The 72,089-nt window shown below is 46.2% G+C and overlaps 2 protein-coding genes across 2 annotated transcripts; one reads left to right on the forward strand and one right to left on the reverse strand.

The window, feature by feature from the left end:
• The first annotated feature begins 32,097 nt into the window (after nt 1–32,097).
• On the forward strand, nt 32,098–39,799 carry LOC119311590 (ribosome biogenesis protein BOP1 homolog). The gene is made up of 17 exons (XM_037587243.1): nt 32,098–32,339; nt 32,431–32,538; nt 32,627–32,781; nt 33,185–33,302; nt 33,800–33,901; nt 34,648–34,807; nt 34,984–35,092; nt 35,200–35,302; nt 35,498–35,648; nt 36,037–36,169; nt 36,246–36,349; nt 36,424–36,494; nt 36,577–36,637; nt 36,967–37,194; nt 37,375–37,459; nt 38,143–38,321; nt 39,387–39,799. The coding sequence occupies exons 1-17, from the start codon at nt 32,214–32,216 to the stop codon at nt 39,470–39,472; spliced, it is 2,079 nt and encodes a 692-aa protein (XP_037443140.1). The 5' UTR covers nt 32,098–32,213; the 3' UTR covers nt 39,473–39,799.
• A 5,869-nt stretch (nt 39,800–45,668) lies between these two features.
• Nucleotides 45,669–46,153, reverse strand: LOC119306916 (zinc finger protein 2-like). The gene has a single exon (XM_037583005.1). It carries the CDS (start codon nt 46,116–46,118, stop codon nt 45,669–45,671), a length of 450 nt encoding a protein of 149 aa, XP_037438902.1. The 5' UTR covers nt 46,119–46,153.
• Nucleotides 46,154–72,089: the final 25,936 nt, after the last annotated feature.

Below are 72,089 nucleotides of genomic sequence, written 5' to 3' on the forward strand. Positions count from 1 at the left end.
AGCGGAAGAAGCCATTCAAAAGTAACAATTAGGGACCATCCAGTCTAGACCGTATACTCGAGCGCTCGTGCCAAATTCATGGCACCCTGGACAAGCCAGCCAACCACACCAATAGAGACTGTTGGGTATTTAAACAGGCCGGCAAAATAAACACTGAAAACAAGGACAAGGGGCTGCACAACGACGATGACGAGGAGCCCCGGCGTCCGAACATGGGGGGACAGAAGAAATTTCCCCCATAGGTGAAAACGGTCAACATGATCTACGCCACCCACATCCCCAAGCGGGAACGGAAGCGAGCACTACGGGACGTGTACGCGATGGAGCCAGTCGTCCCCAAATTTAACCCATGGTCAGCTTGCCCGATCACCTTCGATCATAGGGATCATCCTACTAGCATCCGTCACGGCGGCTCAGTCGCATTGGTTCTAGACCCAATTAATGACGGATTTCACCTCACAAGAGTCCTTATGGACGGAGGCAGCAGCCTGAACGTGCTTCATCAGGACACAGTGCGCAAAATGGGCATCGATCCTTCAAGGATTAAGCCCACCAAAACCACCTTTAAAGGTGTCATTCCTGGAGTAGAGGCCCGCTGTACAGGCTCTATAACATTGGAAGTGGTCTTCGGATCTCCGGATAACTTGTGAAGCGAAGAGCTAATCTTCGATATCGTCCCTTTCCGCAGTGGTTACCACGCACTGCTCTGACGAACCGCATTTGCTAGATTCAATGCGGTACCACACTATGCATACCTCAAGCTCAAGATGCCAGGCCCGCGTGGGGTCATAACAGTCAATGGAAATATGGATCGCTCTCTCCGTACAGAAGAGCACACTGCAGCCCTTGCGGCTGAAGTACAATGCGGCCTCCTCCGGCAAACCACCAATCCAGCGACGACAACCTCAAGCTCCGCCAAGCGAGGGCGGAACACCCCTCAACAGGATCAGCAGGCACGCCAAGAGCATGACTAGCAGTCCGGCCTTCGCTCAAATCCCATCAAAGAAGCATTTGTGCCACGCGTACACAATTACGCACTCAAAATACCATGGGCACAAGCGGAGGCGTAGCAGTAGCTCAGTCAACAGTACGATATCGTTTCGTAACCTTTCCATTTACCCTTAAGGACATTGCTTTAGTGCAGCTTCTCTAGAAGAGTCGGATTGTCGGACTTACATAGGAGAGGAAACCCAGGAGGCAACAGGCTTTGGGCACAGTAGGAAACACCTAGGTGGAATCTATTTTCGATCGTTGTTTCTGCTTTATCTATCTGTACGTAGCCTGCCCCTGGATAGGATATGTTAAATAATCATATTTATCTCCGCTTAATGCATTCATTGTAAACATACGCTTAAACGTATTACTCATCAATGGGAGACCATATATAGCGTCAACTTACTATTCTTATTTGAGCATTTTTTTTTACAAATGTCTATTTGATTTTGCATCCATACACTTTGGTACGCTTAGTTTGCCAGGGGCTTCTTATGACGCCCCATAATATGGCAAGACAAGTCCGAACACTTTCAACAGTGCGGCACCCCGAACTTATAGCATTATATGCATCAGCTCCGAATCATGTCTTGGGTCTACAGTTGGGATAGCCCGGCTCCCTTGTTTTGGTGCCTTACGTTCCGTTAATTAGGCTAAGGTAGCGCAAGGAGAACTACTGCGATTGTGCCCTGGTTCTTCCAGACGAGCACCTCAGTAGAGAAAGCACAAAACTGACCGGCATGATGTGGCGAGAGCTGGTCGCTGTTCGAGAGGTCTTAAAATCCTTAAAGATTTTTCTGCTTTAGGCGATAATTCGGCTTTGTCCGATATAGGCGTGTATAGCGCCCCAATTCGGCCTTCCGGATTCTACGGGCTTCGCCGAAATTTAAAATTGTAGACTTATATGGCTAAGTGAAAGTTATAAAGCCGTATAGTCTGATTGCCTTGTTCGCTGCGCTGGACACCTCCTTAAGGGACCAAACATTTGGATAAAGAGTGTCCGGGTTTTCCACGAACACCCCAGTACTAGTTACGCGGGGGCGGAAGCCGGCGACTGGCCTACTTTCAGAATTTGATAAACAGCCGCACAGAAGGTAATATTTTAAATAACAAAAGCGCTACATAGCGCAAGTAACTTCGTCTTTAAATTACAAACATGATAGAGGTGAATTCATTCAAAAATTATGTCTTTGGTACATTCATCGGCCACAAGGCAAGCACCCTTCATCACGCCATCATAATACTTCTCGGGGACGCGATGCGGCTTGCCCTCCGGCGGCTCGTCCTTCACCAGCTTCTCCGCATCCAGCTTGCCCCAATGCACCTTTGCACGGGCAAGGGTCCGGCGGGCACCCTCAATGCAAACGGATCACTTGATAACTTCCAGTGGCGGACAGGCATCCACCATCCGCTTGATCAGGCCGAAGTAGCTGGTGGGCAGAAGCTCACCAGGCCATATCCAGACTATGAGATCCTTCATAGCCACTTCGGCCACCTTGTGGAGTTCGACCAACTACTTCAGTTGGTCACTCAGAGGCGTAGAATGTTCGGCCCCAGCATACTGGGACCAGAACAGCTTCTCCGTTGAGCTCCCCTCCTGGGCACGGTAGAACTCTGCGGCATCTGATACGCTACGTGGCAGATATGCGAATGCCCCTGGAGAGCTCCGGACTCGGGTAAGTAAAAGAAACGCCTCCTCCACATGTTTGCTTTGCATAAAGAATTTCTTACCCGCCGTTATCTTTTTGGCCTCCTGGATCTCTTGCTATGCCCTATCGGCTTCGGCCTTGGCGTCTTTTTGTAAGTTCCTTCGCAAGCTCGGCCTCTTTTGCTTTCATCTCATGCTCCGCTGACTCGAGCTTCTTGCCGAGCTCCTGGAGCTCTTCTTGTACTTTGCCCACTCGGGCTTCTTGCTTTTTGTGCTCCTTACGCTCCAAGGCTGCTTTGTGTTCGGCCTCGGACAGCGCCTTCTTGAGAGACGCCACTTCGGTGGTGGCCTCTGTTACCAAATCACGATGTTTCATCGTTAGCATAATCAAATTTTATTTATACTTTACTGTGTGAGAGAGTGGAATCATTTACCTTTGCTCTCCTCGAGCTGCCTCCTCGTGAGGCCGAGCTCTCCCTGTGCCCGCTCCAAGTCCTGTGTTAAGTCAGCGATTTCGGCCATGCGAGCAGCAGCGGCCAGCAGCACAGCCTGTTTATTTACATTCAAACTTATTGTTAGACTCCTGCGGATTATAATTGACCCTCCGTTTGGTTTTTCCTTCCGAACACCAAACAGAGTATCAGGGGCTACTACCTATCGGGTGGTAATTTCACACATTCTTACTTACCTCAAAGCCTGTCAGGAGGCTGGTGCAGGCTTCGGTTAGTCCGCTCTTGGCAGACGAAACCTTCTGAATCACTGCACTCATAAGAGTATGGTGCTCTTCATCTAGGGAAGCGTCGCGAAGCGCTTCCAGCAGACAATCCGGCGCCTCGGGCGCAACAAAAGTCCTTGATACAGACGGCCCTCCCTCCCTAACGAGGGGCTGCCCGCCTAAGTCCGGAACCACTGAAGGCTCCAGAACAGTGTTCGGCTGAGAACCCGGCTTACCGTGGCTCTCATCAACACGATCCATGGGGATCTTGAACCCCGCAAGTCCGACGTTTGGGACGCCGCCTTGAGGCGCCTCCAGGGCCACCTCCCCCATCTCTGGGAGCCTTTGGGACAACACCTCTGTGTCGTCCGCAGGCCGAGGAGAAGTGGCCGTCGGGAGTGAGTTCATTGCTGACTCACTCAGGGAGCCGTCCGAAGACGACACTTCGGGGTGGGCCCTGGTCGGGTTGCATACAAGTTCGGCATTATAACAAAACTATGAAGCAAAATTACGATGAAGTGCGGATACTTACGATTGCACTAGGGGCTTCTTCCTGGACAGCCACCCTTCCTCGCTATCGGCAGCGGTGGCGAAGTAGTCCGGAAGGGACACCTTTCCCTTCTTGGATGTCCCAGTCTCTCCCACTAGGGCGGGCTTCCTCTCCCCCCCCCCCCAATGCAGGGAGGTGGAGTTTCTTCTTGTTCCTCCCCGCCTCTGCGGGAGGAATCTGCCTCGTCGTCATCGGACGACAAGGGTATGACGGCCTTGCGCTGGGGGCCTCTCCTAGCCCCCTGGTCCACCGTCTCAGGCCCCCCATCCTTTCCGGATAGGGCGGCCTCCTCTTCTTCTCCTTCTTCTCCTTCGGGGGAGGAGTCTTCCTCGTCCTCTTCAGATGAGGCTTTCGGTGCAGCCTTACGCCGGAGACCCTTTTGTGTCACTGGGGCCTTCTTATCAGCCTTCTTCTCCGGCCCCTTGTAGGGCGCCGGGACCAGCATCTTCGTTAGGAGATCAGTAGCTGGGTTTTCCGGCAGAGGAGCCAGACAGTCTATTTGCTCCGCTGTCTCTATGTACTCCTGAACAAATATACACAATCACTTAGGAATTCCCCATGAATATATTGGGAAGAACCGAACACAGTGGCAGCCTGAGAACTCACCTGGATAGGGTGTCGCGCGGCGTGTAGCACACGGTCCTCAATTATGAGAGGAGGTACTTCGGAGGCCTTGAACAACACCTTCCACGCGTTTTTGTGCTTCATGCCGTAGAGCCTCTGGAGCGTCTGGTGTTTGGCCGGGATGAACTCCCATAGATTAAATACCCGCCTCTAGCACGGCAGAATCCGGCGAACAAGCATGACCTGGGTCACGTTGACAAGCTTGATGTTCTTGTCCTTCATGCCCTTGATGCAGTTGATGAGTCCGGTCAGCTCTGTAGATTCGCCCCATAACAGGCCCTTCTGTTCCCAGGAGGTGAGCCGCATAGGGGTTCTAGATTGGAACTCAGGGGCCGCCACCCAGTTGGCATCACACGGCTCGGTGATGTAGAACCACCCCGACTGCCACCCCTTCATGGTTTCCGCAAAGGAGCCATCGAGCCATGTGACGTTAGGCATCTTGCCCACCATGGCTCCTCCGCACTCTGCTTGTTGGCCGCTCACGATCTTCGGCTTCACGCAAAAGGTTTGCAGCCACAAGCCGAAATGAGGCTTGATACGGAGGAAAGCCTCGCATACGACGATGAACGCCGAGATGTTGAGGACGAAGTTTGGGGCTAGATCATGGAAATCTAGCCCGTAGTAGAACATGAGCCCGCGGACGAAGGGGTGGAGTGGAAACCCCAGTCCACGGACGAAGTGGGCAAGGAACACGACCCTCTCGTGGGGTCCTGGAGTTGGGATGACCTGCCCGCTGTCTGGTAGCCGGTGCGCTATGTCTGCGGCCAAGTATCCGGCCGCCCGAAGACTTGCGATGTTCTTCTCCTTCACGGTGGAAGCCACCCATTTGCCTCCTGCTCCGGACATGTTTAGCTGTGCGGAGAAGACTTGGACTAGGGCGCTGGAGCTCGAAGAGGCAAGAGTGGGAAGAGGAGGAAGAAGGCATGGGTAAGAATGGAGAACTCTTATCCCTTTATAGAGGCGACGAAAGCGGAGCGCCTCCCCACTAGCCAGTTGAGAATCGCTTACTTCCCAAGCACCACGATTGATGGCACGGGGGGATTACCCATACCCATATTGATGAGAATCCCGTGATAAGGGGACATGATCTCTGTTTTGACAAGATGTGTCAAGGAAACTGCCTCGCAATATGCGCTCTGGCTGGTTGTGAAAAGAAAAACGGTTTGGATAATAACCTAACCGTAATGACATATCACGTCGTCTGAAAGGTCGTCAGCTGAAGTATCATTCTCTCTACGGTGGTATGTGAAGATCATTTTGCAGATCCGGACACGGTCTACGTGTTCGATAATAACCTTGGAGTATTCGGAAGGAGGAACCCGCCTTGCAATGCCGAAGACAAGACTGCGTGCCGGACTCATCGTCATTGAAGCCTGGTTCAGGGGCTACTAAGGGAGTCCTGGATAAGGGGGTATCCGGACAGCCGGACTGTATACATCCTCCGGACTATAGAAGCGTCAAGATACAAGACTCGAGACTTCGGCCCGTGTCCGAATGGGACTCTCCTTTGCATGGAAGACAAGCTTGGCGATCCGGATATTATATTTCCTTCCTTGTAACCGACTCCATGTGAACCCTAGATCTCCGGTGTCTATATAAGCCGGAGAGGATGGTCCTTAGAAGGCCGATCACAATTACAATCATACCATCATAGGCTAGCTCCTAGGGTTTAGCCTCTACGATCTCGTGGTAGATCTACTCTTGTACTACTCATATCTTCAATATTAATCAAGCAGGAAGTAGGGTTTTACCTCCATCGAGAGGGACCGAACCTGGGTAAACATTGTGTCCCTTGCTTCCTGTTACCATCAGCCTAAGATGCACAGATCGGGACCCCCTACCCGAGATCCGCCGGTTTTGACACCGACACCAGTAGCTATGTGTTTGCTCTCTCTCTCTCCCTCTCTCTCTCTCTCTCTCTCTCTCTCTCTCTCTCTCTCTCTCTCTCTCTCTCTCTCTCTCGTGTTCTCTCTATGGCACGATCTTGATGTATCGCGAGCTTTGCTATTATAGTTGGATCTTATGATGTTTCTCCCCCTCTACTCTCTTGTAATGGATTGAGTTTTCCCTTTGAAGTTATCTTATCGGATTGAGTCTTTAAGGATTTGAGAACACTTGATGTATGTCTTGTCGTGCTTATCTGTGGTGACAATGGGATATTCACGTGATCCACTTGATGTATGTTTTGGTGATCAACTTGCGGGTTCAGTGACCTTGTGAACTTATGCATAGGGGTTGGCACACGTTTTCGTCTTGACTCTCCGATAGAAACTTTGGGGCACTCTTTGAAGTACTTTGTGTTGGTTGAATAGATGAATCTGAGATTGTGTGATGCATATCATATAATCATGCCCACGGATACTTGAGGTGACAATGGAGTATCTAGGTGACATTAGGGTTTTGATTGATTTGTGTCTTAAGGTGTTATTCTAGTATGAACTCTATGATAGATCGAACGGAAAGAATAGCTTCATGTTATTTTACTACGGACTCTTGAATAGATAGATCAAAAAGGATAACTTTGAGGTGGTTTCGTACCCTACCATAATCTCTTCGTTTGTTCTCCGCTATTAGTGGATTTGGAGTGACTCTTTGTTGCATGTTGAGGGATAGTTATATGATCCAGTTATGTTATTACTGTTGAGAGAACTTGCACTAGTGAAAGTATGAACCTTAGGCCTTGTTTCCTACCATTGCAATACCGTTTACGCTCACTTTTATCGCTTGCTACCTTGTTGTTTTTATAATTTCAGATTACAAATACCTTTACCTACCATCCATATTGCACTTGTATCACCATCTCTTCGCCGAACTAGTGCACCTAATTACCATTGTATTGGGTGTGTTGGGGACACAAGAGACTCTTTGTTATTTGGTTGCAGGGTTGTTTGAGAGAGACCATCCTCATCCTATGCCTCCCACAGATTGATAAACCTTAGGTCATCCACTTGAGGGATTTGCTACTATCCTACAAACCTCTGCACTTGGAGGCCCAACAACGTCTACAATAAGAAGGTTGTGTAGTAGACATCAAGCTCTTTTCTGGCGCCTTGCCGGGGAGGTGAGTGCTTGAAGGTATATCTTTAGATCTTGCAATCGAATCTTGTTGTTTCTTTTTTTATCACTAGTTTAGTCTATAAAAGAAAACTACAAAAAAATGGAATTGAGTTTATCTCATACGCTTCATCTTTATAATATCTTTCGTGAGAATGATGGAAAGGAAAATTGTGCTCAAGTGCTAGAAGAAGAAATCTATAAAATGTTTGTCACTAAATCTTTGAATGATGAGCATGATTGCAATGTTGTTAGTATGAACTCTTTGAATATCCATAGTAGTAATGATGATTGCATTTGTAATGATGATTGCACTAGTTATGATGAAAATGTCTCTTATAAGCATGTTAACTTTTGTGGAGTGCATAGAGTCTGCAAGTATACACCAAATAGGGAAGATAGATATTGCAAGAGGCATAAGCATTTAGAAACTAAATGGTTGCAAGAAAGGCTAAATGTGAGTGCTGAAAATTTAAGATATCTTTACCATACTTGTGAACTTTGCAATGAGCATGGTCATTTAAATCTCCTATGCAAATTGTTTCATGATCGAATCATGTCCAAAAATTGTGATGACTTGATTTCCCTTGCACATCATAATGAACTTAGTTTTCTTTTGGGTTATGAATAATTGAAACGTGCAACTAAGCTTATTCCCGAATTTAACCTTAAGAAATTTCTTGATATTGATCTAGAGGAAATTTATATGTATTGTGCGGTGAATTGCATTGAAAATCCTTATATTGCCAATTACTTAAAGAAAAGAAAGCAAATAGAAGATGAAGAGAATACTAATGAAAGGGAAGATACTTCCCAATATCCTCCTATTATTTCTTATGATGAATCAGGTAATGAGGAGGAGCCTTCTATTCGACCAATCTCATTAATAAGGAGCTCAAAGAAGAAGGTTGAACCCACACATAATGTGAAAAAGAAAAAGAAAAGACGGAGCAGCAAAGGTAAAAAGGTATCTCTCCCAAATGATGTTGCTCCTACTACTCATTGTGATGATGATAATTGATATACTATTGGTGCTATCCATACTATTAATGATGAGAGTGATTAATGATATGAAAAGGCCCAAGCTTGGGGAAGCTATGCTTGATGAGAATGACATATTTGAGAATATATTTGCTTAAATTAATGTTTGTCCCAATCTTGGGGATGCTATGTCTAATGAAGATGATATTTCTAGTCTCCCAAGTTTTGTTATGCAAAGTTGTTATGATGATAGCATGCCTCTTACTTATGATTATATTGATGAAAGTGGGTTTGGAAGAGTGTCAACTTTAGAAAGTAATGATCCCACTATTTTGGAGGATGTTGAATCTTATTGTGATGAATATGAAAGTGGATTTGGAAGAGTGTCAACTTTATTTAGTGATGATTCCACTATCTTGGAAGAGGTTTCAATCGATTATGATGAGAACAAAGTTGCTACTTATGATGATTATTGTGATGAAACTTATGCTATAAGAAGTAATGATGATTATATTTATAAAACTTGCCATGATTATGATTACCCTTTTTCTGAACATTACTCTTTTAATGTGGAAACAATTTATAGTATTCAAGTCTCTTATGATACTCCCACCATTCCGAATGAGAAGAATTTTGCTTATGTGGAGAGTAGTAAATTTTCTATGCTTGTAGATCATGAAAAGAATGCTTTAGGTTCTGGTTATATTTTCATGATGCTACTGAAAATTATTATGAGGGAGGAATATATGCTTGTAGGAGTTGCGATAATATCAAGTTTCCTCTCTATGTGCTTAATGTTTTGAAGTTATGCTTGTTTTGCCTCCCTATGCTAGTTGATTATTGTTCCCATAAGTTGTTTGCTCACAAAATACCTATGCATAGGAAGTGGGTTAGACTTAAATGTGCTAGTCATATTCTTCATGATGCTCCCTTTATGTTTCAATTCTTATCTTTTATGTGAGCATCATTGAAATCATCATGCCCAGCTAGAGGCATTTAAGAAAAGCGCTTGTTGGGAGACAACCCAATATTTACCCTTACTGTTTTTGTGTGTCCACATGATTATGATACTGTAGTAATCATGTTTTATAGCTTTTGTTTCAATAAAGTGCCAAGTAGAGCCTTTGGGAAGACTTGGGTGAAGTCTATATGATCTTGCTGTAAAAAAACAGAAACTTTAGCGCTCACGAGATTAGCTGTCATTTTTTACTGGAGAGTGATTTTAGCTTGATTATTTTTTAAGATGATTAATAGACAAATTTATCAGGTCCACCAATTTATTTCATAATTTTTGGGGTTCCAGAAGTATACGTTTGGTACAGATTACTACAGACTGTTCTATTTTTGACAGATTCTGTTTTCTATGTGTTGTTTGCTTATTTTGATGAATCTATGAGTAGTATCGGAGGGTATGAACCATAGAGAAGTTGGAATACAGTAGATATTACACCAATATGAATAAATAATTAGTTCACAACAGTACCTAAGTGGTGATTTATTTTCATATACTAACGGAGCTTACGAGTTTTGTTTTGAGTTTCGTGTTGTGAAGTTTTCAAGTTTTGGGTAAAGATACGATGGACTATGGAATAAAGAGTGGCAATAGCCTAAGCTTGGGGATGCCCAAGGCACCCCAAGGTAATATTCAAGGACAACCAAGAGCCTAAGCTTGGGGATGCCCCGGAAGGCATCCCCTCTTTCGTCTTCGTTCATCGGTAACTTTACTTGGAGCTATATTTTTATTTACCACATGATATGTGTTTTGCTTGGAGTGTCATTTTATTTTGTTAGTATTTCCTTTCTGTTATTTAGAATAATGTTTTGCATCTATATTTTCAATAAAAATGTCAAGGATAGCCTTTACCATGCTTATTTTGCAAGTATACATGTTGCTGTTTCAAAACAGAAAGTTTACCGCTGTTGCAAAAATTCCCTAGAAAAGTCAGAGAGTGATATAATGTTGAATCTTTTTGCATATTGAGCTCTGAAAAATCTTATACAGCTTAGTATTTTTCTTATAATTTTTGGAGTTAAGGAAGTATGATGAATCTTGCATTCTTTACAGACTATACTGTTTTGGCAGATTGTTGTTATGTTTGCATTGTTTGCATATGCTTGCTTGTTTAATGATTCTATTTGAGGATAGGAGTATTAAATATGCAGAGACATTTAGTATGCAATGTTGAATAATAATGTTAGTAATATGTTACAGTAGAAAATGATAAGGTTATTGCATTGTTTTATACTAACTTATCTCACGAGTTCTTGTTGAGTTTTGTGTGGATGAAGTTTTTGAGATTTAGGGAAACCGTAGTATAAAAGGAATTAAGGAGACACGAAAGCTCAAGCCTGGGGATGCCCAAGGCACCCCAAGATAATATTTCAATAAGTCTCAAGCATCCAAGCATGGGTATGCCCCGGTAGGCATCCCACCTTTCTTCTTCGACAATTATCGGTTAGTATCGGTTGAACCTAAGTTTTTGCTTCTTCACATGAGTTGTGCTATGCTTGCAATGTAATTTTAGTTTGCTTTGCTTGCTATTTGAATAAAATACCAAGATCTGAAATTCTTTTATGAGAGGGAGTCTTCACATAGCTATATCATTATTTAACTACTCATTGATCTTCACTTATATCTTGTTGGAGTAGTTTGTCATTTACTCGTGTGCTTCACTTATATCCTATGAGTAAATGGTTGAATGAGTTGAATGTCATAAATCTGAAATTATATATGTTTTATATGCTTACCCCCTTGGGAGTAATGACTTCACATCTAAGAAGTAGAGGTAGTAAATTTATTTGAGGTTAGCAAGCATTGCATTGGTCATTTGAACAATTCATGGAAGAATATTGAAGGAAGAGAGATTTCACATATAAATATACTATCTTAGACATCTTTTATAATTGTGAGCACTCGTTAAGTATGACATGCTAAAGAGTTGATGTTGGACAAGGAAGACAACATAATGGGTTATGTTTTCTCACATCTCAGTTAAAGTATATTGTCATGGATCATTCAAACATGTTGAGCTTGCCTTTCCCCCTCATGCTAGACAAAATTCCTTGCACCAATTACAGATACTACTTGTGCTTCCAATATCCTTAAACCCAGTTTTTGCCATGAGTGTCCACCATACCTACCTATATGCGGTATTTACCTGCCGTTCCAAGTAAATTTGCATGTGCCAAACTCTAAACCTTCAAATAATAATCTGTATTGTATGCCTGAATCGCTCATGTAGTGACTAGGGTCTGTCAGTATCTTCCATGCTAGGTGGGTTATTCTCAAGATGAGTGGACTCCGCTCATCATTCACGAGAAAAATGGTTGGTAACCGGGATGTCCGGTCCCATGATCAAAAAGATCAAAATCAAATCAAAAATAATTGCAAACAAAACTCCCCTAGGATTGTTGTTGGTATGGACAGTACCCCGTTGTTTCGGATGGTCGTGGAGTGTGATTGTTTGTGGAGGGGGAGTAAAATCTTTACCATTCTGTTTGGGAACCGCCTATAATGTATGTAGTATGGAAGATATTGGGAACTCTTGGTTGTTATGTTGACAATGAGATCATACCTCTCAAAATTATTTATCTCTATTTCAAAATCGAGCTCTGGCACCTCTGCAAATCCCTGCTTCCCTCTGCAAAGGGCCTATCTTTTACTTTATGCAAGAGTCAAGGTGATCTTCACCTTTCCCTTTTTCATTTTATCCTTTAGCAAGCACCTCGTGTTGGAAAGATCCTGATATATATATCCAATTGGATGTAAGTTAGCATGAACTATTATTGTTGACATCACCCAAAGGTGAATACGTTGGGAGGCAACACTATAAGCCCCTATCTTTCTCAGTGTCCGCTCCATAACCATAAGTATTACGTGAGTGTTAGCAATTGTAGAAGACTATATGATAGTTGAGTATGTGGAGTTTGCTAATTCAAACCTCTGACATAGACCCTTCCTGAAAATAAGATGAATTGCAATTGTTTGATGACTAAGAATGAAGTTTGCTAGTTTTCAAGAAAGTTTCTGGTCTATGCTTTAACATGTGAATAGCTTGTTACTTGATCATGAAAATTTTTATGAGATGAACTACTGTTATGACATATAATCATGCTAGAAAAGGTGATTGAAATTATCATTGGTCAAACTTGTGCACCTACTAGCATTCACACTTCATAAATTCTTTCTTTTATCATTTACCTACTCGAGGACGAGCAGGAATTAAGCTTCGGGATGCTGATACGTCTCCAACATATCTATAATTTATGAAGCATTCATGCTATTATATTATCTGTTTTGGATGATTACGGGCTTTATTATACAATTTTATATTATTTTTGGGACTAACCTATTAATCGGAGGCCCAGCCCATATTGTTGTTTTCTTGCCTATTTCAGTGTTTCGAAGAAAAGGAATATCAAATGGAGTCCAAACGGAATAAAACCTTCGGGAGCGTGATTTTTGGAACGAACGTGATCTAGGAGACTTGGAGTTCAAGTCAAGGAAGCTTCGAGGTGGCCACAAGGGTGGGGGCACGCCCCCCCCTACTGGGCGCGCCCCCTGTCTCGTGGGCCCCTCGAGCGTCCCCCGACCGACTTCTTTCACCTATATATCTCTATATACCCCGAAAACATCACAATGGAAGATAGATCGGGAGTTCCGCCGCTGCAAGCCTCTGTAGCCACCAAAAACCAATCGGGGCCCTGTTCCGGCACCCTGCCGGAGGGGGGATCCCTCATCGGCAGCCATCTTCATCATCCTGGCGCTCTTCATGATGAGGAGGGAGTAGTTCACCCTCGGGGCTGAGGGTATGTACCAGTAGCTATGTGTTTGATCTCTCTCTCTCTCTCTCGTGTTCTCTCTATGGCATGATCTTGATGTATCGCAAGCTTTGCTATTATAGTTGGATCTTATGATGTTTCTCCCCCTCTACTCTCTTGTAATGGATTTAGTTTTCCCTTTGAAGTTATCTTATCGGATTGAGTCTTTAAGGATTTGAGAACACTTGATGTATGTCTTGTCGTGCTTATCTGTGGTGACAATGGGATATTCATGTGATCCACTTGATGTATGTTTTGGTGATCAACTTGCGGGTTCAGTGACCTTGTGAACTTATGCATAGGGGTTGGCACACGTTTTCGTCTTGACTCTCCGGGAGAAACTTTGGGGCACTCTTTGAAGTACTTTGTGTTGGTTGAATAGATGAATCTGAGATTGTGTGATGCATATCGTATAATCATACCCACGGATACTTGAGGTGACAATGGAGTATCTAGGTGACATATGGTTTTGATTGATTTGTGTCTTAAGGTGTTATTCTAGTATGAACTCTATGATAGATCGAACGGAAAGAATAGCTTCATGTTATTTTACTACGGACTCTTGAATAGATAGATCAAAAAGGATAACTTTGAGGTGGTTTCGTACCCTACCATAATCTCTTCGTTTGTTCTCCGCTATTAGTGGCTTTGGAGTGACTCTTTGTTGCATGTTGAGGGATAGTTATATGATCCGGTTATGTTATTATTGTTGAGAGAACTTGCACTAGTGAAAGTATGAACCTTGGGCGTTGTTTCCTACCATTGTAATATTGTTTACGCTCACTTTTATCGCTTGCTACCTTGCTGTTTTTATAATTTCATATTACAAATACCTTTTTCTACCATCCATATTGCACTTGTATAACCATCTCTTCGCCGAACTAGTGCGCCTATACAATTTACCATTGTATTGGGTGTGTTGGGACACAAGAGACTCTTTGTTATTTGGTTGCAGGGTTGTTTGAGAGAGACCATCTTCATCCTATGCCTCCCATGGATTGATAAACCTTAGGTCATCCACTTGAGGGAAATTTGCTACTGTCCTACAAACCTCTGCACTTGGAGGCCCAACAACATCTACAAGAAGAAGGTTGTGTAGTAGACATCAGTGACGCACCACCCTTAAAATATGTGCGCTCGTTATACCTGGGGGCTTCTTATACAGAAGCTTAATATAATTACATTCCGGGCTTCGCACCCCTTGCATATGCGACTTTCTTCCATATGCACATTTTCTTCGCCATTATATGCATTGATATGACTTAAGTTTTGGCCAAGCTGGGTTGCCTGGCTCTTGTGTTTATGCCCTATGTTCCCGTTAATTCAGCTAGGGCATAAGGGGAGCACCTCTGCGATTGTTACTGCCGGGTCCTTCGGATGTGTACCTCAGACTGGGTGAAGCCGAAAGCTAGTGTTCTTAAGGGAATATTCGGTCGGTGAACTAAAGATGTATTTTACCTTTCATAATACAAAACCCCAGATGTTTTCATATACTGCGCTTTTAATCGTAGTTCGGACATGCACATTAGTGCATGTGTACCCAGGGAAAGGAACCCTTAACAGAACTATTCTCTCTGGAAGATGTTTCTTACTACCCATGTAATATAACATAAATAGTTGGATACTTGTCTGTTCAAGCAACTACGACCCCTACACCTGGTTTCCACGCGTACCCCGGCTTCTATAACCGAGCGGGTATTCGGAAACACTCCGGACTATTGAGTCATGAGGTTGAAGCGAAAAGGTCTGCCATGACAAATGATTTACAATCCGGCTAGGGACAAAATATGTCCATTGAAGTACATAGTCACTATGACTAAGACATTTCTTCTTCTATGCCCTCCAACAGGCTGTCTAGTCTACAGTCCTGCTGGGAATACTTTGCGGCTAATTCTACCCGGTCATATACCAGGCTAACGGGGATTTATTTCCCATCTGGCCCTACAGGTCCGACCTGTGCCATATGATTCGGATCAAGCTTGGTGTACCGCGTCTTTACCATCGCCCAAGCTTCTCTTGCACCTTGATGACAAGCAGATATCTTCCATAGCTGGAAGCGCCGCCGTGCTCCCTTCAGCAGCTGCACAATCTCCCCCATGCCTCCTGGCAGGGAAACGGAAGGCCACAAGGCTTTGGCAACGTTGTGCATAACATGCCGAACTTGTTTGTGCAGTTGCGCAAGCTCTTGCAGCATATCGTTTGCGGATCCGGGCATCTCTTCTTCGGGACGACCAGTCAGCATACCTACAGACATAACGCTGTTATACTGCCTCTTCGCTGAACTATGTATATAAAAAAATAGTTCATTCAAGCACTTACTGAAAATGCCGCGTTGAAGCCTTTTATTCTCCTTCACGGAGTCAGCTAGCTGAGCACGAACATCTTTTAATTCTATGCTAAGCCGAGTATTGGCACCCAGGAGATCATTTTTCTCCTGCCTGACCCGTGTAAGTATACGCTCGCCAGCATCTTGATGCCTTTGAGCTCTCTGTTCATCCTCTTGTAGGATATCTGGATTCACTCCGGGATTATCTGCAGAATCTGTTCGGCAGCGTGTCAAAACCGCTGGTATACGTAATAACATCTATTCGATAGAGGAAAGTATTACTAGTCGAGGTCTTTTTGGATCCCTCTAGTTCGGCAGTCTTTGCCCTTAGCTGGGTTTGACACCTCTCCAGCTCTTGAGATAGCAGGCTATTCTTCTCTGAAAGAACCTGTTTATAGAATGATCCTTAAATCAGTTGTACCAACTATTTCAAGTCTCAGCGGCTACTGATATACATACTTATCAGATTTTACTTACTCGTATGTCTTTCAAATATTGGTTTGTGGCTCTAGCAAGCCCATCTCGAGCAGCTCGGATGTACGCATCAGCCGAGCTGAAGGCATTGAAAGCTTCTTTGGAGAAACCAGGGTCGCTTAGTGCGGCCCGCCAACGCCGATGATTCATGGCGCTCTCTACTTCGGAGTTTGTAGCAGATAGTCTATCTGAATCCTCTATATGAGGGTTGTCCGGTGTCACTCCCGTATTGATCTCCGCCCACGAGGCCGGCTCTGGAGCCCGGCTGGTGGAGACGCGGCGAGTAGGGTCCCTAGATACAGTCTGGCGGATGCTCTTCCTGCCAAGACACGGAGGACAGTGTCATACTTTAAGATGACTATTGGGGAGCACGTTTGAAACCATACCTCTTTGATGACGGTTTTGCCGCATTTCCGCTTGCCTTCCTTTTTGGAAGCCTACCGGCGTAGGCACTCCCTGTTGATGAGTTGCCTCGGGTTCGACATTGAGCGCCGACCGCTTTCCCTTTAATAAACATAAGCTTTGTGTTGTGTGTAAGGCGGAAAGAGCGAATCCTTTTTGGAAATCAGTCTCATATTCACTTACATGTGATGTAGGGAGGAGGCCAGGATAGTCAGCAATGATGGCCACTTCGGTGCCGTCACAGCTCGCCTGGTAGAACACCCCTTCGACAAGCTCCACAAATATATCCGGATCCACTTCGAATCCGGGGTCAAGGGCTTGGTCGTGGTCCTTGGGCTGTGGAGCGGGTTGTTGATCCCCTTGGTAAACTTCCGCCATTCCTGTTATGGATGTGCAGAGTAAAAATTCATGCTAAAGGACTGGGAGAATGGATAGAGTTGAGTAAGGGATAGCGACTCATCCAGCTGGGAGGGTTGTACATAGAAAATCCATCCTGTGGCTTAATGCGGACGAACTCCTCTTCTTCTCCTTTGTACGGCTCGGACAGTATTTTCACTAGAGCATTGGTGGAGTCCGGGCCTTTCCTGCCGCAGCGGGTGGCATCGTCTTCGCCATTGAAGTGCCACATGGGACGCCCTCGGTACTGGAGTGGTTGTACCCCCCGCATTATGCATACGGCCATGACCTCGATTATTGTTAATCCGGATGCAGCAAGCGTTCGTATCTTGCTCATCAACTGCTGGACCTCTCTGCTATCTTCCTTCTTGGGGCTCCGGGGACGCCAGTTGTGGCGCTTCACCAATGGAGTATTTATGAACTCAGGGAGACCCATTCGAACTGGGTCAGGAAGGGAGATGTCCTCTATGTAGAACCACTCGGAAGGCCATTCTTCGGATACCTTCTCGGTGTGCCGGATAGGTATCCGGTCCCGGCGATGCGCCATATCTCGGCTCCGCCGACTTGGAATATCGATCCCTCTTGGTTACGAGAGACGAGGCAGAACAACCTCTTCCATAGCTCAAAATGAGCTTCGCAGCCCAGGAAAAGCTCGCAAAGGGCGACATAGCCTGCGATATGCAGGATGGAGGGTGGGGTGAAGTTATGCAGCTGGAGACCATAGTACTCCAAAAGCCCGCGGAGGAAGGGATGGATTGGAAATCTGACGCCCCTCAGCAGATAAGGGACAAGGCATACATGCTTCCCCGTAGATGGATTAGGAAAAATCTCCGCTTGCTCCCTGCCATCGAAAGTAGCTAATCCGGATCAGGCGGGGACTAGGTATGCAGGTGGGAGGAACCCCTGGGTTTGCAACTTCACTAATTGACCGTGGGATACGGTGCACTTCTCCCAATCACCCGGCTTGGCGCTGTGAAAGCAGGAGGAGGAGCTACGGGGTCCGGCCATGTTGGGATGGTGTTTTCAGGCGCGCTCTGATGATTCTTCACTTGGGGAGGATGGTGTGGATTAGATCTGAAGATCTTCGTCTCTTTAAATAGATGGTTTATTCAAGTGGTTAGGGTGGCAAGTGTAAAAATGCCCCAGCTCCTCGCATTCGCTTGACACATGGAAGCTGGAAATTATTGAAGTACAGAAGCCGAGGAAGCATAACATTAAATGAGGAGCCGAGTACTGCTCTTTACAACAGGTACTTTGGAAGAATTTGAAGGAGGAACCCGCCTTGCAATGCCGAACATAATCTGCGTGCCGGACTCATCGACATTGAAGCCTGGTTTGGGGGCTACTGAGGGAATCCTGGATTAAGGGGTCCTCGGACAGCCGGACTATGTACTTTGGCCGGACTATTGGACTATGAAGATACAAGATAGAAGACTCCGTCCCGTGTCCAGGAAGGACTCTCCTTTGCGTGGAAGGCAGGCTTGGCGATTCGAATATGTAGATTCCCTTCTCTGTAACCGACCTGATGTAACCCTAACCCCCTCCGGTGTCTATATAAACCGGAGGGTTAGTCCATAGGACGAAGAACAACAATCATAACCATAGGCTAGCTTCTAGGGTCAGCCTCATCGATCTCGTCGTAGATCAACTCTTGTAATACTCATACATCAAGATCAATCTAGCAGGAAGTAGGGTATTACCTCCATAGAGAGGGCGCGAACCTGGGTAAACATCGTGTCCCCCGCCTCCTGTTACCATTATCCTTAGACGCATAGTTCGGGACTACCTACCCGAGATCTGCCGGTTTTTACACCGTCAGCCGGCCCCTCTAGATGAGATCTAGAGGGGGGCGGCGGCCAAGGGGAGGGGGCTTGCCCCCCAAGCCAAGGGCCCCCCCTTAGGGTACCCCCCAACCCTAGGTGCATTGGCCCTAGGGGGATGGTGCCCAACCCACTTAGGGAATGGTTCCCTTCCACATACAGCCCATAGGGCCCTCCGGGGCAGGTGGACCCCCGGAACCCCTTCGGTGGTCCCGGTACAATACCAGCAAACCCCTGAATACTTCTGGTGACCGTATGATGACTTCCCATATATAAATTTTTTCCTCCGGACCATTCCGGAACTCCTCGTGACGTCCAGGATCTCATCTGGGACTCCAAACAACATTCGGTAACCACATACAGACTTTCCCTATAACCCTAGCATCACTGAACCTTAAGTGTGTAGACCCTACGGGTTCGGGAATCATGCAGACATGACCGAGACATCTCTCCGGCCAATAACCAACAGCGGGATCTGGATACCCATGTTGGCTTCCACATGTTCCACAATGATCTCATCAGATGAACCACGATGTCAAGGATTCAAGCAATCCCGTATACAATTCCCTTTGTCAATCGGTACGTTACTTGCCCGAGATTCGATCATCGGTATCCCAATACCTCGTTCAATCTCTTTACCGACAAGTCACTTTACTCGTTGCATAATGCATGATCCCGTGACTAACTACTTAGTCACATTGAGCTCATTATGATGATGCATTACCGAGTGGGCCCAGAGATACCTCTCCATCATACGGAGTGACAAATCCCAGTCTCGATTCGTGCCAACCCAACAAAAACTTTCGGAGATACCTATAATGCACCTTTATAGTCACCCAGTTACGTTGTGACATTTGGTACACCCAAAGCACTCCTACGGTATCTGGGAGTTACACAATCTCATGGTCTAAGGAAATGATACTTGACATTAGAAAAGCTTTAGCAAACAAACTACACGATCTTGTGCTATACTTAGGATTGGGTCTTGTCCATCACATCATTCTCCTAATGATGTGATCCCGTTATCAATGCCATCCAATGTCCATAGTCAGGAAACCATGACCATCTGTTGATCAACAAGCTAGTCAACTAGAGGCTCACTAGGGACATGTTGTGGTCTATGTATTCACACATGTATTACAGTTTCCGGTCAATACAATTATAGCATGAACAGTAGACAATTATCATGAACAAGGAAATATAATAATAACCATTTTGTTATTGCCTCTAGGGCATATGTCCAACAATATCCTTAGCACATTGCTCCGCCACAATGCGGGATCCCTCCAGGACATCGTCAAAATACCGCTCGGGCGTGCGATGCTCCTTGCCAGAAGGTAGTCCTTCGGTCGCGAGCTTGACGGCATCCATCTTCGCCCACTGAACTTTGACACGGGCGAAGGCCATCCGCGCACCTTCGATGCAGACTGACCGCTTAAGGACGTCAAGCTGGGGGCAGGCATTGACCAGCCGCTTCGCGAGCCCGAAGTAGCTGCTGGGTATGGCTTTGGCAGGCCACAGCCGTACTATCAAATCCTTCATGGCTAGTTCGGCCACCCTATGCAGTTCGACTAGCTTTTTAGCTGATCGCTAAAGGGCACCGGATGTTCTGGCGCAAGGTATTGTGACTAGAACAGCTTCTCCATTGAGCTCCCCTCTTCGGCTCAGAAGAACTCTGCAGCGTCGGAAACACTGCGTGGCAGATTCGCAAACGCCCCTGGAGAACTCCAAATCCGGGTTAGTAAGAGATCCCTCTTCTTCACATTTTTGCTTTGCATAATGAAGGCCTTACCCGCTGTAATTTTCTTGGCCTCTTGGATTTCCTGGTGGGTGCCCTGGGCTCCCACCCGGGCATCTTGCGCGCTCTGGCGAGCCTTGGCGAGTTCGTCTCTCGATCCACAATATCGCGCTCCAAGGACTCGCATTTCTTAATGGCGTCCTAGAGCTCTTGCTGGACCTCATCAAACCTGGCCTCGTGTTTTTCATGGGCGGCTTGCTCCTTGCCGCTTTCTTTTTGGCCTCGGCCAGCTCCTTTTTGAGAGCCTCCACCCCGGTCGCCCCTCCTACAAATAAAATGGCACTATGGTCATTACAAATCATCTATCCTTTCTGATATACAAAAGGTTATTGCGTAGCTTGTTTATCCTCTAGCTGTTTTTTCACGCGGCCGAGCTCTTTCTCGGCACGCTCCAGACTCTGCTTCAGTCCGGAAACCTCGGTAGTATGAGAGGTCGCAGCCAGTAATGACGCCTGCTTGTTCACATTGACTCATCTGATTAGTCTCCTATGAAACTTGTTTGATCCTCTGTCCGGCTTTTCTTTTCGAACACCGGACAGTGTCTCAGGGGCTACTGTCTATACTGACATTCTTTTTACATAATTGCGTTGCTTACCTCAAAGCCTGTTAGAAGGCTTGTGCAGGCTTCGACCATTCCGCTCTTCGCGGACTGAATCCTCTCAACCACCGTACCCATAAGGGTATGGTGTTCCTCAACAATGGAAGCACTTCGCAGCGGCTCTGGCTGGACAGAGGTCATCGGCGGAATTGGCGCGCCTCCTTCTTTTGAAGGAGGCTGCTTGCTAGGTTCCGGAGCCGCATAGGTCTCCGGGATCGTATTTGGCTGGGGGCGAACTGAATATGGCCCCCATCGCTAGTCTCCATGGGGATTTGCTCCCCCATGTGTTCGGCGGCTGAGGTTTCACCCTCCGGCACCGCCCTGACGTCCTCCTGAGTCTCTCCCTGGCCTGGGATCCTTTGGGACAACACCTCGGTGTCATCCATGGCCTTGGGAGAGGAGGCCGCCAGAATGGACCCGCTGTCCATCGCCTTCGGGTCCAGCGAATTCCACGAAGATGAGGATCGCTCGAGGTCGGACCGAGCCGGACTACAAATGCATGATTCAACATGTTAAGACTATGAAGTAGAGAGGCCGAATATATGAATGCGTCCTGGTTTTTTAGTACTCATGATTCGGCCAGGGGCTTGTCTCGGGGGCGCCGCTCTGGGCTGCTGTCGACGTCCCACGCGGAGTTATCCGTGAGGGAACCCTTCCCCCTCTTGGACGCCTCTGCATCCAGATTTGTGGAGGCCGCCCTATTCTTCCTTCCCCCCCTCAGGGGGAGAGTTGCTTTCCTCCTCCTCTTCGTCCCCGGCGGCGGAGGAGTGAGTCTCGGTGTCTTTAGACGTCATGTCCGAAGCACCCTTGCAACGGTGACCGCTTTTGGTCTCCTTGGCCCTCCCTTTGGCCTTCTTCTCCGGTGCCTGGTAGGGCGCCGGAACCAGCATCTTCGTCAGAAGCGAGATGGCCGGTTCCTCGGGCAGCGGAGCCGGGCACTTGATCCGCTCCGCGTTCTTTGTCCAGCCCTGAAAATAAATAGGAGGCTCAGGCATCTTCCCTGAATAAGTAAGTAAAGGATTCACCTTGAAATGCGAAAAACTTACCGGACTGGCGGGATGGGTCAGGTTGTACCCACGGTCTTCGGTTTCCTTCGGCCATGTCTCATTGGCCTTGAAGAGCACCTTCCAAATGCATTCGTGCGTGACGCCGAAGAAATGTTGCAGGGTCTGGTGCTCAACCGGATCGAACTCCCACAAATTACAGGTCCGGCTTTGGCATGGAAGGATCTGGCGAACTAGCATCACCTGGATCACGTTGACAAGCTTGATGTTCTTGTCCACCATGCTCTGGATGCGCGTCTGCAGTACTGTCAGCTCGTCAACGCAGCCCAATTCAGGCCCTTCTCCAGCCAGAGGTGAGCCGCATTGCGGCTCAGGACTTGAATTCGTGAGCCGCGTCCCAGGTGGCGTCGCAAGGTTCTGTGATATAGAACCACAATTGCTGCCACCCTTTGACGGTCTCTACGAAGGAACCTTCAGGCCATTTGACGTTGGGCATCTTGCTCACCATGGCGCCTCCACACTCTGCGTGTTGGCCACCCACCACCTTCGGCTTCACATTGAAGATCTTTAACCACAATTCGAAGTGGGGTGGGATGTGGAGGAAAGCCTCGCACACGACAATGAATGCCGAGATGTTGAGGAAAGAATTTGAGGCTAGATCATGGAAATCTAGCCCATAGTAGAACATGAGTCCGCAGACGAATGGGTGGAGAGGAAATCCCAGCCCGCGGACGAAGTGGGGGATGAACAACACCCTCTCATGGGGCTCCGGAGTGGGGATGATTTGCCCCTCGGCCGGGAGCCGGTGGGCGATTTCTTTGGCCAAATACCCCGCCTTCCGGAGCTTGGTAATGTCCTTCTCCTTGACAGAGGAGACCATCCACTTGCCCTGCGCTCTGGATCTGGACATGGTTGGAGTGCTTTCTTGGGGCGGAAAAGATGAGAACTTGGGCGCTGGAGCTCGAGAATGGGGGAGGCAGAGAGAGAAGGCGTGGGTGAAAGGGATGAATCCTTATCTCTTTATAAAGGCAGTGAATATCAAGCGCCTCCTCACTCGCCCTAAAAACTCGCCTATTCCCAAGGGTCGTGCAGATGATACCCATGCCCGTATTGATGAGAATCCCGCAATAAGGGGACACGATCTCTGCTTTGACAAGACGTGTCAATGAAACTGCATCTCGAAATATGGAGCAACAGGCTAAAAACGGTTCGAAATAATGGTCGGGCGACGACGTGATGTCACGCTACAAAAAGTTGTCAGCGGATTGGACTCGTGAAATATTATACTCTCTGTGGTTGTGTGTGGAATTTGTTTTGCAGAGCCGGACACGATTCTTGTGTTCAAAGACTATTTTGGAGTATTCGGAGAGGGAACCTGCCTTGCAATGCCGAAGACAATTCGCGCGTCGGACACCTCGTCATTGAAGCCTGGTTCAGGGGCTACTGAGGGAGTCCTGGATTCAGGGGTCCTCGGACGGCCGGACTATGTACCATGGGCTGGACTAATGGACTGTGAAGATACAAGACCGAAGACTCTCACCTGTGTCCGGATGGGACTCTCCTTGGTGTGGAAGGCAAGCTTGGCGCCCGAATATGAAGATCCCTTTCTCTGTAACCGACTTTGTACAACCCTAATCCCCTCATGTGTCTATATAAACCGGAGGGCTTAGTCCGTAGAGGTAATCATAATCATAATCATACAGGCTAGACTTCTAGGGTTTTAGCCATTACGATCTCGTGGAAGGTCAACTCTTGTAATACTCATATTCATCAAGATCAGTCAAGCAGGAAGTAGGGTATTACCTCCATAGAGAGGGCCCGAACCTGGGTAAACATCGTGTCCCCCGCCTCCTGTTACCATCAACCTTAGACGCAGTTCGGGACCCCCTACCCAAGATCCGTCGGTTTTGACACCAACAACCGCACCTATAGGCAACCATGCACTATGACAAGCACGCCATCAACGCTGCCACTACTGTTGCAATGAGGCAATGAGATGCGCAACGCCAGTGTCAAGTCTAGGAGTTAGAACCACGTGACACATGTGGTAAGCAATCCAAATAATTCTAAAAAAGAAAGTCAAGGAGTTAGAACCCTGGTGGGTTGGTTCCACCGCAAGGAACCTAACATCTGAGCAATGCTCATATTGCCATTTATTTGGTTTCATTATGCATAAAATCACATGTAATTCTATTGGGTCTATTTACAACCCCCAAAGCATGGTTCCTGTCGGAGATCAATTTATAGACCCATTATCTCAGACTCTTGGTTATCAGCTAAAAGGCCTTCGGTTTGCACATTTTCAAAGGTTCCACCTTCACTAGAATATGCATGCCCATGGAATATACCTTCCATTCGCGCTTTTCCTGGTCTGTTGGGTTAGCACTTGAAACAGACCATCGTCTTCTAGCTCGGAGGAACCATCGTCCAACCACCGACAACTGACCCTTTCAATAAAATGTGTGAGATCGTTCCTAGCAATGTTGTCAGAGTGTTTAGATGCATCATTGATTCGATCAGGATAGCAAACATGCCACCAGGATAGCTTAATATTGAAAGAAAAGGTGTCAAATTCTTGTTGTTGCATGTGTACCAACATTGCTTTCTCAGACCAAACTCTTACGTGGAGATGCTGCTGTAAATCAGCATCATGTTTCTTGTTCTGTACATTCTGATGCTTTATGAAGCCCTTATTCAACTTCACCGCAGCCACAACATGTGAAGAAAGGTCACAAAAAAGAACAAAACAAATGAGAACCAAAGAAGTGAAATATGTGCACCATGTCACTAACCATCACTTTAGGCAACACGGGTATAATCAATAGCTCTGCTTGCGAGTGGGAAAAGGTAACAATTACATATCCATTCATACCAAGAATGTCTTCTCCAAAATTATTCAGTTTTAATACATTGTAAGGCAAATGAAGATATTAGTCTCTAACCTTTTGATGATTGTGGTATGCTTCTTCCATTAGTTTGTGATAGTCTGTTCAAAGATAAACAAGATACTTTGTCAATCTTGAATAGCGGAGAATAGAAGGAAACATTCAAATTAAGCTATGCGAGAGTAAATGCAGCTGAAAATGGAAAACATGGATGACATCAACACTTTTTTTCTCAAAGGCTAAAGCCACTAAGTATGCATGTCCATTTTGAACAAAAACAAAGTGTGTGTCATGTCCATACAAGCAAGCTAGTAAAATTAATCTTTACTAGAACAAAGGAAAATCATAACTCAACGGCATACATATACAGTTATACATTGAATCATAACTCAAGCTTGTATAATTGTTGTTTTTGGATAAGTGCATCTATTTTATAATTGTTGCCATTGTATTCTTCATATATTATCATTAAAAAAATACATTTTGCATATAATTTAGTTTCAAACATTACATCAAAGTTCATTTTTCATCATTTGACAAAATGGAGAATTTCAATGTAGAGAATGACCATCCAAACAAGCTTCAGAATTGAGCCTCTCAGTCGAATTCCAAGTGGCAATTCTGTGCACATCCAAACAACAGAATTCATGTTCAATGTCAATATCAAAGTCAAGGAGATTTGATATTGGGGCCAATTCAATGCCATGGCCCTGAATATCAACATCCAAACAAAGCGCAATAGTCTTTAAAGGTTCAAAATGTAGACCATAACTAGATCAAGAGCAACATAAGATCCACAAACATGCAAGCTAGACAATAGTCTTCTGCCTCTTTCGGCTCTAAACATCAATTTCTTTATCCCTCCTTATACTAGAAGACTGAAAACTAGCTGCCAGATTATTCAGAATATTATGGATCGGGCTTGTACAAATGTATCTTGAGTACCTTTGAGAAAGTAAAGGATGTCTCCAACTCAAGTATTTGGAAAATGATAAAGGAAAGTAGACAACGAATAATTGTTGAATCGGACTGTAGGATACACAAGTACTGGAAATCCTGAAAGGAAAAAATGCACTTTGTTGAAGACAATTTGTCAAACTTCACTTTCAACAGCTCAAAATACACATAATTGGCATCACCTTATTACAGAACACATGTGTTGGTCCAGAGATGTGCCCTGAAAGAGCCCAACTCTAATGTGAGGTAGATATTTTATGAAGAGAACTGGAGACATCATTTCCAAAACCGTCTGATAGAAGAGGCAAAGGGGATGTTGAAGGAACTATGTATAGCAACTAATCTTTGTTGCACTGATAGAAAAGACGTGTAAATTATTGAGAGTCACCGGGAGGCTATCTGACCATGTAAACTATAGGGTGTCTACCGTGTCCTGCATGTTGTATTACATCATGAAACAATGACACTTTAGACCATAATTTGGTACTTCTCCACTTCTCGCCTCCTGGTTTGTGCAATCAGGAAATACAGAAGATTGCTTGGTATGAAATGTATGGAAAATAATCCTATATGACCTAGTCGCATGGACCCAAACTGGAGACACCCTTCCCTGCATGATATCTGGCAAAACGAGTCTCAAAGCACCTAATCGTTTAGCTTTACCATATATTGATTTATGTAATGTAAAGTTGTATTGTAGGCCGAGCTCAGTTGTACTTGCTATCACGACCGTCTATTTTGCGTCATGATCTGTGCAACTTGGAGCACCACTAGCCCACATCTGACTGCTCCAGCGTCATTACCACATGTTGACCGGCCCCATCCTCAACATCTTCTACCACTATTAACCTTGTGGCTTAGGCTTGGTGGCAGTCAGCGGGCAATTACCATTCCTCACATGTGAAGAGTTGCCCGACACAACACAAATAGAGGTTGTTAGGATTAATCTTGATTGTGTATCTTCATTATATTTTTGTTTAGCATGTAGTCTAGTGTAGGTTGATGGTTGTCCCGTGAAGCTTCATCTCAGCATGCGGAGGAGGCGTGATGCCGGGCTGCCGGGCGATATGCGAGCATGGCGAGATGCCGATGGCAGCGTGAGGCAGCATGTCCGTGTGATGCGGCAAGCACAAAGAGGCTGGAGTGTGACGGGCTGCACGAAGAGGTTGAACCGGGCGATCCGGTAAGTCATTATCAGTTGCATACATTGCTAGTTTGGTTGGGTCTGTGGCCGTTGACGAGGCTGCCCAAGTACTGGCCGTGCATTTAGTTCTGCATGTTGAGGCGGTCAGATGCATAGTTGTTAGGATCCTGGAGCGATTCCTGGAGTAGGATAAGGCTAGTTAGTGAGTGTGGTCGTGCATGCATGGATTAGTTTGTTAGTGGCCGAGCGTGGCGGCCTGTTAGTTCGTGCGTGACTTAGTGGCCCGGCCAGGTTGTGCGTGAGGGCCAACAGTCTATGTATATATATGTCACACCGATCAATGAGAAAAGTGAGGCCGAGAGGGCTGGGAAAAACACAATGTAGTCTCTTGTTCCACCAAGGAGAAGGGCCTCTCGTGCAAAGTAACAGCTGGTCTTCTTCTTGGTTGTGTGTGTGTGTTGAGTTCCCCACCATGTGTGTGTGCGTTCTTGTGTTCTTGAGAGAAGAAGAGAGAAACCTCAGGAGAGTTGTGCGAGGCAGCTCGAGGTAGAAGAAGAAGGTCGGCGCTGCGAGAGGAGCGGCGCCAACAATTGGCATCAGAGCCTTGTCGATCCGCGACGGTGACAGGGGCGTGACGGACTCCATGTGAGGTGGAGGAAGGCGGTGCGGCGGACTCCATGCGAGATGGAGGCCGGCGGCACAAGGAGGAGGCTGGTGGCGGCGCGAGGCCGCTGGTGGCTTTGACGGCGCGAGGCTGTTATGAGGAGAAGACGGTGTGGCGATCGGCGCCGCGAAGGCGTCGTCCACGTCAAGAGATGGTCGTTGCATGCGGCAGGAGGTCGTGTTACACGATGCTGCGATGGCGTCGTCCATGGCAAGACGGCATGGTGATTGGCGTCGCGAGGACGTCATCGACGACAAGATGGTCCATGGTGACCGGCGCTGCAACGGTGCCGGTGGCGGCGAGGGCCCGGTTGCGGCGTTGCGATGACGTCGTCAAATGGCGGTGGGTGATCCGCGTCGAAGATTGTGATGGACAGAGAATCAAGATTAGAGGGGAAAATGTTAGGATTAATCTTGATTGTGTATCTTCATTATATTTTCGTTTAGCATGTAGTCTAGTGTAGGTTGATGGTTGTCCCGTGAAGCTTCATCTCAGCATGCGGAGGAGGCGTGATGCCGGGCTGCCGGGCGATAGGCGAGCATGGCGAGATGCCGATGGCAGCGTGAGGCAGCATGTCCGTGTGATGCGGCAAGCACAAAGAGGCTGGAGTGTGACGGGCTGCACGAAGAGGTTGAACCGGGCGATCCGGTAAGTCATTATCAGTTGCATACATTGCTAGTTTGGTTGGGTCTGTGGCCGTTGACGAGGCTGCCCAAGTACTGGCCGTGCATGTAGTTCTGCATGTTGAGGCGGTCAGATGCATAGTTGTTAGGATCCTGGAGCGATTCCTGGAGTAGGATAAGGCCAGTTAGTGAGTGTGGTCGTGCATGCATGGATTAGTTTGTTAGTGGCCGAGCGTGGCGGCCTGTTAGTTCGTGCGTGACTTAGTGGCCCAGCCAGGTTGTGCGTGAGGGCCAGCAGTCTATGTATATATATGTCACACCGAGCAATGAGAAAAGTGAGGCCGAGAGGGCTGGGAAAAACACAATGTAGTCTCTTGTTCCACCAAGGAGAAGGGCCTCTCGTGCAAAGTAACAGCTGGTCTTCTTCTTGGTTGTGTGTGTGTGTTGAGTTCCCCACCATGTGTGTGTGTGTTCTTGTGTTCTTGAGAGAAGAAGAGAGAAACCTCAGGAGAGTTGTGCGAGGCAGCTCGAGGTAGAAGAAGAAGGTCGGCGCTGCGAGAGGAGCGGCGCCAACAGAGGTTCTATCCAGGATTCCTGCTTCATGGCGTGTATGCAGTAGAGAGAGAGAGAGCAGAAATGGGGAGGAGAGAGAGAGAGCAGAAGTCTAGAGACATGAGAGAAGGAAGAAGAGACAACATGCAACTTCTTAAGAGAGAGAGAGAAATAGAGAGAGAGAGAGAGAGAGAGAGAGAATGTGGAGACAACAGGTGGGACAGAGGTACTGCTGCTACAATAAGCATGCATAGATTACTATTCACATGTTATGCAAATCGCGCTGGGTAGCAAAGCATGGTTGAGATCTCAAGGGAAGGGAATCTGCCGTGAGAGGTATAGATAGGAGGTCCACCAGAGCTTGGCCTTGAAAAAAACATGATCATTCTGTAGCTAGTGTTCTTTGACCTGTCGAGCACCCATTACTCTAGTCGCCGCCCGTCCGATGTGGTCCGCCCTAGTTGCTTACCAAAAACGCCACCGACGTGCTCCTCTATGCCAGGCCCAATTCCCCTGCTCGGCGCGCACCATGCTACCAGTAACAACAACATTTGTTGGGGCCCCAGCTCACCGCCCCCTTGTTACTCAGCACATCCGACCATGGACACGCTCATCGACCTTTGAAACAAACCATGTTCGTTGGAAACTCCCTTTACCCGTGGGGCTCCATGCCTATCAGATACAATCATGTTCGTTAGAGACCCAGCTCACGGCACAACCCAAGCTGCTTGCCCCGTCATGTGAGCGTGTCTACACCCAGCCCAGGAGATGCTATCAACCAAGACAAGGCACGACCCAGGAGAGAACGAAAAGAGCCAGTTGGCTTACAAGAGTTGAGTTTGCCGAACCTTCTAACTATAAGTAGTTCTCTTTGTCGATCATTGCAACTTGGAACGAAAGGAATAAGATAGGCTAGGAACATAATGCACCAGTGACTCACCTTGAGGGTGTGGACCGGTGGAATAGGTCGACTCCAACCACTGTTTTTGTTTGAAATTCGAATCTCCATGAATTACTTCCCTTCCCCAGGTTGATTGCTAGACCCACTAGTGTGTTCCTCACAGTTGTATTAGTTTCAGTTCAAATCCTGGACACCCGACACATCACCACGGGACGAGGTTCCACGACCGGCGGAAAAAGCAAGCTGTGGAGTGGCTCAAGTCGGAGAGTCGCGCCATTTACGACCTTCTCAATATGGAGTTTTGCCACGGATACATGGGAGAGGTCGCTCGGGAAGATGAGGATCTTGTAGCGCTTCACCGCCCATAGCTGGACACAACAAGGCGGCACTAGATCGAGTCAGGTGAGGCGAGGGGGAGGGTTAGGCTGTTGGCGATTGGGAGGAGCGAATAAAGGAGAGGACCGAGGAGATGGGATTGAGCGAGACGAAGCATAGGGAACGATCAGAGGAAGGAACATTCGGGCCGGAATTAACAAGGGTGATTTTTTCATACGTTCTTTTTGGATAGGAATAAAATAGAAGAGATTACCATCCATTATTGAAGTGATGAATTAACCGTGTCATGCATTACTAGATAAGATGTTGATTGCCATACTTGAATTGATTGTATTGCAAAATATTGATTGGGTTTGTCCAGCTAGATGAAAACCGTTTTAAACAGTAAACCGGGAGCATATGAAAATCGATGGAAGGGTGGGAGGGACAGACGAAGGGATCAGACTACGTAAGATGGGAGACATGACTGAACATATTTTTTAGGTAGTAGAGATTAACCTATAAATTTCCATACTCTTACTAAGTATTTCAACAATTACTCTATTTAATGGACAAACCTCTTGTTTTTTTGTGTGGAAATAGAATCTCGCTAAGGAAGACTTGATGAATAAGCAAAAAGATCAAGCTAGCTTTCTTTGAGTTGTTCCATCCTATGAAATATTGTAAATTTGTAAAGTTTCCTCCACCAGCTCAATTTATTGCATCATCGAGAGGGTGGTGAAGATGCTGATTTGTTTTGTTTCTTTGCAAGGAGAGGGTGATTAAGGCGATATAGTGATGACCGAGGAGGAAAGGAGTGGGAAATAGAATTAGTTTGTCGTTGTATGAGTAGAAAACCACATGCCGTCACACATGACCAGCGCACCAGAACAGCAACCGCCGTCGATGAAGAGAAACATAGACTAGAAGGATCCAAACTGTAGACATAGACGTATATGAACGAAGACCAGATCCAGTCGGATCCTCCAAGACAAATGCCAACCGGATCCCACAAGATCCTTTGGAGACAAACCTCCACACGCCTTCCAAAAATGCTTAAACATCACCAGGACGGGGGCTAGGCGGGGAGGACCTTATTCCAACTTCAAGAAGCTGCCGCCCCCTCATCTTCTTGAGCATGACAAACTCTAACAAAACTCAAAAAAGCACATAAAAAACGGAGCCCTCCCACCGGTAAAGGTCGGGATCCATCGGGTCTTCATGATCCAAGGACCATAGGAGATGAGATGGACAGGCGGTAGGGCCGACGAGAGGCAGGGAAACCCTAGAGGAGAGTTCCGCAGGAGGAGGCAGGAGCGAAGGACGATTTGATGAATAAGCAAAAAATATCAAGCTAGCTTTCTTTGAGATGTTCCATCCTCTAAAATTTTGTAAATATGTAAAGTTTCCTCCACCAGTTCAATTAATTGTATCATCGAGAGGGTGGTTAAGATCCTGTATTTTCTTTTTGCAAGGAGATGGTGATTAAGGTGATATAGTGATGACCGAGGAGGAAAATATTGGGAAATAGAATTAGTTTGTCTTATATGAATAGAAAACCACACACCATCATATTTGACGCACCGTCTGAATTTTAATCTTCGTTTACTCACTTTTTGTATTTCGTGGCAACGCAGGAGCATTCAGCTAGTCCATATAATAAGATCTTAATCTTTTGAGTTTTGACCCCTTTTGAATTTGCACGCCACATTCCTTAGGAAAAATTTAGGTTTTGTCCATTGGGCCGGCGCGAGACCACGATACTGATGGATGATGGAAGCTGGGCCGGCCCGGCCCTTGGCATGGGGGATTTCTTCTTGCATCCATCCGACACCGCGAGCAGCAAAGCGAAGCGAAGGAACACTCTTTCCCCTCCGTCCGTCCCCTCCTAAAACCCTAGCAGCCCAGGCGGCGGCCTCCCCCCTCCACCACCGCGCCGCCCAAACCCCCAGCCTCTCGCCGTCCGGAATGGGGCGCGTCGACGGAGAAGACAAGGCCGCGCTCTCCCCCGGCGGAGACGACGCCGCCGATCTCTCCCCCGACGATTCGCCGTGGAGCGACAGCGCCTGGTCCGAGGACGAAGACGATGACGAGGTCCGCCCCACCCTCCTCCTCGCCCCATCGATTTTTTTCTTATTATTATTAGTCGGATTGTCGCTGATGTTTGCCCGGGTTGCCGCCGCAGGCCTCGCTGTCGTTCGAGGACAGCGGCGAGGGCTCTGACGCCGACTCCGACGGCCTGGAGGAGGAGGATGACGCCGCGGCGGAAGAGAGCGACTCCTCTGAGGACGAGGTGATTTAGCTGCTCCATGGCCATTTTAGTTGCGTACCTGGGGGACGGACTCCCAAGGTTATTATCAACTGGCATTGTTGTGCTGCAGGTTGCGCCGCGGAACACCGTCGGGGACGTGCCGCTTAAGTGGTACAAGGACGAGGAGCACATCGGGTACGACATCTCCGGGAGGAAGATCAAGAAGCGGGACAGGGATGGCAAAATCGACAGCTTCCTCAGCAGCAAAGATAACGATGATGACTGGTACGAGGCTCCAACTCGATTGGCTGCTATATAGAATCGCGGGGTCTACCCTCAATGAGAACTTGACGATGGGATTAGTTATCCGTATGCTGCAACTTGCAGCTAAGAAAACAGGGGCTGAACAAACGGTTATCTTTTAGCTTCAGTATGAGTGCCTTTTATCATCTCACTCCAGTCTGTCATACTCCAGAACTAGCTATCCTATGCCCAACTCTGATTTTAGAGTTTGCATACTCAGCTGATATGAGAAAGCCTTGCCTAGTATCCCTGCAGTCTTGCACGATATGGAGTTAAATTGTTTTTCATCCCTTACATTCGTTCATATATTGTCTGATGCTAAGTTAGGTGGGTCTGGGTTACCTTACTGATTAAATGCCCCATCCTCACCTCTTGCCAAGTATAGGAGAAAGCTTTGGGATGACTATAATGGCGAGGAGGTGAAGATTACCAAGGAAGAAGCTAAGATAATTAGTAGACTGATGAAGGGGAAGACTCCACACGCCAATGTTGATCCTTATCCAGTAAGTGTAACCGCCAAAATCATCGTACATTCATTTGAAGTGCTCCTTTTGTAACTACTCTGTAAAAATGACCCAGTTGGCCTGCTTAGTGGTTATTGTTTGCCAGTCACTGTTGTTGTGTATCTATATGATAAACATTTAATAGTGAATTCCATGTTGGCATTTACTAAGTGTCATGCATAATACTTGTTCTTTATGGACATAATTTTTACTTACCTGTACGAGTAATAATTTAAGCTGTAGTTGACATGTCAGCGGTGATTATGTACATGCATGCAAATTGAAATTATTCTTTTACAATTCATGGTTTCCATCCATTCTCTCTACATATAACTATAATGTTCAACACGGACCGACTAAATTTCTCTTAGCATTATGTTGACTGGTTTGATTACGCTGATCATTTAAGTTAATTCTTTTACAGTTTACGATTTCCTTTCATTTTCTATACACATAACTATAATGCTCAACGTGGACTGAGTGAACTTTTCTTGTAGGATTATGTTGACTGGTTTGAATATGCTGATAAAGGCCATCCACTTTCTAACGCTCCCGAACCAAAGAGGCGATTTGTTCCCTCAAAGTGGGAGCAAAAGAAGGTATATCCTGAGTTTCCTCCTCTTTTATGTTATGTTAGAGCTTTTCATAAAATCTACATGCTCTTCAATTTATTTTAAGATACATTAAACTGCAGGGATGGTTTGTTAATCTGTTCGTTTGAGATCTGAAATATCTTGCTTAAGAAAAGAACTACCCCATTGAAATGTATTTTCTACAGAATGGTCTAAGAAATTTGTGCCACAACGAACTGATAATTGTTGGGCAGGTCATGGGTGATATTTTAGTACATGATTATGATGTGTTTCTAGTTTTCATGTTTTTGCTGTCTGCCTTGAATTGTTTACTGTTTAGATTAGATTTTCAGATTTCGCGGTACTAAGTTATTGCATGTTGCAGCAAAGGATTACTGATGTTAGTTTAATTTCCACTGTTGTCCGGTTGCCTAGAATTTTGTGGGCAACCATTGAATAAGACCATGTGATCTTAGTACTCCATAAACAGACTCAGTAGCCATACAACTAATTTGTTATGTATTTCTGAAACTGTTTCAGAAGTTTGGATTCTTGTTGTATATGCTTTCTCGCTGGGTAAGAATTATAGAGATTATGTGCTGTTAGTACTGGTCAAATAGTCTCAATTGCCACAGAACTTATTTGTTAGTTTCTTTCTGAAAGTGCTTTGGGATTGTATTTGTGCTATCATGTTTCTTTCCTGTCATTTATAACTAATAATTACTTGGCATTGCCATTTACTTTATATTTTACCCCATTGTTCTTTTTGGAAGGTTGTTAAACTCGTTAGAGCCATTCGTAAAGGATGGATCAAGTTTGACAAGCCAAAGGATGAGCCAAACTATTACCTCTTGTGGGGAGATGACACTGATACAGCAGACAATAAGCGGCAAGGCTTGAGCTACATCCCTGCACCTAAACCAAATTTGCCAGGTACTGGCATGCCATCATTTTGCAAGCCTGTCTTACCTGAAAAGTTTTTCAGCAATTAATTTGACCGGATGACCTCCCATTCTATTGAAATGGATTGAAACAGTCTTGGAATGGGCATTTCTGTTCCGTAGTTGATGTTCTATTCATTCATGATGCCATTAATTTCTTCTATTCAGGTCATGAAGAGTCGTATAATCCTTCTGTTGAATATATTCCCACACAAGAGGAGATAGATAACTACCAGCTTATGTATGAGGAGGACAGGCCGAAATTCATCCCACGGCGGTATAATTTCTTTCACATTGTCATTATGATTTTTCTTTTGCATGGTCCGATTCGTCTGGGGAAATTTTGTTATGTGACCCCTTTATTTTGTGCCGTTGATTATGCAGATTTGAATCTCTTAGAAGTGTACCTGCCTACGAGAAGGCACTTAGGGAAGGATTTGATCGGTGCCTAGATCTTTATCTATGTCCTAGAACTCGCAAGAAGCGTGTAAGTGCAGGATATATCTTCTTTTCATAACTACTCCCTCCATTCCAAAATAGATGTGCCTTTTCATAACAAAGTTGAGTCATCTATTTTGGAACGGAGGGAGTATATATGTGCCTTTATTGCCTGGATTCCAGTTTATCTTCTATTATCGTGATGCTGTTTTCAATGCATGATGATTATTTGACAATCCCACAGATAAACATTGATCCTGAGTCGCTCAAGCCAAAGTTACCCAGTAAGAAGGATCTGAGGCCATATCCACGAACTTGTTACCTTGAGTTCAAGGGCCATGGTGGTCCAGTGACGTCGCTGTCAGTTGAAGCAACAGGGCAGTGGATAGCATCAGGTATAGACTGTAGATATTTATTTTCTATGTTCTTCCTGAATATATATGATAATGTTCTGATGGTTCAAATGGTAATGAACTCAATGTGATTAGTTAATTTGCTTTGAACTCTGATGTTTGGTCAGACCATTTCATAGAAGGCCCTTAACACTTTTGGTGTAACCAACTTTATTAGTATGCATGATATACAAAAGTAGTAAATGATAGTGCTGTAATGCCAAATATTATTGACCTAATCTCAAGATTCCAAAAAGAGGAGGGTCTTATATTTGTAGAAGGGTGAGGAATTGGACAAGATAATTCCGTGAAAAGGCTCCTTTGCTCCATGAGTTGATCTCATCAACTTGAGCATGGCATTTTCTTATATTACAGTTCTTCTTTGCTGAAGGTTCATCTGATGGAACAATTCGTGTTTGGGAGGTTGAAACTGGTCGCTGTCTTAAGGTTTTCAATGTTGGTGCTGATGTCCATCATATTTCGTGGAATCCTTCACCTGAGAGGCCCATTCTGGCTGCTATTGTGTATGCCTTCGCCATTCACAAGTATACTTCATTTTCTGGCGTTACACATTCTCACCATTCATCTTATTTTGTGCAGTGGCCGTGATCTTCTGCTTCTTAACACTGAGGTGGGGGATGAGGAAACTCAAGTGAGGACAAAGCAGCTCCTCCATGTCGAGGAACCGACCCCTGAAGATGATGGTAATAGTTGTCACCCAAACAATTCTTCCACCACCCTTGTTCACTGTGTTCTTAAATATTTAATTATATTGCAGGTGATAAGAAACCAGCTGTGAGGTGGGTGAAGAATGACAAATTTGACGGAATCACATTGATTCATCATAGGGTATAATTACTTGAGTGTTACTTATCATTCTCCTAAATGCGTGGCTTTTTGTTCGCATGCTTACTCTTGTTTTATTGTTCAGGCTGCATCAACTGTGGAGTGGCATTCAAAGGGAGACTATTTCACGACAGTTGTGCCAACTGATATCCTCTTTGCTTTGTTTAATTTATTAGTGATGCATGAGCACAATAACGAATATGTTCTAAAATATTTTTCTCTAGATTCAATCTTGGAGCTGCCATGCAACATTCTAACTATATCAAGATAATCATTTGTGACGGTTCTATAGTGTGTGCCCCAGCAAAGTTGTCTTTTCTTTCTTTGTTTCAGAGCTGTGTGCTTTTCTTTCTTATTGGGTCACTCTTTCAGTTCATAGTTACTAGATATGCATCCCCGCCTCCATAGTGTGTACACAGATTCTTCAAATTTTGATTATCTATTCTTCCGTTTGTCTACCTTAATTCCTTTGTACGTGAATCAAGGGCTGTACTGTTGCATCAGCTCTCCAAGAAGCATTCTCACCATCCTTTCCGTAAATTGCCGGGACTCCCTGTTGCAGCAGTATTCCATCCAACTCAAAAGATGTTCTTTGTTGCCACTAAGAAGTTTGTTCAGGTTTATGATCTCCAAAAGGCAGAGGTAGTGAAAAAGCTGGAGTCAGGTCTCCGGGAAATTTCGTCTATCTCCATCCATCCTGGTGGTACGTATAAAACCAACTGTTTACTAATTTACCAAGATTGACTAATTTACCAGTTGATAAATCTCGGGCTGGTTCATATTGCCTTTGCATCTAAGCTGTAAACCAGTTGTTAGAACTAATTGTAGTGCAACACTGTTTGTTGGATTGCCTTATTAATGGCATTGCAATTCTTTCATGCAGGTGATAATGTTATTGTGGGAAGTAAAGATGGTAAAATATGCTGGTTTGATACTGATCTATCTACGAGGCCATACAAGATGTTAAAGTATGACTTCTCTTACCTTTAGTCTCATTGTTTCTGTATTTTGTTTTCAGTTTTACTCCCTCCGCAAACTAATATAAGACGTTTAGATCACTTCTTTAGTGATCTAAACGCTCTTATATTAGTTTACAGAGGGAGTACATTGGCAAGGCTAATGTTTTAGGCAGTTGATTGTTATTATTTTATCTTTTCTTTGTTCAAATTTAGTTCAGCCAACTTAATGTTTGTTATGGACCTTAATACAAGTTGTTTTATGTACCAATCACTAAATTCTTGAATGTACGATACGTACCACATGCTTTGCTACCTGATGTGGCCGTCGATTAATCAAACGACACTACATACCACATGCTTTGCTATCTACTGCGGCCACAGATCACTCCTTTACGCTAGTCTTCAAACTCATGTTCGAACTTATCCTTCTTGACAGTACCGCTATGCGCAAAAGTGTTATCTATTAAATGTCGATGATTTCTGCTGCTTAGTCTTCCGGTGCCCATGTTTGAATGGTCTTCACTGTAAAAACAACTTCATGTTTTTTCCGGTTCTAGTTATTGTCTTCTGGTTCTAAGTTATTGTCTTGTTTCTAAAAATCTCATTACATACAGTGTTCTTTTTTGGACAGTACCCACTAGTTATACTGTTCTGTATGAGTTCATATTTTGTATTTATTTTCTTTATTTCAGGAACCACTCGAAGGATATAACCAGTGTTACTTTCCACCGGAGATACCCTCTTTTTGCCTCGTCATCGGAGGATTGTACAGCTCATGTGTTCCATGGGATGGTCTATGCTGATCTCAACCAGAACCCACTTATTGTGCCACTGGAGATTCTTCGTGGCCATTTGAGTTCAGATAGAAGAGGTATATTGTCATACATCATGTGGTTTCTATAATTCACATTATTTTACATCTTCCGTTTGTAGATTCTTCTTATTTGCACTCATAGACATTTTAACTTTCATCAACAACAACAACAACAACAAAGCCTTTAGTCCCAAACAAGTTGGGGTAGGCTAGAGGTGAAACCCATAAGATCTCGCAACCAACTCATGGCTCTGGCACATGGATAGCAAGCTTCCACGCACCCCTGTCCATAGCTAGCTCTTTGTCGATACTCCAATCCTTCAGGTCTCTCTTAACGGACTCCTCCCATGTCAAAATCGGTCGACCCCGCCCTCTCTTGACATTCTCCGCACGCTTTAGCCGTCCGCTATGCACTGGAGCTTCTGGAGGCCTGCGCTGAATATGCCCAAACCATCTCAAACGATGTTGGACAAGCTTCTCCTCAATTGGTGCTACCCCAACTCTATCTCGTATATCATCATTCCGGACTCGATCCTTCCTCGTGTGATATGGCAGTGGCTAAACTCAGTTACATTCTTATGTTTTTCACTGGAAGAATGCAAGTCATATATGCTTTTGCATTGAACCTCACATTAATACATTGTAGTTTCCTTGATCCATATGGTGCCAGTTTGAGCTGAAGTATGTTTGATGTGCTATGTTCTCATATCTGATCACTTATTACAAATTACACTAAATTGCTTATAGCTGTACTTGCTTTTGATGGTCTATTTGGTGCTTGTAGTTTTTTGAGAATCAGGGACAGACTAGTGTAATATTGAGTCTGTAATGTTGTAGCATGTGTCTTGTCAAATTAAAATTATTCGTAAGGAAGAAAGTTAGATTCGGTTAATTGACCCAAGCAGTCTTTTGGGGCATATGGGCCCCGAAGGATGCATAATTGCAAATTCAAGGTTTGGGCAGGATCAAATTTGTACTCATAGAAGGAAATGTGCATTTATCATTTTGCGTCGCCAAAAGTTATTTTTGTTTATAACAACAATGATCTAGACATTGTGCATACACAAAGCTATGCTTTATGCAAATCTTGTAACGATAGGTTATGGTTTTGTTGCTGTGCAGGAGTTTTGGATTGCAAATTCCACCCAAGACAACCGTGGCTGTTCACTGCTGGCGCCGACTCGGTGATTAGGCTTTACTGTGATTGATGATGATGCCTTCAAGGAGCATGCAGTTTTAGGTGCCAATCTCGACGGGGGCTTTTCACGATGATGATGATGTTCTGCCGTTTTGCCAAGAGTCACATGCCGGAGCCAGGAAGGAATTACGCCTTGTTGCGATTTGTGATGTCAGTTTTGTTTGGAGAGATTGTTGTATCTTTTTTTATTCTTGTTATATGTGTAACAATTAGTAGATGAGAGGGAAAAGTTAGCTGTGTAATAACAGCAGGGTGTGGAAAGAGAAGTATTCTATTCCACACGTAAATTTGGAGCTGCCGCTTCTTTTTTCTTTTTGATGAGATGTATTCTTGTTCAGTTACATGGTCTCCAAGGCCATTGCAGCTGCGCATCAGCATGGCTGCTGCCGCCGCCGCCAACGTCCAAGGGACTTTTGGCTGCCTGCTGAGCCACATCGTCGTGGTGCCCACACTGTAGGATGGCTACGAAGACGCTCTTCAAATTTACCCTAAGAGATACAGATCTGTGTATTTATCCGAAGTGATTCCAAACAAGTCGCAATGAAACTTTCTCGATGATTTTGATGGCTTTGACACCAAATTATGGTTCCGATTTGAAGGGATATCACATAGATGGGCGCAGATTGGACGATGCGACTAATGAAATCTGGTTTGCAAGGTCGTTGTACAACTCGATGCAAATTGGAATTGGGGTGGGGATGAGCACTTTAAATAATCCCATTTTCCGCGTTAGTTCGTGTTGGTCACATGGCTTAATTAGGAGGGATTGTTCAGCGGGAGGATCTACTGCCACATTTCAGAGCATGGCCCACCACACGAACACGCACCACACCATGGTCTTCGTTGATCTCAAGATGACTGTTACCTCTCCAGTGATCTAAAACATCTTATACTTCCCATGTTTCTTTTTAGTCAGTATATAATATTTAGTTAAAGTCAAACTTTGTAAAGTTTGACTAACTTTATAGAAAGAAATATCAACATCTACAATAAAGCTATATTGTATGAAAATTAATTTCATGATGCATCTAATAATATTGATTTTATATTTTTAATCTTGATATATTTTTCTATAAACTTAGACCAAAGTTGACAAAGTTTGACTTCGACTAAATTTTATATGCAGACTAAAAAGAGACAGAGGAAGTATTTGTTTATAGAGGAAGTACTTGTCATGCATGATCACAAAGTTATACAAGATGAGCAGGCCTCACCTTGTGGTTGATAGCCGGACAGTCTTCATGCACGCGCCCCTAAGGACTAGCGTCCTATCAGATCTCGCCGTCGCACACGGACGGCAAAAAAACACTAACACCCCTGTTTAAAGGAAACAACAAGAATCTACGCCGGAGCTCTATCGATTCCACCCAGACACACGAACTCAAAGAGGATTGGAGCCCCAAAGACCAACACCGACTTTGTAGGGTAACCCATAAAAATAGTGTTAGTTGCATGCTTCGAACTTCTTGCCCTCTTTGCACTTGCAAACCAATTTCAATGGATGTGCAGATTAAACCGCCGTGTCATCATTTTTTATTGAAAAGGAGGATGACTCCGGGCCTCTGCATCTGGGCGATGCATGCAACCATTTTATTAATTATTCACAAATATCTTACAAAGTAATACATCAGTAAGTCTGAAGCCACCATCTTGACAACATCTGTCGCTACTCCTATCCACTTGATGAAGGGGTGTCGATTGTCCAAGCCGAATACCAAACATACCTCACACCAAAGCCTAACATTAAAGTCGGATGTCCCAACCAAGACGCATTGCCGGGTCCGGGGCACCCACCGGTCCGACACACTCTTAGAGGCCGCAACCGCCATCTCCCACCGATCCATCTTCAGAGCCGGTACTGACACATCGACCTTGCCAGGTCTATCGTCGACGCCACCACGGCGCCAGACAACGCTACCTCCCTACACGCGTCCATCATCACACATCCGTCACCGAGACCCTGCCGCGCCATGCCGCCGAGGCTCCACGTGTCGAGGTGTCACATGGTGAAAGAGCATGGTGCCCCCATGTGTGGTTTTGGTAATTGATGACATTCTCTATGGATTAATGGTTGCCTTGAGGTATATTAGTAGGATCTGCTCATAGGCTTTTCTTGAAGTCCATTTATTGGTTTCATGGAGTTTATGTGATGATCAATGTGTTATTCAAGGAATTATCCAAGGATTAGTCATAGAGAAGACATGATACAAGGTTGATCACAACTAAGTCAAAGAGTGAATCAAGGTGATCAACACACAAATCGTCAAGATGTATCGAGAGCGATCAAGTGATCCCATGGTATGGTAAGCATTGTATATTACGCTTTGTGTACTAACCCATGGTCTATGTGAGAGTTCTATGTGGGGTTAGGTTGCGTTGTGAAAGTTCAAGAGGAGCATCACTAAGAGATCACATGCTTGAAGCTTGACGTCCATTGTGGTGACAATGGACTTGTGAAGATGTGCTGAAGAGTGGCTCACCCATAGTGGTGTATGGGGGAGCAATCTACTAGTCTTCATCGAGCCAACGCAATCAAGAAAGATGGTCCAACTTGAGGGAGTCAAGATCGTCATCTTCTTGCTCAAGTGGACTTTGTGCAAGGCAAAGGTTTGCCCTTGATAGGTTTTCTATTTTACCGGTCTCATGGTGGTAGTTGGGAGACCAGTTTATAGGATCGATTGTTGTACTATCAAGGGGGGCTCTCAAGTGAGTAGCTTGATCGTATTTGCATCCTTGCATCATCTTTCTTGGTTCTTGTCTGGTTTTCTCTATGTGAGTTTTTGGGCTTTTGGTCATCTTCATGACAAGATCGAGTTCATCGAAAACAAAGTTCATATGCATCTTCTATGATGTTTTCGATGTTGGAGTTTTTGCCGGTTCTTCACGGATGGAGGTTTCACACCTATATATCATTAGGCATTTTTCTACTACCACTTCTTACTGTAACCAGTCGCTGTTGGATAGTATGTGTCGTCGTCTATCCAACAAGTTTGAGTTTGCTCTATTCGGAGCTCATTTGCAGAAGTTATAATAATTCTGGTTTTCCCGCATCCATCTGCTTTGCTTGGGCTTCTTTGTGGCACTCTCGTGGTAGTACCGCTCTGGGAAGCGGTAGTACCGCTTATAAATGGTACTTCCGCTATCCAGTACTGCAGCTACTACTGCTGCTTCTGGGAACTCGACTTTTCATGTCGGGTTGCGTGATAGTAGAATTGTAGTGCGAGCGGTAGTACCACTTATAAGTGGTAGAAGCGGTACTACCGCTCCACTTCCACTATCCAGTTGCTTCTGGATCTGTCACGCTCTCAGTGGTAGTAGCGCAACAGTGAGTGTGCGGTACTATAACTTATAAGCGGTAGTACCGCTCACACTGTACGGGTACCGGTGACTAGCCCCAAGGGTTATCATTTGTACGGGTTCGGTGACCGTCCTTAAGGGTACCTTAGTCGAATCACGACATCTTGCATCGTACGAGAGGGCATGAGGAGATTACGATGGCCCTAGTGGCATTTTGGGGAGCATTGTGCCTCTACACCGCTCCAAACGGAGATTAGCATCCTCAAGGGTGTGAACTTAGGGATACATCGTCGTCTCCGCGTGCCTTGGTTATCTCTTACCCGAGCCCTTTACTTATGCACTTTACTTTGTGATAGCCATAGTGTTTCTTGTTGTATATCTTGCTATCACATAGTTGTTTATCTTCCTTAGCGTAAGTTGTTGGTGCGCATAGGTGAGCTAGTTGTTTTATGTTTTGTGCTTGGCAAATTAAACACTAGTTTTATTCCGCATTTGTTCAAGCCTAAACCGTAACTATTTTAAAGCACCTATTCGCCCCCCTCTAGGCAACATCCACGATCTTCACATGGAACGCCGCTCCACTGCTGAGCCATCCACTGGTCCCTCAAGGCAATGCACACCTCCAAAAATGATGCCCCCACAGGGGGAACGACACGTGAGTGACGCCATCATCTGATCGACTGTTCAAGGGTTTTCCCCAAAATTAGCAAAAGGAGGCAGGAACTTCACCTCAATGATGCCTCCAAGAAGGAAACCGCCAAGGGTCTCACCATCACCGGCTCCGGCCACTGGCCGTAGACAAGGTTTTCACCCGGATCTTGTCCCATGAGCATCCATCCCACATCTTGTGCATTGACCAGACCACCTTCAAAGCCCCAGATCTGGCCTCGCAGATCCGGTGACCACCTATAGCAGCCCTGGCACACCGGCCATTGCCTGCGTGTGCCATCACTGGAGTTCGGGGAGAGGGCTGCCATCCCACCTCGCAAAACCGCAAGAGCCGTTGGGAACGGTCCCATGCGTGCTCGTCACCGTCACTGATCCGATCTAATCTGGAGCCGCCACCAAATCATCGGCGGAGTTACGCCTTGGTCAAGGACATCACCACGCCATGCCACCGTGGGTCGCCTGAGCTTCACCCGCCGCCACCTTCCAGGGCCGCCACCCCAGGATCCAGGCCAGGAGACCAGGAGACGCATGCATGCACCCAACTAGATCTAGCCGCTGCCCAGACCTCCACGGCGGTGGCGGTGGCCCGCAACCAGGCAGCCAAGCCTCCAGCCAAGGCTGCCGCCTGGAGCACGCCGTCGCGCCACCATAGATCAGATCGCGGCCGCGCTGTCTCGCGCTAGGAGATCTTGCCCCATCCTCTCCTACACGAGTCAGGGAGGATAACCCCCGCCACTGCTGTCGGCCGCCGGGCCTAGCCCATCGGCATCCTCCGGTGGCGTCATAGAGAAGGGAGGGAGGTGGTGGTGACCCTAGTGGCTAGGGTTTGGGGAGCCGCCTGAGTCGCCCATGACGGGGCGACGCGGGGACGACGATGATGATTTAGAAATCGTTATTTCCATGTCATCGGAGGACCCAAATAGCTAGACCAAAAAAATCAGCTATGTAATCCAGGGGAAAGTGAGGATATATATTTTTAAAAGGAGTGTGCGAGTTTTGTTTAAAAGAGCGCTTGTGGTATCAATATCTAAGGATGTGTGAGGGTATGAGTTGGGTAGACATCCAGTCAGATCATGGTGGATATTCGATCTTTGTAGCAGCTAGGCCAAGGTAGGGTGTCGTAATAGGCAGGGAGCAGTTACACGGCGGCAAAGACAGCAAAGCAATGTCTTTGCCGTTAGAAGTTCACTGTCGAGAAAATGGCCGTCGTTCAGCTAAGCAAGCAACTTCCAAGAAATGCAAGACAAGCGGACCTCACGCATAAGCAAGGGGGGGTCTAGCAGATAGTGCCCAAGCAAAAAGAAACAGTTTGATATTGTGCATGCAGTGCCAAAGAAGGTACTCCCGATTCCGCCCACTCCCCACCGTAATTGGATAACGATACCACTCGCCACGCCACAGCGAGAAGTTTGCTCCTTGCCGATTGCCTCCGCCACGGAGCCGCCTTGCAGTTGCAGCAGCACCAACGCCCGCGCCTGTGGCAGCCCTCGACGAGGTGAGGCCGCACGAGCACGAGTAGACGCGTCGACCGCTGATCCCCAACTGCAGATCTCCTCATAATCGTCGCCATCCTCGATTGGTGTTGATGCAGGAAGCTTTGGTGGCGGCTCTGGCTCTGGCGGGGATCCGTCGATGTGAGGCAGCTGATGCACTTCGTGTTCTTGTGCCCATTGATTTCTTCTTTTGTTTTATTTTCGAATTTTGGATTTGTTTCCTGGAGTTACTGCAGATCTGAAGTTGGTACTCCTACGATGGTTTATTAATTTGGTTACAGTCTATTTTAGAGCTGAACCAAACACGTTATGGATTTTGCTCATTTCGTTCACAGTGCCGGCGTAACCTCATTACGATTAAGTTTGCGTTACCTCCCTGAGCCAAACACCTCCGAGGCAACAGGTTACACGCGTGTATAAGCTACTCCCTCTGTTCACTCTTGTAAGACCTTGAAAATATTTTAGACAATGTACAAAACAATCTATTTTAAGTTTTCTCTGAAATGACTTATAAAAATGAACGGAGGGAGTAGCTTTTTAATCCATTTTAGCGTACACATATAAAATTAATTGATGAGCTGAAACAATCCATTGCACTAGGTAGGTACTCAATAGTTAATTAATCACCGGGTGCTTGCAACAATTAAGAACACTAGTAGTAGTGGTACTTGTTGACACGCTGGCGCATGCAGGTAGTGCCGCTCGAATATATGAACTCCACCGCCTCCCCGCCGGCCGTGGCGGTGCTCAGAGCTTGAGCGACAAGTCTATCTCATTCTCCGCCGTGGCCTCCCCGCCGGCCGTCTTGGTGCTGCGAGTGCCAGCCCAGCCGCCCATGCTCGCCGCGGGTGAAGTAGCGTAGCCCCAGAGCTCCCCGCCGCCGTGCAGCCAGCGGTGGGCGACGGCCGGGGAGGAAGGCGTGGCGTCGGCGTAGCGGCTGCGCCTGGCGAGGGTGCGCTCGAGCTTGTGGGCGTTCTGGTGGCCGCCGAGCGCCTGCGAGCTCAAGAACTTGCGGCGGCAGTAGTTGCAGGAGAAGGTCTCCCGCCCGCCGCCGCGCTGGTGCTCCGCGGCGACTGCAGCCGCAGAGGGGGACGCCGGGAGCCGGCCGTCTCGCTGTTGCGTGGTGGGGTTGAGGCGGAGTTCGAGTCTGACGCCGTGCAGCAGCAGCTGGTGCGACTGCGGCGCCTGGCCCTCCATAGTCGATGGCCGGAGCCGGCACGTCGAAGATGGTGCGCGCGGGCGGGAGTGTGTGGAGAAGGAGGCGCGGGGCGGTGTGAAGCGTGGACTAGCGCCCCGGTAATATATAGAGCAGCGAGCCCACTGAATGAACCAGCGCAGCGCTTGTCCGTTTAACTTGGTTGCCATGCCATTGCCAGATCTGGGTTCGACAAGATGTGGCCTCCCACATATCTCCTGACGCCGCCGTAAAATCAACCGTTCGGCGTATTATTTTTACTATAAATGACACTGGACGTCCTTATTTCGCCCACTAATCCCAAAACACTTATTGCATCGCATGACCCCATTCACGTCGTACCGGAAGGCGCTTCACTTGCACGCGGCGGCGCCGTTCGCGTAGGCGCCTTTGACCGGCGCCAACGACCTGCCGCCAGTGACAGCGGTCAAACGCGGCCAACCGGAAGGCGTCGCTAGGCGATTTTTCGTCAAAAGAGACCACCTGCCGAATCAAAATGACAAAAAAATCACCTCTGGATCAGATTGACAAAAGAGACCCCCACGGCCGTGGCGGCAGGCGCGCCAGGCAACGGGGACTGGTCTGGTGGGACACGCCGCCACCGTTTGAGGCGGCCGCCACTTTACCTTCTACGCTCGGGCTGACACACTGCCGCTGCCGCACGCGGGACGGTGGGCCGGCACTGTAGCTGCTGGCACCTGGAGCGCATTTGCTTGAACCGGACATACTCCCTCCTTACCGGTTTATAAGGCTCATATCTGAAATCTCACCAACCAAGGGAAATGTCTATTGGCTGGGATGAATTGAGCTGGTTTAGAAAGTGCCCAATAAGCTTTGGGCTTTTTCTTCGCGAAAACTGTGCGCGCCGCAATATTAATTCTCGGCCGTTCGACCCCCAACGCAATAACTCCAGCGCCCGCGTGCTCTATATGCTGCGCGCTAACGGCTGCATGCGCGCGCTCTCTCCCGCCTCCGCTCTGAACTTACTGCATGCGCGCGCTCTCTCCCGCCTGACCTCAAAACTAAACCGGCCCGTGCGCGCGGTCTCTCCCACCTCGCTCTCTCTCATCTGCATGGCGCATGCATAGGCCAGTTTCATTTTCATGGTTTGCATGCACGGCGCCAAACAACAAATGAAAGAAGCACCGCCAAAATCCTCTGATGCCATTAGCTCATTTTTTGGTTTTTCAGCGTTGGGGCCGCGAACTCGAACACTGCCTCTCCCGCCATAGCAAATCGTACATGCATTGCAGTATAAAGTGGTGGGCAGCAAGCAAGTTTAGCCACACCATTCTTCTCGACCTGGGTGATCGTGAGCTAGTGCACGAGCTGCTCGACCTTGTCGAGGAGCGCTGAGAAGTTATCGACGAACGCCTCGACTTGGTCCAGAAGCGCCCCCACTTCATCATCAGCATCGTGTTGACCCTCGCCTCCGGCGGGAAGCTGGCTCTCTGCGTGTGCATCAAACACATCATCAGCGGCGGACTGTGCGAACAGCATCTCCGTTGACAGCCGCGTCAGCAGCGCCCATGGCTACGGCGCCGCCGGAGTTCTCCGTGCCCATCACCAATGGCTGGAGCTCCTTCTCGACGTCCGGAATCCAATCTGACATCGCTTTGCTGCTCTCGTTTCGTATGTGGATGAAAAGAGTAGAGGAGGGTGGGTGAAAGAACACGAGTGCTTCGAGTCGTTTTAAAGAAGTGGGTGGTGCATGCATGCATGCATGCAGCGAGGGAGAGGAAAGGAGTTGGCCATTTCTCTTCGTACGAGAACAACAGCCAGCGAATTAATTGTGTGCGTAGGGATCGAAACGACCGAAGCGCTTCAACCGAGCGGACCACGAATTGAGCCTTATGTTATGGAAATCTGGCGATTTTGAAATGAGCCTTATAAACTGGTAAGGAGGGAGTAGCAGTTTTTTGGTCGTCCAATCAGCGTAATCACTAGAGATGATCTTAGCTAGCACCGGAAATGCATCCAGTAGAACCCCGTGCATGCAATGATGCCACTTAGTGACCCAACCCGTGCATGCAATGGTGGCAGCAAGTACAGTTCCGGCCGCCTCCTATGGTGGCGGCAGGGTCCACGATACCCAGCTCCGTTCCGTCCTGTGTGGCAAGGCGCTGAAAAACTGTAATGCGTAGGCTGCCGCCTGGCAGCGCGGCGGCAGGGCCGGCCGCCTCACGGCGTGGCGGCAGGTGCCACGTGTCGCCTGGCGCGCCTGCCGCCACGGCCGAGGGGGTCTCTTTTATCAATCTGATCAAGAGGTGGTCTTTTTTGTCATTTTGATTCGGCAAGTGGTCTCTTTTGACAAAAAATCTCGCTAAGCACGGCACGCCTGATAATTTAGCGTTTAACCACAATCTTAGAAACGCCTACTAATACGGCGTGTCATTTTTGACGGCCGCCGCGAGTTTTGCTAGGCGTGTATAGAAACATACCAGAGACACTTGGGCGCTCGTTTGTCGCTACTAAGGGCATCTTCAGCCGTTGGCCCCCTAGGAGGGGCAAAAAATCACCCCCTGGAGCGCACCGGCGCTAACCCGCGCACTGGGGGCGTGATGCCCCCCAGTCGCGGCGCCCATGGTTAGTCAAAAAAGTCAAATACGGCGCAAAAACGACTCAAATTTAACGCAAACATCGGCGAGTTCGTTCAAACTTAAACATATTTTACAAAAAAGAAAAAACTACCGCGGGCTACCCCCGCCGTCTCCCTCGCCGCCCGCCTCGCCGCCCGCCCATGCGGTTCTACATGCCGAGAAGGCTGTAAAACCGCGTGTAGTCACCGCCGTCGTCATCATCGTCGTCGTCGTCGTCGCCGCCCCCACCTACGCCTCCGCCGTCCCTGCTGCATCCCTCCCCCGGTTGGCGCGGTGGGTTGGACGGTCCGGGGGCGTCGTCATCGTCGTCGTCGTCGCTTTCGAGGACCACGACGCCGTGCTCGTCCTCGCGCCCACGCTTGCGGGCGGCGATCTCCTCCAGGGCCCGGCGCTGCCGGACCATCTTGTCGCGGAGGTAGTCGTCCCGCGCCCACCGCATGGCATCCTCGTGGGAGAAGCCGCGCCGGGCTATCTCCTCGTACTCCGCAGGGAAGCCTGGCTCCGGCTTGGGCTCGACGAGGACGAAGCGGCCGGTGGGTGGAGAGGCGTTGGCGCCGATGCGGACGCCGGAGCTGCGGGTGCGCGCGCTGACCGGCGTGCCCTGGGGCTCCGGCTTGACGGGGCGGAGGCAGGGCGAGCCGCCGGACGAGGAGGAGGATCCCCCGGTCTCCATGCGCCTCGGGGTCCAGGAGCTTCCCCGGCGGCGTGAGAAGGAAGGGGGGGGGTACTCGAGGCGCGGCGTGTTGCCGCCCTCGATGTACTCGAGGACGGCCTCCAACATGCGCCCGGGCACGCCCCACCACCGACGCCGGCCGGCAGCGTTGAGCCTGCCGGAGGGCACGACGCCGTTGGTGGCCTCGAGCTGCTGGGCGTGACGGCGGCGGAAGTAAAGGTCCCAGAGCGGGCTGTCGGGGACAATACCGTGGCCCTCCCTCGCTGCACGCGGAAGGTTTGAGCGGATACATGCGATCTCCGCAAGCCGCGCCGCGCCGGTGGGTACCGGGGGCACCGGCACGCCGCCCGCGCTGATCCTCCACGCCCCGGGCACCCGCATGTCCGGCGGGACCGGGTACTCGGCCTCGTAAAGGAGGCGAGCCTCGTCTTCATGAAGATGGCGGTGGCCGAAGCCATTCGCCGCCGCGCCGTTGCCTGGGAAGCGCTCTGCCATGGGTGTGAACTAGAGACGGCGAAAGAGAGGAGAGGAGAGGGAGGAACGGCGACGGCGGGAGAGTGTGAGTCGCCGAGTGCGCCGGGGCGCGTCATATATAGGTCAAGGCGCGCGTGCCACCGTGTGTACGTGTGGCGGGCGAGGGAGGGCGAGGGACACGCGTCGTCCGGTCTTCACTGCGCCGCCCGTGAGGCATCAGTGGTGCTGACCGGCGCGGCAGCGCGCGACAGCTTTGGCATTGATTCGCTGCGGGAAACGAGGTGATGAGGACGACGAAGGGCCGAGAAGAGAGCCGTGTCGCTGACGCGGCAGGCCCGCGGCTTATTCACGCCAAAACAGTTTGCCCGGCGCCCCCGGGCGCCCCCCAGCGCGCCGGGTTCGGGCTGGGTCCGCCGGCGCTGTTTTCGGCCCAAGCCGGCGAAAATCGGGCTCCTGGGGGCGCGACTGGGCCGTTTTTTCGGTGCCGGCGCGAAAAAACGCCTGGGGAGGCCTTCCTGGGGGCGCGGCTGGAGATGCCCTAACTGTTAGGTAAAATTAAAATATCCACCACTGTGTTACTTTGGTCCTTAGTATCAGTTTGAACCTTGCTGACGAGCTAAAGTTCATTTCTAATATCAGTTTGAATCTTGTAATCTTTGAATTTGAACCATATAACTCTGGAATTTGAACCTTATAATATTTGAGCTTTTGTGGTACAATCGTTGAAATGACATCGTGTGAGACTCGTATATTGGTATACTATTTTGACCTTAATATGCAATGGACTTAGATTTTATTAACCATTCTTGAATGTGTTTACCTTGTCAATCTCATAGCACACGATCTATATAGCTAACTCGACTGTGATATCGACATTATTGCACACAGTTGGTTTCTTCAACCGTGTGCCATGTAGAGCATAAAATTAATTATCGCACTCGAGTGTCCATCATCACCCTTCTGTGTAACTTTGACCTCATCATCCACGGTAAACTTATGACCGAAGTCATTCCACACACTTCGTTTTTACAAATCCTTTTACCAATAAACGCCCACGATTTGTCCCTCTTCTAGCCGACGCGTGGCCAAACTAGTCGGGTGGGAAGCTTGCGCAGTAAACTGCACGGTAGCGCGGGAACAGGCTCACCGATGATACATTTGGCACCTCTTCGAGCCTATGTGTGGTCAAACGAAACATGTGTGGTGTTGTCAAGCATGCATTGGAATCCTCCACTATGAACGCGGTGACAAGACGTGACGATAAGACGATTACAGGCCGGCCGACCCTCATTTATTACAGCGGCCATTTAACCCTTGTGTCTCTTCAACCTTTCGATCGCGTCGCACCATTGCAAGAAGCACACCCACCACGACAAACTCTTAGTGGGTATCCTGCGCGGCTCCAATGGCGCTTCACGGCTGCCGATGACGAGCAGCAGTTCACCATGCATGCCGTGGTGGACACCTACAAAAAGTTCACGCAACTCACGGTGGTGTAGACCAACAACCTGACCTGGGTGGAGCACTCCATCCACATCATGGAGCTGTTGCTTATTGAGGAGAAGTACAAGGTGGTCAGGTTCGACCTCGAGTACAACCGCGCTCGTGCCGGGTCTCATCCCAAGGTCGTCGTCGCCCAGATGTGTGTGCGCAATCACGTCCTCGTCTACCACTACTGCCTGGCCACAAGGCCTTGCGAGCATTTCGCCAGGTTGGTTAACATCCCCCACTACATGTTCGCTATGGTGGACATCACCAATGATGTAAAGGTGCTCAAGAATTCGAGTATCGCCTGCTAGAATCTTGTTGACATCCAGGGCCAATACAAGATCTGGGGCAGCAACGAGCATGAGAATGACTCAATGGTTCACCTCGCTGAGGCTATCATTGATCCCTACTACAGAGACATGAAGGATTCCTGCAACAAGGACAAGCGTGCCTGGCACTTGGCCTGGATTGAGAAACTCGACAAAGCTCATGTTGTGTACGCGGCCAAGGAGGCGTACACGAGCTACGAGATGTACAGGCAGATCGTTGACATGAGGAAGTGCCTCCTTCCTCAAAATGGCCAGGGATCTAGCCGGAAGCAGAGTAATGGCAAGCGTTGTCGCAACAAGTAGATGATTAGATCCTCGTCTCTCCTAGTTTAGTATGCATGTAATTGCTAACTTCGGTGTGTGAAAATGTTGTGTGTGTAGTCACTTGTGTAATTGTATGCTTAATTTGGTTATGCAATGCTGTCTTTTTAAGTATATATGTTGATGCTCTGTAGACAGAGCAAATCACATCGCACATAGACTAAAAAATGGAACCCGCCAGTGATGATTTCATCAATCACTGACAATTGTATACCAGCAATCGTTTACTCACAACACACATGACTTGTTAACAGGAATCGTCTGTGTTGTTATCGGTCTTCCCACACATTTCCGATTACAGACCTATTTATCGCGTATCACACACGTCTTGTTAAGTTGAACCGTTTCTGTTCTCTTGGCTCAAAGCAAAAAGTTCATCCGAGTGAACTGTTTGCCGTATATCACACACAACTTCATCTGGCTGCTTGTTTCTGTTGTTCTGCCTCATCACAAACAGTTTATCCGAGTGAACTGTATGCCGTATATCACACACGCCTTCATCTGGCTGCCTGTTTATTTTGTTCTGCCTCATCGCAAATAGTTCATTGAACTGAACCGTATGCCCCGGCTCACACACGCAACTAAAATTTGAGCCGTGTTTGATGTATCCTTCATCGCAAACGTTTTGCATATTTTTTGACTATTTTTACATCGCCGTTTACAATTAATGCATCACACATAGTTTCGTCAAAGGGTCTCTGATCGTAGTGTCGCGTTAGAAGCCTCCTGCCGTAGTGATAGATTTGGCTTTGGAGAAAATTGATTTGCTTGTAGAAGACGATGCCCTTCATGGACCGGCCATCCACCATGTGGTCAGGGGTGAATTCCATGATCATGGAGTGATTGGCGCTAAGTCCACGCTCCACCATCCCTTGGCACTTGAAGATGTCTTGTTCCACCGCCTCGAGCCTGGCCTCCACGCTCCTCGTCCTCTTGGGCCCCTGAACATCTCGGATGTGGAGCACCCCCTCACGCATCTCAATGGCTTAAGGGTGCTTCATCACCTCCGACAAGTACGAGTTGATGACCTTTTCGAGGAACTTGTCCTTGGAGGAGCTTGGTGGAGCCATGGCGACCTAGATCTGACAGGAAAACAACACGAAACAAGAATAGAGGATTTTTCTGTGATACAATGGTCAAATCGTCTGGGAGTATATATAAAGATTATTTTTATCTTGGGATACAAGAATATGGAAGGAAAACGGAGTCGAGAAGGTGCCCTAGGGGGGCACAACCACCAGGGCGCGCCAGAGAGGGCAGACGTGCCATGTGTATCGTGCCCACCTCAGTTGCCTTCCTAGTTGTTTCTTATTTTCCTATTTTTTTAACATTCCAAAACTGATAGAAAATATTTTTGCGGATTTTTCAGAGTCCGTTTACTTACCATATCACGTACCTCATCTTTTTCAGGATTCTGGAGTGTTCTGGAAGGTTACTTTTATGTGTTCCTTCTGTGTCATGGTTTGGATAATATTGCTTTCAACATTAATAGGCGTACCTGAGATATAATGTTTAATTCCTTGTCCATTGGCCACCTTCAGGTTAGTTCCTTCGGCATTATTAATCGTGATAGCTCCAGAGCGATAATACTCTTTGATAAAATATGGTCCTTCCCATTTGGAAAGAAGTTTTCCTGCACAAAATCTAAAACGAGAGTTGTACAAAAAACATATTCTCCAACTTTGAATTCCCGCTTTTGGATTCTTTTGTCATGCCATCTTTTTACTTTTTCTTTGAATAGTTTGAAATTTTCATAAACTTGGGTTCTCCATTCATCTAGTGAGCTAATATAAAAAAACCTCTTTTCACCAGCAAGTTTGAAGTCATAATTGAGTTCTTTAATTGCCCAATATATTTTATGTTCTAACTCAAGAGGCAAATGACAAGCTTTTCCATATACTATTTTGTATGGAGACATACCCATAAGATTTTTATAAGCTATTATGTAAGCCGAAAGTGCATCATCTAATTTATTAGACCAATTCTTTCGGGACCTATTGACAGTTTTTTGTAATAATAGTTTTATTTCTCTATTGCTAAGTTCTACTTGACCACTAGATTGAGGATGATAGGGTGATGCAATTCTACGGTTAACATCATATTTAGCAAGCATTTTATGCAAAGCACCATGGATAAAATGTGAACCATCATTAGTCATTAAATATCTAGGGACTCCAAACCTTGGGAGAATAACTTCTTTAAGATTTTTAATGGAAGTGTTGTATCAACACTACTAGTTGGAATAGCTTATACCCACTTAGTAACATAATCAAAAGCAACCAAAAAAATGTGTGTACGCATTAGAGGAAGGGAAAGGTCCCATATAATCAAAACCCCAAACATCAAATGGTTCAACAACAAGTGAATAATTCATAGGCATTTCTTGATGCTTACCGATATTACCAATTCTTTGACATTCATCACAAGACAAGACAAACTTACAGGCATCCTTGAAAAGAGTAGGCCAATAAAAACTAGATTGCAATACCTTGTGAGCAGTTCTATCTCCTGCATGATGTCCTCCATAGGCTTCAGAATGACATTTCCATAGGATTTGTTCCTGTTCATGCTCCGGTACACAACTTCTAATAATACTGTCTACTCCCTCTTTATAAAGATATGGGTCATCCCAAAAGTAATGTATTAAATCATAGTTGATTTTTTTCTTTTGTTGGTGTGTGAAACTAGGTGGTATATATTTAGCAATAATATAATTAGCATAGTCAGCATGCCAAGGAGTGTTATGAATCCGAAATTGTTTGATGCATATCGCATAATCAACTCACGGATACTCGTGGTGAAATTGGAGTATCTGGGTGACATTAGAGTTGGTTGACGTGTATCATATGGTTTTAGTTTAGTATGAACTCTTGGGCTGTTTGTTACACTTACAGGGATAGCTCGATAGATCAATCGGAAAGGATAACTTTGAGGTGGTTTCGTACCCTACAAACAATTTCGTCTTATGTTCTCTGCTAGATAATAACTTTTGAGTGATTCTTCATCACACGTTGAGGGATTGTTATATGATCCAATTATATTAGCATTGTTGAGAGATTGTACTAGCGAAAGTATGAAACCTAGGCCTTATTTCTAAGCATTGCAATACCGTTTGTGCTCACTTTTGTTACTCGTTACCTTGCTGTTTTTTATTGTTACTATTATAAAAATCAATATCTACTATCATTACAATACTTGTATCACCATCTCTTCGCCGAACTAGTGCACCTATATGATTTACCATTCTATTTGGTGTGTTGGGGACACAAGAGACTCTTTATTATTTGGTTGCAGGGTTGTTTGGGAGAGAGCATCTTCATCCTACGCCTCCCACAGATTGATAAACCTTGGGTCAACCACTTGATGGAAAATTGCTACTGTCCTACAAAACTCTGCGCTTGGAGGCCCAACACGAGTCTACAAGAATAATGTTGCATAGTAGACATCAAGCTCTTTTCTAGTACCGTTGCCGGGGAGGTGAGTGCTTGAAGGTATATCTTTATATCTTGCAATGAATCTTTTAGTTTCTAGTTTTATCACTATTTTGGTTTATAAAAGAAAACTACAAAAAATGGATTTGAGGTGCCTCATATTATTCGTCTTTATCATGTCTTTCTTGAAAATGATGAAAAGTAAAATTGTGCTCAATTGATAGAAGAAGAATTCAGTAAAATGTTTGGCATAAAATCTTTGAATGATGAGCAAGGTTGCAATGTTGCGAGCATGTGTTCTTTGAATATCCATGATGCTATTCGTATGCATAGCCATAAGCTTGAGATGTTATGTTTGATGAAGATGATATTTTTAGTCCCCCAGGTTTTGATGAGAAAATTTATTATGATGAAAGCATGCCCCCTATTTATGATGATTATATTGATTAAAGCGGGTTTGAAAGAGTGTCAACTCTAGGAAGTAATGATCCCACTATTTTGGAGGGTGTTGAATCTTTTTGTAATAATTATGAAAGTGGATTTGGAGAGGTGAGGACTTTATTTAATGATGATTCCACTATTCTGGAAGAGGTTTCAATTGATTTTGAGAACAAAGTTGCTATCTATGATGATTATTGTGATGACATGTATGCCATAAAGAACAATGATAGCCATGAATCTTGTCGTCATGACCTTAATTTTCAATTTGACAATGCCAATCAAGTATCACATGATAGTTATTTTCTTGAGTTTTTGCCCACTACTATTCATGAGAATAAATTTGCTTATGTGGAGAGTAATAAAATTTCTATGCTTGTGGATCATGAAAAGAATGCTTTATGTGATAGTTATATTATGAGAGGGGAATATATGCTCATATATATTTCAACAACATCAAGTTTCCTCTCTTTATGTTGAAAGTTTTAAAGTTGCACTTGTTTTGCATTCCTATGCTAGTTGATTCTTGTTCCCATAAATTGTTTGCTCACAAAATCCCTATGCATAGGAAGTGGGTAAGGCTTAAATGTTCTTGTCATGTGATTCATGATGCTCTCTTTATGTTTCAATTCTTATCTTTTATGTGAGCATCATTGAAATCATCATGCCCAGTTCTGGAATTTTGTAAATTCAAAGAAACGTGCGTTTGCTCTAAATTTTTTAATGATGATTTATATATAAATTCCCTAGGTTGTCCTAATTTTTTTAAAATTGTTCGATTTGCAAAAGTATGGTCATTGTTTAGATCATTACAGGCTGTTTTGTTTTTGACAGATTCTATTTTCAATGCATAGTTTGCTTGTTTTAGTGTTTCCATTGGTTATATTAAGTGATATAAATTGTGGAAATGATAAGGTACAATAGGTGAGGGAGTCCTGGATTCGGGGGTCCATTTGTGTCCAGCCCAGGAGTATGGGCTGGGGTGTATGGGCCGTACAAGATCAGGTTGAAGATTATTCTCCGTGTCCGGATGGGACTTCTCCATACATAAGCGGCAAGATTAGAGTCCGGGTGTTTCCTTCCCTTGTGAACCGACCTTGTACAAATCCTAGGCCCCTTGCTACCTCTTGAGCACTGCGTTGGATTTCCCCGAAGAGGAGAGGATGATGCAGTAAAGTAGCGTAAGTATTTCCCTCAGTTTTTGAGAACCAAGGTATCACTCCAGTAGGAGATCACGCACGAGTCCCTCGTACCTACACAAAACGATAGCTACTCGCAACCAACGCGATCAGGGGTTGTCAATCCCTTCACGGTCACTTACGAGGGTGAGATCTGATAGAGATGATAAATAATATTTTTGGTATTTTTGATATAGAGATGCAAAGTAAAAAGTAAAAGGCAAAGTAAAAACAAAGCAAGTAATAAAGTAATGGAGATTGATATGATGAGAATAGACCCGGGGGCCATAGGTTTCACTAGTGGCTTCTCTCAAGAGCATAAGTATTCTACGGTGGGTGAACAAATTACTGTTGAACAATTGATAGAAAAGCAAATAATTATGAGATTATCTAGGTATGATCATGTATATAGGCATCACGTCCAAAACAAGTAGATCGAAACGATTCTGCATCTACTACTATTACTCCACTCATCGACCGCTATCCAGCATGCATCTAGAGTATTAAGTTAAAAACAGAGTAACGCCTTAAGCAAGATGACATGATGTAGAGGGATAAATTCATGCAATATGATAAAAAAAACCCATCTTGTTATCCTCGATGGCAACAATACAATACGTGCCTTGCAACCCTTTCTATCACTGGGTAAGGACACTGCAAGATTGAACCCAAAGCTAAACACTTCTCCCATTGCAAGAACTACCAATCTAGTTGGCCAAACTAAACGGATAATTCGAAGAGACTTGCAAAGATAACTCAATCATACATAAAAAAATTCAGAGAAGAATCAAATATTGTTCATAGATAAGCTGGATCATAAACCCACAATTCATCGGTCTCAACAAACACACCGCAAAAAGAAAGATTACATCGAATAGATCTCCACAAGAGAGGGGGAGAACATTGTATTGAGATCCAAAAAGAGAGAAGAAGCCATCTAGCTACTAGCTATGGACCCGAAGGTCTGAAGTAAACTACTCACACTTCATCGGAGAGGCTATGGTGTTGATGTAGAAGCCCTCCGTGGTAGATGCCCTCTCCGCGGAGCTTCGAAACAGGCCCCAAGATTGGATCTCGGGGATACAAAGAGTTGCGGCGGTGGAATTAGGTTTTTGGCTCCGTATTTGATCTGACGGGGGTACGTAGGTATATATAGGAGGAAGGAGTACGTCGGTGGAGCAACAGGGGGCCCACGAGATAGGGGGCGCGCCCAGGGGGGCGCCCTCCACCCTCGTGGCCGCCTCTGGCACTTCTTGGAGTAGGGTCCAAGTCTCCTGGATCACGTTCGGTGACAAAATCACGTTCCCGAAGGTTTTATTCCGTTTGGACTCCGTTTGATATTCTGTTTCTTCGAAATACTGAAATAGGCAAAAAAAACAGCAATTCTGGGCTAGGCCTCCGGTTAATAGGTTAGTCCCAAAAATAATATGAAAGTGGAAAATAAAGCCCAATATAGTCCAAAACAATAGGTAAAGTAGCATGGAGCAATCAAAAATTATAGATACATTGGAGACGTATCAAGCATCCCCAAGCTTAATTCCTGCTCGTCCTCGAGTAGGTAAATGATAAAAAAGAATTTTGATGCTGAGTGATACTTTGGCATAATTTCAATGTAAATCTTCTCAATTGTGACATGAATATTCTGATCCAAAAGATTCAAGACAAAAGTTCATATTGACATAAAAGTAATAATACTTCAAGCATACAAATTAAAGCAATCATGTCTTCTCAAAATAGCATGGTTAAAGAAAGTTATCCCTACAAAATCATATAGTCTGGCTATGCTCGATCTTCATCACACAAAGTATTTAATCTTGCACAACCCCGATGACGAGCCAAGAAATTGTTTCATACTTTAGAAATATCAATTTTTTTCAACTTTCACGCAATACATGAGCGTGAGCCATGGACATAGCACTATAGGTGGAATAGAATGGTGGTTGTGGAGATGACAAAAAAGGAGAAGATAGTCTCACATCAACTAGGTGTATCAATGGGCTATGGAGATGCCCATCAATAGATATCAATGTGAGTGAGTAGGGATTGCCATGCAACGGATGCACTAGAGCTATAAGTATATGAAAGCTCAACAAAAGAAACTAAGTGGGTGTGCATCCAACTTGCTTGCTCACGAAGACCTAGGGCACTTTTGAGGAAGCCCATCATTGGAATATACAAGCCAAGTTCTATAATGAAAAATTCCCACTAGTATGTGAAAGTGACAACATATGAGACTCTCTATCATGAAGATCATGGTGCTACTTTGAAGCACAAGTGTGGAAAAAGGATAGTAGCATTGTCCCTTCTCTCGTTTTCTCTATTTTTTTATTTGGGCCTCTTCTCTTTTTTTCTTTTTTTATGGCCACTCTTTTTTTTTCGTCCGGAGTCTCATCCCGACTTGTGGGGGAATCATAGTCTCCATCATCCTTTCCTCACTTGGACAATGCTCTAATAATGATGATCATCACACTTTTATTTTTCTTACAACTCAACAATTACAACTCGATACTTAGAACAAAATATGACTCTATATGAATGCCTCCGGTGGTGTACCGGGATATGTAATGAAACATGAGTGACATGTATGAAAATTATGAAGGTGGCCTTGCCACAAATACAATGTCAACTACATGTTCATGCAAAAAGCAATATGACAAAAGTAATGCATGTCATATGAACGGAACGGTGGAGAGTTGCATGACAATATATCTCGGAATGGCTATGGAAATGCCATGATAGGTAGGTATGGTGTCTGTTTTGAGGAAGGTATATGGTAGGTGTATGATACCGGCGAAAAGTGCGCGGTATTAGAGAGGCTAGCAATGGTGGAAGGGTGAGAGTGCGTATAATCCATGGACTCATCATTAATCAAAAGAACTCATGCACTTGTTGCAAAAATTTAGAAGTCATCAAAAACCAAAGCACTAAACGCATACTCCTAGGGGGATAGATTGGTAGGAAAAGACCATCGCTCGTCCCCGACTGCCACTCATAAGGAAGACAATCAATAAATAAAATTGTGCTCCGACTTCATCACAAAGCGGTTCACCATACGTGCATGCTACAGGAATCACAAACTTCAACACAAGCATTCTTTAAATTCATAATCACCCCAACTAGCATTGCTTTGATATTATCACCTCCATCTCAAAACAATTATCAAGCATCAAACTTATCTTAGTATTCAACGCACTCAAAAGAAAGTTTCACAAATCTTGAATACCAAGTATATTAACATTAAGCAAATTACCATGCTATTAACAACTCTCAAAATAATCTAAGTGAAGCATGAGAGATCAATAGTTTCTTTAAAGCAAATCCACCACCGTGCTCTAAAAGATCTAAGTGAAGCACTAGAGCAAAAATTATTACGCTCAAAAGATATAAGTGAAGCACTATGAGGAAAACTATCAAGCTCAAAAGATATAAGTGAAGCACATAGAGTATTCTAGAAAATTCCAAATCATGTATGGCTCTCTCAAAAGGTGTGTACAGCAAGGATGATTGTGGCAAACTAACAAGCAAAGACGCAAATAATACAAGACGCTCCAAGCAAAACACATGACATGTAGTGAATAAAAATATAGCTCCAAGTAAATTACCGATGGAAGTAGACGAAAGAGGGGATGCCTTCCGGGGCATCCCTAAGCTTTGACTTTTTGGTGTCCTTGGATTATCTTGGGGGTGCCATGGGCATCCCCAAGCTTAGGCTCTTGCCACTCTTTGTTCCATAATCCATCAAAAGAATTCACCCAAAACTTGAGAACTTCACAACACAAAACTCAATAGAAATCTCGTGAGCTCCGTTAGTGAAAGAAAACAAAAGACTACTTTAAGGTACTGTAATGAACTCATTCTTTATTTATATTGGTGTTAAACCTACTGTATTCCAACTTCCTTATGGTTTATAAACTAATTTATTAGCCATAGATGCATTGAAATAAGCAAACAACACACGAAAAACAGAATCTGTGAAAAACAGAACAGTCTGTAGAAATCTGTAACTAACGCAAACTTCTGGAACTCTAAAAATTCTACAAAAATATAACGTACTGGAAAATTTGTTTATTGATCAGCAGAAAAAAGAATCAATGCAAAATCACGTTTCTGTGATTTATTGAACTTTTTCTCGTGAGCGCAAAGTTCCTGTTTTTCAGCAGAATCAAATCAACTATCATCATAGCTTATCCTATAGCTTCTACTTGGCACAAACACTAATTAAAACATAAAACCACATCTAAACAGAAAGTAGATGGATTATTTATTCCTAAACAGAAGCATAAACAAAAAACACAAAATAAAATTGGGTTGCCTCCCAACAAGCGCTATCGTTTAACGCCCCTAGCTAGGCATAAAAGCGAAGATAGATCTAAGTTTTGCCATCTTTGGTAGGCAATCCATAAGTGTCTCTCATGATAGATTCATATGGTAATTTTATTTTCTTTCTAGGGAAGTGTTCCATACCCTTTCTCAAGGGAAATTGGAATCTAATATTCCCTTCCTTCATATCAATAATCGCACCAATCGTTCTAAGGAAAGGTCTACCAAGAATAATAGGACATGAAGGATTGCAATCTATATCAAGAACGATAAAATCTACGGGCACATAATTCCTATTTGCGACAATAAGAACATCATTAATTCTCCCCATAGTCTTTTTAGTAGTGGAATCCGCAAGATGCAAGTTTAGAGAGCAATCTTCAAAGTCACAGAAATCTAGCAAATCACACAAAGTTTTGGGAATAATGGAGACACTAGCACCCAAATCACACAAGGCAAGAAACTCATAATCTTTAATTTTAATTTTGATAGTAGGTTCCCACTCATCATAGAGTTTTCTAGGAATAGAAACTTTCAACTCAAGTTTTTCTTCATAAGATTGCATCAGGGCATCAACAATGTGTTCGGTAAAGGCCTTATTTTGACTATAAGCATGAGGAGAATCTAGCACGGATTGCAACAAGGAAATACAACCAATCAAAGAGGAATTTTCATATATAAATTCCTTGAGATCCAAAATAGTGGGTTTAGCAACATCAAGATTTTTATTTCTTTCAATCCCATTTTCATCAATTTCATCATCAAGATCTAGAAACTCCGAATTCTTAGAACGCTGTCACATCCCTAGTTCTGGTATGACCTAGACTAGCTAGTCATGTGTGCATCATGTTTAAATTTCATTTAAATTTGAAATGAAGATTTGTGAAACCCTCATAATCATTTTTGGAAATGACCCAGATAAAAATTGCTTCAATTTGGCCCAAGTAAATGTTCTTGTTTTTATCTAAAAATATTGGTCAGAGGTAAAATTCCAACCAATATTTTTGGGAGCTCAGAGGTATTTATTTTTGGCCATTTGAATTAATGCAGTAAATATTTGCCTTGGATATATATATGTTATATATATATATAATATGTCCAAAAATTATGCTAGTTGTTGAGGAGCTCTGGAATAATATAAATAGCTCCTACAAAAATTGGCATAAGTAAATAAAATGGTTTAGTATTATTATTAAATCAAAATAAACGTCAGAAAAGTAGAAAAGAAAAAGAAATGGAAAAACCTACCTGGTGCTTACCTCCCAGTGCAGCCTGGCACTATGGGGCCTGGCCTGGCCCAGCAGGCCGGCCCAGCCCACCACCTCCGCCGTTCTCCTGGCGCCAGTCGGCCAGGCGTGTGGCCGATGCGCGTGCACGGGCAGAGCGCCACGCCACCAGCTCGCCTGCCTGCCTCCCCTGCCAGCGCGATGCCGCAATGCCTCTTCTCGGTGCCGCCCCGATCCCCCTGGCCTCACCCCCTCTCTCCCGTGTTTCTCCCCTTCTCTCTCTCGCGCACGCCCGAGAATCGCTGTCACCGCCGCTCGCTGCTACCACGGCCAGAGCCACCTCTTCGCCCTCCGCCCGAGTCCAGAAGCTCCGCCTCGTCGCCTTCATCGTCCTCGACGAGCCAAGCGACCAGGGACGTGCTCCATCGCCGCCACCATCGTCTTCTTCACCGCCGGCCGCCGTGGATCTCCACCGCCCGCACGTCGCCGTTCGGCCGTCCCCGAGCCCGCTTTGACGCCCGCTGCAACCGCTGTGAGCTGCTGCTCCTCCTCCCCCTCTCCGTTCTCTCCCCCGCACACCGCAGCCGCATCCCCGCTCGAGCCCGAGCTCCGGCCGCCGCCGTGAGCTTCGCTCCGGCGAGCTCCGCCCCCCAGCTCCTCCCACCTTCCCCACCAGATGCGCGAGAGCCCGGGCTACGCCCCTGTTCTCTTAGACGCCGTCCTCGTGGCCTGTAACGCGAACACCATCGTGTCTCGTGGTCGCCGGCGACGACCTCGCCAGCCTGACAGGTGGACCCCGCTGTCAGGTGATTAGCTTAAGCTAATCACCAACTAACCTAACCCCTGACGCTGACATGTGGGCCCCAGTGCCCCCTAATCTTTAATTAAGCTAAACTAACACCCCTGTTTAACCCGTGTCACTGACATGTGGCCCCCACACGTCAGGTTTGACCAGTCAGCGCTGTTGACTTGCTGATGCAAGCATGACGCAGTGCTGACGCAATTATTTATTTTCTGGATTTAAATTAAATCAGGAATTCCAGAAAATTAGCAAAACTTCAAAAAATCATAGAAATTCAACCGTAACTCAGATTGAAATAATTTATATATGAAAAATTATCAGAAAAAATGCAATCTTTCCATCTGTACTAGTTTCATGCATGACAAACCAACTTATACCTACTGTATAAGTGAAACACTAAAATGGCATATATAAGAGCTTAATTTGGAGTTGCATTGAACCCTTGGTTCAAATGGACTTCATTCAAATTGAATACTAGTTGCATTAGCTCAAACGGCATCACATCTTCATGCCATGTTCATGCATCATTTTGTTGCATATGCTTGTGTTTTGATTGTTGGCACCGTTCCTTCTCGGTAGGTCCTGCTCCGGAGACCGTTCCAGAGTACCTGTCTGTGAAGCAGTGCCTCCCTTGTTGATCTACCAGGCAAGCAAACCCCCTTGTTCATTTCGATACAATCCTACTCTCTCGCTCCTGCTCTCAGTTATTGCATTAGGACAACAACGATTCATCTGCTACTTTGTGCTGCGGTAGTTGAACCCATTCCTCTGCATGACCTGTCATTGCCACAGTAAATAGTTGAAACCCACTAGCATGTGTAGGAGTTGATTGAAGCCATTGTTGTGTTCCTACCATGCCATGCCTGCTATTGTTTAGAGTGTGTCAAGTCTGATTCATTGGGAATGAATTGGAGTACAGTGCTCTATGTTCTGATGCTGAGAGTGAACGTGTGAACACGATTTGGTAAAGGTAGCGGTGAGAGGCCATGTAGGAATACATGGTGGGTTGTCTCACTGGAACCATCCTTAAGCACTGAGTTCTGTGTATGTCGTCCAATGACTCGATACTACCACACATTGGGTTCCGGCAACTCGACCCCTCTCGGCTTATTAACCAACTTGATCTCTGTCCAGGAGTTGCAACTAGTTTCTGGTGTTTGTAGGTAGCGTTAGTAGTCTACCAAGTGGCACCCGGCCAGGTGGGCTTGGGACAGACTAGGCACAGTGGCACGGTGTACCAAGTGGCACCCGGATGGTGGGCTTGGGAACCCTGCTCACATTGTTTAGGGCCGTGAGCGACACCCCGACCGGATCTCCTTACGGATGGAACCCGAATAGGCGATAAACCTGGACTAGAGTCTTGTGTGGTTAGTCAGGTCGTGGCCGACACCCTCGCCAGGCTTCCGCTTGAAGGTTGCCGAGTTACATGACGTGTACATGGCGGTAAGTGGCGAGAGCGTGTGTGAAGAAGTACACCCCTGCAGGGTTAACATGATCTATTCGAATAGCCGGGTCCGCGGTTATGGACTTCTTGGATGCTTACATGGTACATAGACAACTTGAAGTGGATACTATAAAATGCTCAAGACAAGTGTGAGTGCTATGGATGGCCTTCTCATAGGGAGACGGGAATGAATCCATAGTAGTGTATTGTGTGGTGACTAGTGGACTCGTGTGCGCCATATCACCTCAAAGAAGTTCTGGTAGTCGTAGAACATGATAGCCACAGAGTCAAAGCTGGCTTGCTGCAACTAAACCCCACATTACCCTCTTGATACAAATGCATGTATGATAGGATCTGATGTAAGTCTTGCTGAGTACCTTTGTACTCATGTTGCTTTATTTATGTTTTTGCAGCGGAGACTTCGGTCTTACTAGTGTTCTCGTGGACTTCAACAAGTAGCTTGTACCTCAGCTACGATCTTGATCGGATATTGTAGTTAGTCAGGCTCTTCAGCCTTTTTCATTTGTAGATGTCTGTACCCAGACATGTAATGCTTCCGCTTGTTGCTTGTATGCTCTGTATGATGGGTCTTGTGACCCCTGTTTGCAATAAATGCTATGATGGCTCTTTGAGCCTTATCTATATTAGTTGTTCAGTTATGCTGTGATGCCATGTTGTACAGCACATACTTGCATGTTATGCGTACGTGTAATGTGTATTGCTATGTGTGGGATCTGACTATCTAGTTGTTTATCCTTAGTAGCCTCTCTTACCGGGAAATGTCTCCTAGTGCTTCCACTGAGCCCTGGTAGCTTGCTACTGCTCCGGAACACTTAGGTTGGCCGGCATGTGTCCTTCTTCGTTCCTGTGTCTGTCCCTTCGGGGAAATGTCACGCGGTGTCTACCGGAGTCCTGTTAGCCTGCTACAGCCCGGTTTATCGGAGTCCTGCTAGCCCATTTGCTACAGCCCGGATTCACTCGCTGATGACCGACACGTTCATTGCTGGGTCATGTATGCCTGTCCCTGTAAGTTAGTGCCACTTTGGGTTCACGACTAGCCATGTCAGCCCGGGTTCTTTGTCATATGGATGCTAGCGACACTATCATATACATGTGCCAAAAGGCGCAAACGGTCCGGGCATGGTAAGGCGACACCCGTGGGAATACCGTGCGTGAGGCCGCAAAGTGATATGAGGTGTTACATGCTAGATCAGTGTGGCATAGAATCGGGGTCCTGACAGCTTTGGTATCAGAGCCTGACTGCCTGTAGGATTACCAAGCCAAACTGGTCGAAGTTGAGTCTAGAAATTCTTTAGTTATGTAAGGGAATTGATTGTGGGAAGGAACGTAGGGCTCTTTTTACTCCTTATACCTCATGGCCTTCTGATCGGAGTCATCCTATCCTTCCTGCGGGGTTAAGGAACTAGGCTTTCTCTTCCGTCCATCAGGATCATGTGTTACTATTCCATAGTCCCATAGGATTGGTTGATCAGAGTCATACCCCAGTTTTTGAGTACTTCCGGTGTAGCCTGTTTAGTATGATCTCAGAACCTTGACTGGTGATGTTGAGTATGTTACTACCCCATTTTAGCAGGATGTCTCATTCTGAGCATTTTACTGCCGTTATGCTGCCGGAATTGCCCTAGGAGTTCGAGAGTTACTAATTTCCTTGTCCTACATTCTATAGCCTATAGTTGATGCTGATTCCGTCCTTGGTTTCGTTTCTCAGGATGTCATCAGCTAAGCGAAGTTCTGTTGCTCGTAGCTAGAACCACAGAGATGGTAGGGATGAGGATCCTCCCGACCTGCCTTCGTTGGCAGAGTTCATGTTAGAGATGGAGAGGAACAAGCGTGAGTCTAACCGCTTGTTGGCACGTATCGAGGAGAACACCGCACATCAGTTCAAAGGATCTGTGACCATTCATGACTTCATCCGCTTGCACCCACCCACCTTTCATCATTCCATTGAGCCACTCGATGCAGATGACTGGCTCCGTAGCATCACTCATAAGCTGCGTTTCGCGAACGTAGCTGAAGATGACAAGGTCACCTATGCCACATACCACCTGGAAGGTCCTGCTAGTCTTTGGTGGCAGAACTATGAGGCTATGCTTCCAGCTGGCCAGATTCCTACCTGGAGGGATTTCATTGAGGCTTTTCGCGAGCATCACATTCCTGAAGCCCTCATCGATCGCAAGAGAGAAGAGTTCTGTAGTTTCACCCAGGGTAAGATGGCTGTTGATGCCTACAGTAGAGAGTTTGAGAACCTCGCCCGCTATGCTTCAGAAGAGGTGTCCACGGACGCCAAGAAGCAGGCTAGGTTCCGGAAGGGTCTCAACCCCAAGTTGCGTCGTGATCTCCACCTGCATCATTGTGATACATTCCAAGCCCTTGTGAACAAAGCCATTAATGCAGAGATAGCTCAGCTCACTTACGAGGAGTCTCGTAAGCACAACCGTGATTTGGGATCTTCCTCCGGTTCTAGTTCTCAGAAGCGCCGGATTTGGGTTCCAAACTCCGCTCTTCCACCCGGATATACACCGAGGCCATCTTATGTGGCACCTCATCCAGTTCAGCAGTATGTTCCACCCAGGCCTACTGGTAGACCGCTTGTTAGTGCGGGTCCACGTCCAACTTCAGGGACTTGCTTCACATGCGGGAAGCCAGGGCACTATGCACGTGACTGCTCTCAGACTAGTTATGCTCCACCCCAGCCCGAGAAGTATGTTGGCTGTGTTAAGCCATCAAGCAAGACGATCAGTGCCAAGCCAGCTCCCACTGAACGTGGACGTGTGCATCACGTCTCAGCTAAAGACGCTCATGATGATCCAGATGTCGTTCTTGGTACACTCCTTGTCAATTGTCATCCAACATCGGTTCTATTCGATACCGGAGCATCTCACTCATTCATTTCTGAAAGCTATGCTAACTTGCACAACATGTCATTTTGTGATATGCCCTCTCCACTAGTCATTCAAACTCCTGGGTCCAAATGGCAAACTTCTAGTGTAAGCCATGGTAACGAAATCCTAGTAGACAGACTTGTATTTCTCGCATCACTTATAGCCCTCAAGTCTACAGATATTAACATCATCTTGGGTATGGACTGGATGACAGCTCATTATGCCAAGATTGATTGTTACACCAGGTCCGTTCAGCTTACACACCCATCTGGCAAGATAGTCACTGTCTCCACTAGAGTTGCAAGGCGTCAGCTCAATTCTCTTAATGCCAGCCCTCTTCTAGACCTTGAATATATCCCGGTAGTCTGTGACTTTCCGGATGTCTTTCCAGAGGAACTACCAGGTGTTCCACCTGACAGAGATGTAGAGTTCATCATAGATCTTATCCCAGGAACCGCTCCAATCTCTAGGAGACCTTACAAGATGGCACCCTTAGAACTAGCCGAGCTTAAGAAACAACTTGATGAGTCCTTGCAAAAGGGTTTCATCCGTCCTAGTTCTTCTCCTTGGGCTTGCCCCGTCCTCTTCGTCAAGAAGAAGGATGGTACGGACCGGATGGTTGTAGACTATCGTCCCGTTAATTTGGTCACGATAAAGGACAAGTATCTGCTCCCCAGGATCAATGACCTGTATGATCAGCTCGCTGGATCCTCAGTCTTCTCCAAGATGGATTTGAGGTTAGGCTACCACCAAATCAAGATCAGAAATGGGGACATCCCTAAAACGGCTTTTGTCACTCGTTATGGTCAGTACGAGTACACCGTCATGTCCTTTGGCCTAACCAACGCTCCAGCTACTTTCTCCCGCTTGATGAACTCGATCTTCATGGAGTACTTAGATAAGTTCGTCGTGGTTTATCTCGATGATATTCTTATTTACTCGAAGAACGAGGAAGAGCATGCCGAACATCTTAGACTTGTGTTAGAAAAACTCAGAGAGCACCGCCTTTATGCCAAGTTCTCCAAGTGCGAATTTTGGTTGCCAGAAGTGACCTACCTAGGCCACGTAATCTCTGGTAAGGGCATTGCTGTCAACCCCGAGAGAGTTAAGGCCGTCCTTGATTGGACTCCACCTGAAACAGTCAAACAAGTTAGGAGTTTCCTTGGTCTAGCCAGCTATTGTCGCCGCTTTGTTGAAAACTTCTCCAAAGTAGCCAAACCCCTCACGGAACTTCTCAAGAAAGATAAAAAGTTTGAGTGGTCCCCATAGTGTGAGTACAGTTTTCAGGAACTGAAAAGACGCCTGACTTCTGCTCCCATACTTGTGCCACCGGATTTCACTAAGGACTTTGTTATCTACTGCGACGCTTCACGACAGGGACTAGGTTGCATTCTTATGCAGGATTGTCATGTGATTGCCTATGCATCTCGACAGTTGCATCCACATGAGGAGAATTATCCTACACATGATCTAGAGCTTGCAGCCGTAGTCTATGCACTCAAGACCTGGCGACATTACCTTCTTGGTAAACGTTGCAAGATCTACACCGATCACCAGAGTCTCAAGTATATCTTCACACAACCAGATCTGAATCTTAGACAAAGACGTTGGTTGGAGTTGATCTCAGATTATGATCTAGGGATTACCTACACCCCAGGCAAAGCTAATGTCATGGATGATGCGCTAAGTCGTAAATCCTATTGCAATAATCTCATGTTGCAGCAGGGTCAACCACTTCTCCATGAGGAATTGTGTAAGCTTAATCTTCACATTACTCCTCACGGATTCCTTTCTACCTTGGTGGCGAAACCTACTCTTGTGGATCATATCATAGAAGCCCAGAAGCATGATACGGGGATTACCCGGATCAAGAGAAACATTTCCAAGGGTATTGCTGGTAGTTTCTCTATAGATGATCGATGTGTCGTTTTCTTTGGGAATCGCCTGGTGGTACCCATGAAGCAACATCTTCGACAATTGATTCTTAAGGAGGCGCATGAATCTCCTCTCACGATTCATCCCGGTAGTACTAAGATGTATCAGGACCTACGCCAAAGGTTCTGGTGGACTAGGATGAAGAGAGAAATTGCTCAGTTTATCGGTAACTGTGATGTTTGTCCTCGCGTTAAGGCAGAGCATCAAAGACCTGCTGGCACCCTTCAGCCTTTAGCTATTCCTGAATGGAAATGGGATAAAGTTGGTATGGACTTCATCACCGGCTTTCCCAGGACCAAGAGAGGGAATAATGCTATCTTCATAGTCATTGATCGTCTCTCCAAAGTGGCGCACTTCCTACCTGTTCGAGAGAGTATCACTGCTAGTCAGCTAGCTGATTTATATATTTCTCGAATAGTGTCACTTCATGGTGTTCCACTAGAGATCAATTCAGACCGTGGTAGTCTTTTCACTTCTCATTTCTGGGAGAGTTTCCAAACTGCCATGGGAGCCCATCTTTCCTTCAGTACCGCTTTCCACCCTCAGTCAAGTGGTCAGGTGGAACGGGTCAACCAAATTCTCGAGGACATGCTTAGAGCTTGTGTTATCTCATTCAGTATGGATTGGGAGAAATGTCTTCCTTTCGCCGAGTTTGCTTATAACAATAGCTATCAATCCAGTCTCAAGAAAGCTCCTTTTGAGATTCTCTATGGACGAAGATGTCGAACACCTTTGAACTGGTCAGAAACCGGTGAAAGACAATTCTTTGGACCGGACATGATCCAGGAGGCAGAAGAGCAAGTTCGCATCATTTGTGAGAACTTGAAAACAGCCCAGTCTCGTCAAAAGAGCCAGTATGATCATCATCATAAGGATATGACTTATGAAGTTGGCGACAAAGCTTACCTTCGGGTTACTCCTTTGAAGGGTACCCATCGTTTCGGTATCAAGGGCAAGTTGGCTCCTTGTTACGTTGGTCCTTTTCGCATTCTCGCTAAACGAGGAGAGGTTGCCTACCAGTTGGAACTACCCCCACATCTTTCTCGAGTCCATGATGTCTTCCACGTCTCTCAACTCAGGCGTTGCTTCTCGGATCCTATCCGCGGAGTGGACCACGAAACGCTTGATCTCCAAGATAACCTCACATACGAGAGTGCCCGGTTCGCATTCTTGATCAAGCAGAGCGTGTCACTCGACGTCATAACATCAAGTTTCTCAAGGTTCAGTGGTATCATCATTTTGAGAGAGAAGCTACTTGGGAGCGAGAAGATCATCTTCGATTGGAGTACCCCGCTTTCTTTCCGTCGACCCCTGAACCTCGGGACGAGATTCTTTCAAGTGGGGGCGAGTTGTCACATCCCTAGTTCTGGTATGACCTAGAGTAGCTAGTCATGTGTGCATCATGTTTAAATTTCATTTAAATTTGAAATGAGGATTTGTGAAACCCTCATAATCATTTTTGGAAATGACCCAGATAAAAATTGCTTCAATTTGGCCCAAGTAAATTTTCCTGTTTTTATCTAAAAATATTGGTCAAAGGTAAAATTCCAACCAATATTTTTGGGAGCTCAGAGGTATTTATTTTTGGCCATTTGAATTAATGCAGTAAATATTTGCCTTGGATATATATATGTTATATATATAATATGTCCAAAAATTATGCTAGTTGTTGAGGAGCTCTCGAATAATATAAATAGCTCCTACAAAAATTGGCATAAGTAAATAAAATGGTTTAGTATTATTATTAAATCAAAACAAACGTCAGAAAAGTAGAAAAGAAAAAGAAATGGAAAAACCTACCTGGTGCTTACCTCCCTGTGCAGCCTGGCACTGTGCGGCCTGGCCTGGCCCAGCAGCCGGCCCCGCCCACCACCGCCGTCGTCCTCCTGGCGCCAGTCGGCTAGGCGTGTGGCCGACGCGCGCGCACGGGCAGAGCGCCACGCCACCAGCTCGCCTGCCTGCCTCCCCTGCCAGCGCGACGCCGCGATGCCTCTTCTCGGTGCTGCCCCGATCCCCCTGGCCTCACCCCCTCTCTCCCGTGCTTCTCCCCTTCTCTCTCTCTCGCGCGCCTGAGAATCGCCGTCGCCGCCGCTCGTTGCTGCCACGGCCAAAGCCACCTCTTCGCCCTCCGCCCGAGTCCAGAAGCTCCGCCTCGTCGCCTTCATCGTCCTCGACGAGCCAAGCGACCAGGGACGCGCTCCATCGCCGCCACCATCGTCTTCTTCACCGCCGGCCGCCGTGGATCTCCACCACCCGCACGTCGCCGTTCGGCCGTCCCCGAGCCCGCTTGGACGCCCGCTGCAACCGCTGTGAGCTGCTGCTCCTCCTCCCCCTTTCCGTTCTCTCCCCCGCACACCGCAGCCGCATCCCCGCTCGAGCCTGAGCTCTGGCCGCCGCCGTGAGCTTCGCTC

The sequence above is a fragment of the Triticum dicoccoides genome, chromosome 5B (assembly GCF_002162155.2).
Source record: "Triticum dicoccoides isolate Atlit2015 ecotype Zavitan chromosome 5B, WEW_v2.0, whole genome shotgun sequence".
Lineage (NCBI taxonomy): Eukaryota > Viridiplantae > Streptophyta > Magnoliopsida > Poales > Poaceae > Triticum > Triticum dicoccoides.

Excerpts from the sequence above, each read along its gene's own strand:
- LOC119311590 (XM_037587243.1), top strand. The coding sequence starts at position 32,214 with ATGGGGCGCGTCGACGGAGAAGACAAGGCCGCGCTCTCCCCCGGCGGA. Across the intron at positions 32,782-33,184 it reads AAAGATAACGATGATGACTG|GAGAAAGCTTTGGGATGACT; the intron begins GTACGAGGCTCC and ends TGCCAAGTATAG. Across the intron at positions 36,170-36,245 it reads CCCATTCTGGCTGCTATTGT|TGGCCGTGATCTTCTGCTTC; the intron begins GTATGCCTTCGC and ends TATTTTGTGCAG.
- LOC119306916 (XM_037583005.1), bottom strand. The coding sequence starts at position 46,118 with ATGGAGGGCCAGGCGCCGCAGTCGCACCAGCTGCTGCTGCACGGCGTC.